Source organism: Notolepis coatsorum (genome assembly GCF_963971535.1).
Source record: "Notolepis coatsorum genome assembly, chromosome: 14".
Classification (NCBI taxonomy): Eukaryota; Metazoa; Chordata; class Actinopteri; order Aulopiformes; family Paralepididae; genus Notolepis; species Notolepis coatsorum.
In genome coordinates, this window is record NC_140178.1 from 75,758,120 (window position 1) to 75,830,208 (window position 72,089).

At 43.4% G+C, this 72,089-nt stretch overlaps 4 protein-coding genes across 4 annotated transcripts; all 4 read left to right on the top strand.

The window, feature by feature from the left end:
* Nucleotides 1-569: 569 nt before the first annotated feature.
* pvalb5 (parvalbumin 5) lies at nt 570-4,392 on the top strand (the record flags this gene model as incomplete). The annotated part of the gene is made up of 4 exons (XM_084329149.1): nt 570-630; nt 2,418-2,550; nt 3,989-4,098; nt 4,370-4,392. The coding sequence occupies 4 exons, from the start codon at nt 570-572 to the stop codon at nt 4,390-4,392; spliced, it is 327 nt and encodes a 108-aa protein (XP_084185275.1).
* A 5,761-nt stretch (nt 4,393-10,153) lies between these two features.
* LOC311240960 (parvalbumin beta-1-like) lies at nt 10,154-13,535 on the top strand. The gene is made up of 5 exons (XM_084329596.1): nt 10,154-10,186; nt 11,202-11,271; nt 11,600-11,732; nt 12,360-12,469; nt 13,243-13,535. Exons 2-5 carry the CDS (start codon nt 11,211-11,213, stop codon nt 13,266-13,268), a joined length of 330 nt encoding a protein of 109 aa, XP_084185722.1. The 5' UTR covers nt 10,154-10,186; nt 11,202-11,210; the 3' UTR covers nt 13,269-13,535.
* Nucleotides 13,536-15,130: 1,595 nt separating this feature from the next.
* LOC311240959 (parvalbumin beta-like) lies at nt 15,131-17,669 on the top strand. The gene is made up of 5 exons (XM_084329595.1): nt 15,131-15,216; nt 15,859-15,932; nt 16,054-16,186; nt 17,159-17,268; nt 17,389-17,669. Exons 2-5 carry the CDS (start codon nt 15,872-15,874, stop codon nt 17,412-17,414), a joined length of 330 nt encoding a protein of 109 aa, XP_084185721.1. The 5' UTR covers nt 15,131-15,216; nt 15,859-15,871; the 3' UTR covers nt 17,415-17,669.
* A 32,358-nt stretch (nt 17,670-50,027) lies between these two features.
* pvalb8 (parvalbumin 8) lies at nt 50,028-53,506 on the top strand. The gene is made up of 5 exons (XM_084329355.1): nt 50,028-50,286; nt 50,808-50,875; nt 51,354-51,486; nt 52,085-52,194; nt 53,216-53,506. Exons 2-5 carry the CDS (start codon nt 50,815-50,817, stop codon nt 53,239-53,241), a joined length of 330 nt encoding a protein of 109 aa, XP_084185481.1. The 5' UTR covers nt 50,028-50,286; nt 50,808-50,814; the 3' UTR covers nt 53,242-53,506.
* The last annotated feature ends 18,583 nt before the right edge of the window (nt 53,507-72,089 follow it).

The following is a 72,089-nucleotide window of genomic DNA, read 5'->3' on the forward strand; positions in this document are numbered from 1 at the left end:
GAGCATCTATGTGTTTGTGTGTGTGTGTGTGTGTGTGTGTCTGTGTGCATGCATGCATAAGTGCAGCTCAGTTATTTTGACAGAAAATACATATTATTTTAGATGCAAAAAGTAGGACAATGGTCTCAAGATCTTGCTACTGTAGAAAAAAAGAAAAAGAAAATTACTTCTTTGAGTTGCATCAACTTTTGCTTTTAGAAAAATCAGCCAGTCAATAGTCATATCATCATCATCATCATAAAAAAAGCAATTACTTGCATATGATTTATTATGTCATATTATTTCTAATATCAAAATACCTTGTGGATGTTCTGAAAGATGTAACCCAACCTGAAGATGGATGATCTCACGCCACCCACAAACCATGTCTATTTCAATCTGACAGAGACTGTTGTCATCCGTCGGTAGAACACACCTGTGCCAGTTTAATTTACCATCACTCTCTGTCACTGTCTTCCGTGTGTGTCTGTGTGTGTGCATGTGCATGCATGTGTGCATGCATGTGTGTGTGTGTGTGTGTGTGTGTGTGTGTGTGTGTGTGTACATCCCTCATGCTGGAGCAGAGAACCATGGCATTGTCAGGGATGCTGAGTGACGAGGACATCAGGGCTGCAGTCCAGGCTTGTCAAGGTGTCACACACACACGCACACACACATACGCACACACACACACACACGTGCAAGGGGTGTAGTCACGCACACTAGAATTTTTTTTATAGTTGAAGTAGTACACACACTGCGAGACAGACAAGAGGGAGGGAGAGAGAAAGAGAGAGAGCTACTAATAAATGTCCTCCTGTTCCCATGGGGGGTCCCATACATGCGAGGTGGGGGCAGGGTGGCTTCAGGTAACCAGGCAGCCAGGGTACCACCCAGATACCGTTGTGTTGATGCTGAGCAGTTCAGCACAGAGATAAGACAAAAAATGTAATCACAGCCAAGCTATGCAGCCTTTGCATCCCACCACCACCACCAGCTCTTAATTATTTATCTCTAGCCATTACGTCCGCTTGGTGGGGCAGATAAAGTACAAACCACAGAAATGCAAATGTCAACGCTGGTGTGCTCATTTTCTCTTTTTCCTCTTTTTTTTATTAAAGAACATCCTCCCTCTCTGCGTGGTTTGGGGGCGATGAAGCATTCACACGTTGTTTGTCTTCCCCCGATTATTCTTCATGCATGCATGCGAGAAGTGAATACGATAAGTATGTGTTCTCGTATACGAGCAGCAGGGGCCGAACGCTAACCAGTACTTCTCGCCCCAGTCGCCTGTGGCCTGTACTTCTCCTGGTACAGGCTTGTGCAGAACCGTCCTCTCTAGCCAGAATTTGAATGGGGTCTAATAGAATGGAGGGACGGTACACAAATAAAAACCTAAAAAGGGTTAATGCCCTGAAAATTCTTAAAAGTGCCCAGCGGGACAGCATTGAGAAATTTCGTTTCGCTTCTGTGATTTTGTGACGTGTCCAAGTGGCACGGGCTGGTTGGGGGGCGGCGTGCAGGGAGGGAGCATTAAACTGGAGAGTGACACTCGTTTACGACCAGTAGGAAGAAGGTTTTCTTTAATATTTTTGACAATAGTATATACTGTAGCTAGTATGTATAGCTGGTATACAGCCTTGCTGTACATCCAGCCACACAAAGAAACAAGACGAAAAGGATCATATTAATTCCTTAATATAAATAAGACTTTAACACCAAAGGCTAGTGGCTAGTACTTCTCAGTACAGGCTAGTGCCAAATTGTCAGAGCTACCCAATAATATAATAATATGGAATGGCAATAGTAGCTTAATAGAGATAGAGCAGCCAAACGACTTAGTTGGGCCAGAGCCCAAAAGTTACTTAGTGTTACTTTCCATACGTCGTTATGTACTGATTTTAAGAGTCCATACGCATGACATTTCCTATTGTGAGAGTGCTGATGGCTTATGATCATGGATCAAATCCCTTTCATCTTCTCATTCATATTGACCTGATTGGGGAGAGGGGTTAGATCAGTGTTCCTGCTCTATACGCTTGATAAATATTACCCCTTTGGCAATTTGGCTTGTATTAAGCTCACATTAGAATCGTATCCACAGGCTATAGTGAGTGTGCTAAGAGTGTTTCAATGGCATAATGACGCAACCACCTACAGTATACGGATAGAGGCTAGTTAGGGGATCCTGTAACAGCGGGGCGCTAGGGGGTGTGTATTGGTAAATGTCATCGTAACTATATGAAAGTCATCTGAGCGCATGAGTGAATGTGACATCTCTATTCATCCCCCTCGACCATTCTTCCCCTCTTGTCATTCTCTGTGATTGCCCTCTCACTTCCAGATCTCTACTCCTCTGTCTCTGTCTGCCTGTCTGTCTGTCTGTCTCTCTCTCTCTCTCTCTCTCTCTCTCTCTCTCTCTATCTGTGCCCACATAGCTCCGGGCACATTCAACTACAAGTCATTCTTTGCTCTAGTGGGACTGAATGGACTGGCTGAAGCGGATGGCCAGAAATTGTTCATAGTCCTCGACCAGGACAAGAGCGGATACATTGAGGAAGAGGAGCTCAAGTAAGAGGAGGAAGAATAAGTGTGTATTTGTGTGTGTTTGTTTTTCTTTGGGGGGGGGGGGGTGCTAGGGGCATCATGCAGTTCACTACACAGATGACACAGCCATGTCAAGGTTATGAATGGGACAGTATTTGGACAAGGGAGCTGATCTCAATGAAAAGGGAGGGGAGGAAGGGAGGGGGCTTACAGACAATAAGGAGATATATCACACTGATACTGAGCTGAAACAGAGTCTCAACATTGAGTAACCCCACCCCCCACAATATCTATCAAGACCCCTTGTCGGAGATCAAAGCAAAGCCATTTTCTTGCACGTTTTGCATAGAAGTATGTTAGATCCTAAGATCCCTCTACTGGAGAAAACTTGAATTCTTCAGAACCATCTAAAGATGGTGAGTTTGGAGTGTTGCACACATTCAAAGGCAGTAGAGGTTGAGAACTTATTATTATTTAGACTGACTTTGCAACTGCAAATACAAGGACTGTCCAAATAAAACTTCAGAACAGATGTAGCTAAGGGCGGCTAGGTGGTGCAGTGGGCAAGGCGCTCACCACCAATGCAGGAGACGCTGGGTTCGAGCCCAGCTCTCCGCATTGCTATCAGCTTGGCTGGTCGTTCATACTAATACCATTGGCAGTGTTAGGGGGTGGGAAGCTGATGGGTGGGGATCGGACGTTGTGGACAGCGACTCCTACAGGTCGGTTGGTGCGCCTGCGCAGCAGAATCAGGAAGCGACGGGGGCGGCGTGCCCTCCAAAGGCAGACCCCCGACGCTGAGAGATCGCGCTGTGCAGGTGAAAAGATGCGACTGCTGCTTCCTCGAGTACCGGAGGGGACACGTGATGTAAGGCTTAGTCCACATTGCAGCCAGCTTGTGGGAGGCATGGCCTAACAGCGTTCGAGACAGGGGAGGGTAGAATTGGACGATACGAAATTGGGATGGGAGAAAAATTGAAAATGGGAGAAAAAGTATATATAAAAAAAAACAGACGTAGGTAGGTGCAATTAAGTAGGGTAAAACATGTCCCATTTAAAAACATTTTGGTAAAAAAAAGAAAAGAATAATAATTTATACACAAGAGTAAGTAAACACATTAATAATATAATTAAAAGGTAGATAATTAAATCATGACAAACAATACAATTAGTGCAACAGTAGTGTAACAATTTGTAAAGGGGCATCTTCCCCCACTGGGATTACCCCCGGGTTACCCAATATAATATAATATTATATAATATAATATAATCGTTTTTGTCCAATGACCCCAAACCTAATTGGTTTGTCCATAACGATAAGTAATGGAGCAGACCAGGTATCTGCGAGTTCAGAACTCAAAACCGGTGCTTTCAGTGCATCCCTTGATAGATCCCATCACAAAATTACACCCATTTTGTAATAGGGTTGAACTTATGACAGCTCTATTTGTCCCTCCACCAGGCTGTTCCTGCAGAACTTCTCCCCGGGGGCCCGGGAACTGACGGCGGTGGAGACCAAGGCTCTGATGGCTGCGGGAGATAGAGACGGGGACGGCAAGATCGGGATGGAAGGTATGCTGACAAAGAGAATCTGGAAGAAAACAGCTGCAGGCAGAAGATTCTAAATCTATGGAGCTGTCCACATAGCCGGTGCTGAAATGGTCATCTAGGAATATAGAGTAGCTCAAGTCAGAGCATTCAAGATCAGAGTGAATACAGAAACAGCTGCTGTGTGTTTAGTTGTCTTGCTTCTTAGTGTTATATTGGGTGACGTTAGCATTCTGCCTGGCAGATGTTGCTGTATTTCAAATCATCTGTTTTCCTTTTCCTTTTTTCCCCACAGAATTCTGCGGTCTGCTGAAATGAACATGTGGTCAAGGCTGTCTCCCTGTATTGTTTCATTCTTTTCTCTGTAACTTTTTACTACGGACCCCCAGAACCTTCAGATTGTTGAATGGAAAACCATGAAACCTCAACTATTCTATACCCGCCTGCCTCTCTCCCCGTTTGGTGCGCATCGCCGCACAAGTCCCTAGGTGGAAGACCAGACAGCTCATGTTGGGTGTTAGTAGTTTGTGCTGCAATTGGAATTGGAATTGATTAATAAAATTATTTCAAACGTTTAGTCACCGTCTTGTCTGTCAAATTTATTCAGCCTCCGTGTGTGTATAGCGTGTGTGTTTGTGTGTATGTATGCGTGTGTGCGCACGTGTTTGTGTGCGTGTGTATGCGTGTGCGTGTGTTTGTGTGTGTGTGCGCACGAGTGTCACCACAGATATCAGTTTAGTGTCATGTTGTGTCTGTATACAAGATGCTGCTCCAAATGTGATGCTATGAGCGAGAGGGAGCCACGGGACACAGAGCTTCTCAGTGGGGCAGGACGCAGGAGCAGGATGGGGAGCTCTGATCTGCCTCCCGTTCAGCACGCAGCCTCTGCACCCCGCCAGCGACTGGCCTGGTGTGACGCAGAGGGCTACATCTCCGCCGAGAAGAACTGCACCCCCTGTTTTATCAGCTATCCAGAATATGTGCTGGTGAAATCATTTGATTCATAGATCTGACTCCAGAAATAAAGCGTGGATTTGTGAATTTCAATACTTTATGTGTATATCTTGTTTTCATTTGTTGCAGTTTTTGTTCTGATCTAGTCAGCATATACCTTTTGCCTTCTAAAAATACTGGATGGACAGTAGCCTATATTGATTGTAAAATGCAACAGTGATTATTATATATTAACTTGATTGATGGACAAGTGATTTTATTTGCAGATGATTCCGTTGGAAGAACGCAGTTTTACATTGTTATTTCTTGTTTATTTATTGTTCGAAATAAACTATTCATTCATTCATTCATTCATTCATTCATTCATATATGTATATTGTGGTGGAACCGGAGAGGTTAATCATGTGCGCGGTCAAATCTTCTTGGTTGATACAAAATTATGGCTAATCCAATACAATTTACGTTAGGAGTTCAGTAGAGGACCTGACTTTCTCTGGCCAGGCAAAATGATCAAGCCCCCCCCCCCCCCCTCCCCATTCAGTGGGTTTGTCTTTTAATCTATGGGAGGAAAGGGGGCGGGGGAGGGATGACCAGGTTATAATAATGCAGGACCTGTTGCAGAGGTCTTTATTCGGCATGCAACGACACTCAATGTTTTTAGTGGCACTCAGTGGGTTAGTTTAGCACACACACCGGAACACACACGCATGCATTGTCTCTTTAGGATCGCCGATGCGATACTACTCTGGCCTTAACCCATCCCGTCGTCCTTCCCCCCAAGGGCCGCCGGGAGCAGATGAGGGCTGCGGCGTGAGCCACGCCCGGGGACCATCCAAGTGCTCCTGCCCATCTTCGTCACGGACGTGACAGCGTTAGCGATCTGTTGTTGTGCATGTTTTTCCATTGGGTTTCTCTTATTGGGGGGGGGGGACCCTTGCGAGCACGGGGAGAACATGGAAACTCCACACAGAAAGGCCCGGGAGATCACCCACCTGGGTACCTGGCATCGCAGAAACCTGGTCCGCAAGCGTGAGGGGAAAGGAAAGGAGGATACAGGGGGGGGTGAACAAAAGGAACTTCCACAATTATATTCTATAGAGACACTTTAGGATCAAACACAATAGTGTTACCGGTTCATATTTTGGGATGTTTTGGCTCGACTGTGTGAATTTCATGTGATAGTCTTCCTGGCTGAAAACCACAGAACAGGGGGATGTGATTCTCAGTGGGGATGCAAAACTCAGGCAGAACAGGTGTTCGGTGTTGTGCCAAGTGGGTTAATCACAGTGGACTAATTAGACGGATCCCTTGGCGGTTGTCAATGGCGATGGACAGACATCATTGCCATTAGTAGCCGCATGAAGGCTATTAATCCAGAGCTCCATTCTCAGACCTAAATAATAAAACACATGTATCATTTGTGGTTGCTTTTAGAAATTCATTTTCATTTTCAATGGCATCCTTGCTTACCACATCAGGACAACTCCCACCTTCTGGTGGGCTTACCGTCTTCTCCAGAGTCAGACAAGAAGATAGATACCAATTTCCTCTCTGTGCGTTCAGTAAAAAGCGATCTAGCTGCAATAGTAGACATCTCTGACACCTACAACAACCGATGCATGGACAGAGCAATCCGCATCATGCGTGACCCCACCCACCCTGCCCATGGACTGTTTACCCCCCTCCCTTCAGGCAGGAGGCTGCGCAGCATCCGGGCAAGAACCAGCAGGCTGAAGAATAGCTTCTTCCCGGATGCTGTGAGACTACTGAACAGTTCATCGCAGCTCATCACTGCCATGCCTCTGCACACTGCACAGTAGCACTTTATGGCACCTATCTCTTTTAATCAGTGAATCATATTAGTCTTATTGAATTAAATATTTTTTTACTGAATTAGACTAGGTTTTTATTGAAATTGATTCGTTTTTCTATTGAATCAATTTGTTGTTATTATTGAATGATTCGTTTTTACTGGATTTCTATTGAATCAGTTTGTCTGTCATGAGGATCAGTATTTATTTTAGTATTTATTCTAGTTTATCAAATGGCTATAAACGAGACCTGAGTGCTGTATATCGTGCTTCCATGGCAATGGAAAAATTACAATAAACATAACTTTGACTTTGAGAAGTACCCAGATAAAATAGTACTTGAATGTACAAGTACCAAAAGTAAAAAATATACATTCTATAAGACTTGGGAGGTTACAGGTTAAAGTGGTATGTGGTCCAGTTATGCTGGGTCTGACTACATCCTCTTGAAGTTGTCAGGCATCACATTTTAAAGTAAGTAACTAGTAACTGATGGGTTCAGATAAATGGAGTAAAAGGTGCACTTTATTTGTAGTGGAGTAAACCCATAAAGGGATTTAATATAAAAAAAGAAAAGTTAACGACATTACAAATTGGGAGGGATGGAATTTGAACATGATGTTGCATTATAAATAAGGGAGAAAAGCCCACATCACATTGTTGTGTTGTTTTTGTTTCTTTGTTTGTTTGTGCCATGTGTGTCATTGTAAGATAAAAATGCATAGAAATGTAAGAAAAATATCGGTCACCACTAGTTTGGCCTTTCAATGATCTAAATTACACATTTGAAGATGTTAATCCCCAGATTCCACACAGCAAGTTTGGTAAAAAAGAAAAAAGAAAGAAAAAGAAAATCAGGCTAGGGGGAGTAGGGAAAAAGGTGTTTTTCAAATATTCAAGAACTTAATACAGTAGGTCCCTATGGCAAAGTTGTTGTACATGAGTAGATGCAGATTCATGACGGTATGACTAAGGGATCAGGAGATAAATACATTGAAAATGTTTGGCCTGATGGTGGCGCTAGAGGAAAGGTCACAGGGTCATCACCAAAACCAATAGGATTCATCCTCTAGGGGTCATAAATGTGCACCGCAAATTTGTGATGATTGGAAGTCTGAGAAGGCGGTCGGGGGAAATACGTAAAATCTCCAACACATCGTACACATAAATATAACGATTTGGAACCAAAAAGGCTGATAGGGTCATTCCTGTGCGTAAAACTGTGTGATGGGAGAAGGTATAACTGATTGTAGTCAACACAGCCTACTCATTTGCCACTATGCTATAGTTATATTCTATTCAGCTTCACCGTGGGACACAGCTAAATATAGTTACCTTCAGTCTATAGGCTTTGTGGACCTCAAAAGGTTATTGATTGGGGGGCTTGAATTTTACAGGAAGGTCAGGAAGGTCATGAAGGACAAACGGAGCACCGCGGTCAGCACATGGCCGTCACTATATAATTACATAGGTTACAGGTGACATGCTTTTCCCATTAGCTGAGAAATGTACACATGACACACATGATCTCTGGGCGAAGTTGTTAATTTGAGAACAACAGCTTGGGTTCTGGGAACATCGTGCAAAGCGGTGTCATGCAACCACACTGGGATATAGCTGGTGTTGTGGAGGCTACTCTGAAAGCATAGTTTTACAAGCTACCAATTGCTTCACACTTGGAAGAAGTTGAACTACAGCAAAGCTTCCCTCAAGAGAAATATTGTTTAGCTAATTAAGCTACTGAGACAAAGTAGTTCAGACTACTATGAAATGTAATACCAAATTATAACCAAAGTATAATACAATTCTCACTTTAATAGCTGCCTACTAGTCAGAGGTGAAACACCAAATAATAATATCCGAGCTCTTCATAGGGAAAAAAGGGAATGTTATATTTCTGTTGTATGTGCCTTGCACAATCTTAACAGTTTAAACAGTCAACAACAATGTTTTTTTTTTTTTTTGATTATTTACCAATTAGATTATAACAATGGTCACAATGAGCTGTCAGCTTAGTTGCCCTGTCAAAGCAGAATCCTACTTATATGAAACATCAGCAGTCTCCCAAAGTTCTTGTTCCTTCCTTTTATAGACATAAAATATTTGGTAGTTCCAGTAGTTAACTACACAAAAGGTTAATTAACGACTACAACCACTATGCAAATTAGAATTTACAGTAGTTGAATTACCAGCTAGCTACTGCAAAATGTAATTAAAGCTATTTTAATTACAAGTAGTGAAACTACTCCCCAACACTGAATATAGCCCCGTGTATTGCTCGCTCGTTAACTTGTTCACACACACACACACACACACACACACACGCACCCACACACGTATACACACACACACACGCAAGCACGCACGCACACACACACACACACACACACACACATACACAGCATAGTTAAGCACAGCAGAGATTGTGTCTGAGTGATTGGTGCAAACTGCTTACTAAGCAAAGGGATCCAGTAAAGGGCCTAGAGCCAGGCTAGGGGGTGTTCCAGAGAGCAGGGGTCACCTGAAACCAGGCTAGGGGGTGTTCCAGAGAGCAGGGGTCACCTGAAACCGGATTTGTTGAATCTGATGAACAGACAAACCCTATGGATGGGCATTATAGGCCATATGCCATATGAATATATGATGTCTGTTCCTGTCACTCTGTCTTTTTGTGTTATCTCATGCTGTTTTCCCCGTTTCCCCCATGGTCTCATGTTCCTTTTTTGTTTCTTTGTTTTTACTATAACTACTGTCAGCGACTTCGGGTCATTGAGAAGCGCTATATAAATAAAATGAATTATTATTATGAAACACGCATTAGCCTATGTTTTCAAAGTCCTAGGAGCTACTATCATTTCACTTTTGATTCTTAATTCACTTTCTTAAAGAGATGTTGTACAGGCCAGCTTGGTTCCTGCATATGGGCAGTGGCTTTGCCTATATGTGCTAAATATAACCATCTTCAAATTTCACATTGGGCGTAGGCCTATGAAATAACTGTAAAAACAAAAAGCCCATATCTTTTGATATATTGCCCCAAATCACTTGAGACTGGACACCAAATGAAGTCACGCTCAAGGTTAGGCCTACTCGGGTTTCAAGGCGCCTCTACAGTAGCTAGCTATACGCCTTCGCACACACATGGTAGCATCCTCATTTGTTCATCTAAAAATAACTTGAGACCACTAGACACATTTTTTTCGAAACTGATGCATCTTGGTATCCGATACTGAGACTCAAACCTCTGTAAATGGTGTTGCTCCAGGGTATATAAGAGAGGGAGAAAGGAGGTTCAGGCAGTCACTTGAGTCTCTCTTGGTTTTCACTCGCCTCAACGCAGCTCAAAGGTGAGTGGGATGTGCGGTCCAAGGCCGTTGACTTCTTCTTCGTCGGTCTTTGTCCGCCTGCACGGGGAAACGAAAGAAAACATCTGTGGACTATACTAGAGAAAATGGAATCCCAAATCTTTAACGTGGACCGAAGGACCTCTCTTTGCGAAAGGATTCACTTAAGGCTAAATTTGTTATTTTTGAGGAGCATCGTTTGTGGATAATACTCTTGCTATAATACCAACCCTTTGCAAACTGGACATTTTCAAAACATTTCCAAAACTTATCACACATTTGAAACCACTATTTCCCTCGGCACCGTTTATCAATGGTTCATATTGCCGTGATTTGGCTACTGATCAGGGGAGCATCACCCCTTTAATGTGATGTGGTGGACTGAATACAGGCTTGGGCTTGGATCAAATTGCAAGATGCGGCGAGTGAAGCCAGTAGAATAGGGATGGTGATGTGTGTGATGCTTTTCAGTGATAAGGCAATCAGCTTAATGGGGATTACAATTGGCAAGATCTTATGCAACTGGCTGAAACTATTGGTTTGAAATGTTTATTGTTCCTCCATACCATCCAATAGCCTACAGCCATAAGAACAAATGTATTTTTCCCCCCAAAGAAAAAGCAAGAGCAACGTGGGTTTCAGTGGCACGTCTTGAAATTGATGACCAACATGTCATCTGAAGCAAGTAATATGAGCCCTTAGGCTAGACCGCTGGTAACTGATACGTGGTTGCTAATTGTAAAGTTATGTGCCAAACGCATTCCAACAACTTCAGCAAACATCTGTTGTTTACATGGAAAATAGCATAGAATGAAAATTCTAAAAAATAATCCTCTGTAATTGAATATTTTGCCTACTATGCAAGACACTTCAAATTGCACATTGCAATATGGCAAATAAGAAAATAAATAGTGAGCCGGTCCTGAAGGAAGTCAGTAATGGAGCTGCCACAATAAGAGTCCTCGATGTATGATGTTAATACTGACATTAACCCCTTTTCTTTCTTCTCATTTCAAAGATAAGAAAAATGGCCTTCATTGGAGTTCTGAATGAAGCTGAGGTGAAGGTAGCCCTGGCCGGGTGCTCTGGTAAGAACTCTCCTGACTCTCCACAAATGTTTCACAACTGTTAAAAACCGCAACACATAGTGGCAGAATATATTTTGTCTTTTAATTTCAAAGCCATCAAAAAAACAAAAAGGTACATTCACTCAGTCTCCATTGTGCCCACAAAGTGGCTGCTACAAATTTAACGATGATCATAACATTGCACTTAACACTCCATTTGAAAATATGACCCACATTACTGGCAGACATAACTACCCTACTGTATGTATTTTACTCCCTGAGCCCAGTATCCCTTTCATCTCCTGTGATTTACAATCGGAGGCTCATGATTTCAAAACTTGTGTTGCAGGTCCCGACTCCTTCAACTACAAGACGTTCTTCAAGGCATGCGGCCTGTCCGCCAAGTCTACCGATGAGGTGAAGAAGGCCTTCAAGATCATTGACCAGGACAACAGTGGCTTCATTGAGGAAGAGGAGCTGAAGTAAGACACTTAGGCAAAGCACACTTCAGAGGAAACACACAACACCCATAGTGGACACTATAAAGAGTTATCATTATGGCTCAGAGGTTTAACCACGTCCAATGGCACTGTTTGAGCTCTCTGCAATATCACACAGAAGGGATAAGTCACATACTACACCATTGTTAAAAGGAGCTTTTTTCCAAATCACTTCGTAATGAGAGATTCATGCAAGAGATAATGGTGTACTACTTACAGTGTCTAAATATCTAATATCTAAATAGCCCATCACCGGCTATCTAGTAGCACTAATGATACCAGAGTTAGGGGTTTGAAACCCAATAGAGACCACCTATAATATGTGTGATCTCGGCACTATAAGACACTTTGGATAAAATACAACATTGTCCTTCACAATGCAATATACTTTAAACACTGACTTGAGACTAAAGTAAAGTCACTCCGAAACCTAGTTTTTGTGATGTCCTTCAAGTGTTCTCGCTTGAACGGCTGTGGTTTTCTGTGGACCATCATTCAGCACAGAACATTAGTTTAGAATTCCATATTCAACACAATGTTCTTGCTTACATTCTATGAGCACAATGGCTTTGAGTTAAAGTGTTCTCCTTTTTGTCCACCAATTTGCAGGCTGTTCCTCCAGAACTTCTCTGCGACCGCAAGAGCACTCACCGACAAAGAGACCGCTGCTTTCCTTGCTGCTGGTGACGTTGATGGTGATGGCATGATTGGAATTGATGGTAAGACTTTTTTTGTAAAAGTCACTTGATATATCTGAGTTTTAAACAGAGTACTTTATACAGGGCTTTTATGATTAAATTTGAATGCCATATCATTTGGCTTGAAGAGGATCTGCAAATCCTTCCGTTTGTTAAAGGGATAGTTGGGATTCTTTGGACATTAAGTGGTATGAAATACTTACCAGTAAGCAAACCAGGAAGCGTCTGACAGGCAGCAAATGTAATCCACACCATAACATCCGGGGAAAAGTTTGATCCATCCACAACTGAAGACCGCGGTCCTCAAGCAGTTTGATTAATGTTGCAACAAGATCCAGAGTGTAGTAACTGTTACACTGGGACTAGTTCCAACACATTGCATTGTTCTGAAGCATAGGAAACGCTTGAGGGACGCAGTTTCCTGTTATGGAGGGTTAAAACTTTTGTCTGCATGTTATGGTGTGGATGTAATGGCATTGCATCAACTACACTACTAGCAAGTATTTCATACCACTTAATATACAAAAATCCGAACCATTCCTTTAAGATATATTCACTTACTGTATAAAGAGGTCCAAATTCTTGGTTAGCATATTGGGTCAACTGACTTATCTCAAGCCTGCCCTCTTTTCCTTGGAGGTAACAGTTGTGATTGGATGATCAAGAAAAGAGGGCGAGGCTTGAGATGGCTCAATTAGCATTTAAATATACAGTACAGTACCCCAGTGACACAATCATTTGAATATGTTTTGTTTTATACTAATAGCTGTTTTATTCTATTCTACTTTTCACAGAGTTCGCTGAGCTTGTCAAGGCATAAATTCCCATTGACCAAGATCCACCTCTTTTCATGGAACCGTGAGCTCCTTCCAAGACCCACTAATCATCAACCAAACCTATTTTTTTATATCTTATTTATGAATTGCCTGCAGATTTTTTTCTCAACATTGAACACACGGTGTAATGTTAAAGTTCTTTGGATGTGTTATATGTTCTGAAAAAAGAAATGACTTGTGCAAATTGTACAATCCCATCTGCACTTTTGAGGGAGAGTGAAAAACCAGGAATAAATTCTCTTTTGGTGTAATATGGTCTCCTCTATTCTATATCTATCAGTAGGAGGGTGATGGTGTGAATGGGATGGGGTCAAGGCCAGGGTGAGGCTAGATGCCTCCACCTGCTTCTGTGAATGAATCCTTGAATGTGAACAATGGGAAGAGGGATGCTGACCGGGGTTAGGTGGTCTAGCTGCCCGGCACTTGTTTTCATAATAACCAAATGGGGAGGGGAGCCTTGCTGAATTTAGGGTCTGGAGTGGACCTGGCAAACGCACAGTGGGGGAGGCCCGGGGGGCTTTGCCTGGGCACCTCCTGGATCTAGGAAGGGGGATTTGCAATGGATAGTTTTCACACAATTAAAGGTCTGCTCAGAGGGCTTTCTCTGGACCCCACTGCAGTGTAGTCAATGAGACAATGTGCTGAGCAAACACTGCAACACAAACACTATGAATAGCCTTGGTTGCATCAGCAAGACATTTTCAAGCAAGCTAAATACAGTGCAAGGAGGATGCAAGTTTATGCCCAGTGGTTTGGAACCCTCTCAACAGTAAAATTAAAAAGGGATGTCGTAGTCTTCTGCAAGCCACATTTGGTGCATGTCACATTTCATTTGGAAATGTACCAATATATTAATTGGCTAGGTGTAAATTTAATAAGCTAGCCAGTCAAAACATGCACAAGTTACAATTTGTGTTCATAAGGAAATGCCAATACTAAAGGGTAGTCAATCAGTTGCACAAAATGCACTGCTACGCGAACAGGAAGTCTGTAAGGCAATGCGTCAACATTTCAGCCTATCGAATGCCAACATAAGCACGCTACAATTAATTAGTGGTCAAGAGCTGCTGTGACAGGCTGCCTTATACACTCCCTGTCTTTTTACCTTCTGTAGGAAAGTGCTGCCACCTGCAGGAGAACATTGGCTAGTCCTCTTTAGAATGAGCCTATGTGACTATTAGACGTAGAACAAATACACAATTCCCCTTAAGATTACAGTGGCGCATAATAGCTTTGAAATAATGTATAGCCCAAATAAACAATAAGATAAAACACTGGAGTATCTTAGAAAACGTAGCCTACTGGCAGACTTTTTACTTTAAAACATTAAAGCAGGCTACACCCTTTTAAGAAATTGATATGATTGAAGTATATTCAGTATTTGAAATATACATACAATGTGAATAAAAAGCTAAAGGAAAACTAGTCGGCTTATCAAATCAATGGAGAATGATCCTGTCTGCCATCCAAAACATGCGGGAAGTATAATGTTTGTAAACAGCCAATATGTTTAACATAAAAGAAAATAGCAGGAGTGACATTTATCATAACTACACGTCTACACACTACATGCATTACAGTATTACATCTCCAATATGACATGCTCACTACCCACGGGAGAATTTAAGAGCCAAATTCTGTTTTGAGAGCAACATATCTTCGTCGTTCTCAGCAGTATATTCTTAGCATTGAGCGATATTAAGGACTTTTTCAAGCGCACCTTTTAAGCGTCTTCATTTATGAAACTTAAAATAGATCTGTCTCTGACTACTGGACACATTTTCACCACCCCCACTGAGCGGTGTCAGTTACCTTATGCCTCAGATTTCGATGGAGTGAAAGTATAAAAGGTCACCAGGAGCGCCGGGAAGATCACTGCAGTCGCCAGAAGTCTTGTCTGTATCATCTGTAAAAACCAAAGAGACGCCAGAGGTGAGTTTCTATGGAAGAGGCAAAGCAACCCGGGATCCGTGCGCACAAGTCGCAGCATCAGACTTGAAAACTCGGTGCAATTGTAATGTATTGAAACTGAGCTTAACGAGACCTTCACAAGCCATGGTACCGTCCAAAGACATTCAAACAATGAGATGAGTTTCTCATTTTTGGGGGGATCGCGATCAACCGCGCGAAGGAATGGATTAAGTCTTAATTCATCTATCTAAAACTGCTGCAGAGAACACGTGCCAATCTCAGCTTCTCAAACGGGACACTGGAAATGCAACACTAAATATCCCATTCACAAGAGGATTTATTCATTTGCATTTTGGGCTTATATCCGAATCCCATTCCTTTGGAAACGTTAAGTGCAATTTCGTGGGCAAATGGTCGAATGATTTATGTTTGTTTGACTGCATAAACTGAATTAGATTTATAAAACAAAATGCATTGCTGTATTAAGCATAGAGGGAATTTAACATTCTCACAACTTGCAATAAAATGTGTACTACTGTAACAGTCTATAATATTATATAAATTAACCTATATGCAAGTATAACGTAATGTCAATTAGGCAGTCGGTCAGTTTTGCGTATTTGTATATTCAAATCAAATAATCTTTTCATGTTTGTGTTCTAGGCAACAGCTAAAAATGGCTTTCGCAGGTGTACTGAAGGACGCTGACGTTGCTGCAGCCCTGGACGGGTGCAAAGGTACCCCCCCCCCCCATTCCGAGTCCTTCATTTACCTAAAACAACGCATGAGGTCACTCCGGCTTGTGTGTCTGGAGTTCCGCGTTTTAACCAGATTGTTTTATAACACGTGTCTATACAGCCGCCGACTCTTTCTGCCACAAGAAGTTCTTCAAGGCATGCGGCCTGGCCGCCCATACCTCTGAGGACATCAAGAAGGCCTTTTACATCATTGACCAGGACAAGAGTGGCTTCATTGAGGAGGATGAGCTGAAGTAAGATGCACTTTGTGACGCATATCAAACATATACATACAAGATAAGATAAGATATTCCTTTATTGATCCCCTTGGGGAAATGCAGGCATCATGGGGAGGGGAGGTATACTGTACATGGTAAATAGTAGAAGACATAATACAGGTAATACAATTATAGTACAGTATACAAGTAAAAATAGTCAGTGTAAACAATATAACAATATAATTAGCTCTGAGTTTACTAGGGCTGTCCCCACTAAGGATTTGGATAGTCGACTATGATTGGCCAAAATTTGCCGTTAGTCGACTATTAGTAAAAAAAAAAAAAAAAAAAAAAAAGTATGTCTGCTTAATGTCTGAAGGAGTCGACTGAAGGCTTCTTGTCCTCTGCAAAAGCATGCAATTGGTCCACTGATGGATACATCTTGATATTTGTCTAGTCTGTGTTCATTCGATGGGTGAAATCCTCTTTCAGTGCCTCTGTGCCTGTTTTCGTAGGCAGTTAGCCTCTGGTATGCGTGCCATTAGCGTTAGCCACGCTTCTAAGCCACTTTTCTTTTGGAAAGAATGATAAAAAAAATAAATAAAATCTTTTTATATATATATTGTATTCGACTAAGAGGTTGGCAGTCGACTACGGCTCCTTTCGACCGATTAGTCGACTAATAGGGGTCAGCCCTAGAGTTTACGCATAATGAGCAAGTAGGCAGTGTGATCAAAGGTGCAGATGAGGGTCTGTATGCCCTATCAGTTATATTATGCATTACAATAAATGGTTACAATAGACACTATCTAATTATATACCATGAGTAAGTATACATACACAGGTGCAATATGCATAAGGTACGACGTTATACGTTGTAGTCCGTTTAGGTTTGAGTCAGACACACTTGAACAGACATGGGACTATTGCTTTCCCCCCCCCCAATCGTATCACTGTGTAACTGTCACGTTTACACACTAATCAATTTTGTTCATTCGACCCATATAGGCTTTTCCTGCAGAACTTCAGCGCAGGTGCCCGCGCACTCACCGCCGCTGAGACCGTCGCTTTCCTTAAAGCTGGTGATGATGACGGTGATGGCAAGATTGGAGTTGATGGTGCGGATTTAGTTTGTCACTATTCTATAGAAGGCCGATATCATGGCTTGTTTGAGTTGGTTAAAGTTCAACATAATTGCTAATTTCCCTTTCTTTTCTCCTTTTCCTCTCCTCGTGCAGAGTTCGCCCTCATGGTTAAGCAATAAAAGCAGCAACTGACCAACACCCGCTCTATTGGAACATTTGCCCAAGTCGACCTCCCCTTTTCATCTGAATATAAATAATTTTTATACATTTGCTTACGAGACGTTTCGTCCTATATGCAACACACTGTCCAAAAACGATGATTGTGAATGTAGCTCGGTTGTGTTCATGTCTTAAATATGAATTTTGCTTTCTGTAAAATCTATGATGCACTTTCCAGGAACAAACGATAAAAAAGAATAAATATTCTTTTGCTACGGCTATTGTATTATTTTGTCCTATAAGTAAAGACCTTATAGTTACACACACACATGAGGAAAACACAATTCTGACTGGACAAAAAGTGCATCGGTCATTATCAGAAAGTGTGATGTGTGTGGAGGCAATAGTATCCGCTGCAGAGCTGGATAGCAACGCTCTCAGGGCCGCGCTATGTGGGGGCCGCGCTGTGACTGTGAGGTCCGTATTAGACTTCAATTGATTGATTGAAAACTTTATTAACAGATTGCAGAATGGGTACAATACAACAGTACGGCTCAATACAAACAACTGCTAAGAGGATGCAGACCAGAAAAATACTTTTGTCTTGTTTACATAAGGGTCCCGCATTTTCAATCCATCATGACATTTATGACATAGGCTACACGACATACAGTATACAGTGCTGTTTCATCCAGATATTTATGACATACAAGATATACAAATATACTGTTTAAGAGAAAGGGATCATAAAAAAAAAACATTAGAGGGGGAAGAAACTGTATATTGGACATTTACCGGGGCCGGTTTCGAATTGCAGCCACCCGTAGGTGCTCACCCGGGCCCGTAGGTGATAGATGGCAGACACGCGGCCCCGAGCCACAATTCAGTTACTTTGAAGTTTTTCCATTTTCCATTTTCAATTCATCAAGACATTATACAAGACATACAAATATACAGTTTTGGTTGGTTGATTGATTGATTGATTGAAAACTTTATTAATGAACAGATTGCAGAATGGGTACAATACAGTACGGCTGTAAGTACTGGGTTTAGCTTTGTCAACAACACAGGGCAGTTCTACAAACAGGCCAGAGGATGTACATACTGTATGAGTAAAAATGAATGAATGCGTTTATTTATTTCGATCATAAATAAAAAACAAATGAGACAAATAAAATTGCATCTAGGTTGTGAAACCACTAGATGGTGGCAAACTCATTGACAGTGTGGGACAGCTAGTGTCAGCGTGATTTTTTCCGTAGCCTCTGTTTGCGAAGACGCTCTCTGATTGGCTAGGCCGCGTACAGCGAAGAAGAAAAGACCCTCTGACTGGTTTAGCTTTGATTGATTGATTGAAAACTTTATTAACAGATTGCAGAATGGGTACTGTACAGTATAGCTCAATACATACAATTGTTAAGGGGATGCAGACCAGAGAAAGACTTTTGTCTTGTTTACATCAGGGTCCCCCATTTTCAATTCATCATAACATATATGACATACAGATAGACAGTACTGCTACATCTATACATTTATGACATACCAGATTTGCAAATACAGTACTGTTTGTGATACGAAAAGAGTCCAGAAAAGAGAGTATATACATTTGACGTAGAAACTGTACATTGGAGGAGGTTGGGTAGGTGGGGGGGGGGGGGGGGGGGGGGGGGGGGGACTGTACATTGGAGGTGGGGGGGGGGGGGGTTAGGAGGGGTGGGGGCGGGAAAAGCAAAACTGTACATTGGAATATTGACAAGACCATACTTGGTCATTTACTGTACATTGGAGGGGGTTGTGTTAGGACATTTACAGGGGCCAGTTTCGAATTGCAGTCTCCCGTAGGTGTTTTTTGAGAGTGTTTTTGAAAGTGGGTAGTGATTCACATTCCTTTACAGCTTTGGGTAGGGCGTTCCACATTGATGTGGCATAATTGCGAACCGTGTTTAGTCCCTTGTTTGAGCCGAATCTGGGTTTAACATGATTTGTGGAGCTCCCTCTGGTGTTGTGATCGTGGTATTCACTGACCTTTGGGAAGTATTTTGACATGTACATGGGTACCTTGGTCGTGTAGTGTATCTTGTAGACCAGGCCCATTGCAAGTTGCTGTACTCTGTCGTCTACTCTAAGCCATCCTAGGTTGTCAAAGTGGGCAGGGGTGAGGTGGGTTCTAGGGGTAAGGTCAAGCAGTAGTCTGACCAGTTTGTTTTGAGATGTTTGTAATTTTGTTTTTAGCGCCTTTGAGGTGCTTTGGTACCATGAGGTGCAAGCATAGTCGTAGTACCCTTGAATGAGTGCTCCTGCCAGAGTCTTCAGGGTATTCTTGTTTACCAGTGAGGAGATCCGGTACAAGAATCGAGTTCGTTGGTTGACTTTTTTTATTACATTGGATGCCATTTTGTCACAGGAAAGATTTGCCTCTAGGATGGAACCCAGGTAGGTAATATCTTCTTTCCTTGTGACAATATTGTCACCCACTGTAACTGAGAAGCCGTCGGTCTTGCTGAGTTTGTTATTTGAACCGAAGAGAATGGACTCTGTTTTGCCCATGTGTAATGATAGTTTGTTATCAGCGAGCCATATGCAGATTTTGCCTAGTTCTGAGCTGAGGGTTTTTTCAACCTGTAACTTGTTCTTGTCAGAGACCAGCAGGGCTGAGTCGTCCGCAAACAGGAACAAGTTGCAGTCACAAGCTGACGACATGTCATTTGCATAAATTAGGAACAGTAGCGGACCTAGTATGCTTCCTTGTGGAACACCACAGCTCACTGTGAGGGGGGGGGGATAGGGTACCGTTTACCTCCACCATCTGCTCCGAAGGGTCTCTTCCGCCTTGTACCTATATTCTCTGCTTCGAAGTGGTTATGCTTAGGCATTCTTTCGAAGTGGTTATGCTTAGGCATTCTTTCGAAGTGGTTATGCTTAGGCATTCTTTCGAAGTGGTTATGCTTAGGCATTCTTTCGAAGTGGTTATGCTTAGGCCCTCTTTCCGTGGTTATGCTTAGAGTTAGGGTTAGGGTTAGCCAATCGGAGAGCGTCTTTTTCTTCTTCGCTGCAATCAAAGAGCGTCTTCGCTCACAGAGGCTATGGAAAAAAATCACGCCTAGTGTCACCTTTCGGATGCGAGTGTAACTAAACGTCACTATAGCCTATATTCAGTAAGGGGGATTTACAGCAAAATGGAGATCAAATTTATCCTAATTTTGAAATAAATTATATGCATTAATAAAAACCACCACCACCACAGAACCGCCGTATAGGAGTAAGCTAGTAAAGAAAATGTGCAAAAGTATACTGTTAAATTATGAATAAATAATAACAGTAACCGTATAGGCGCCGAGGTATCAGCATGGCGCATGACATCACCGGCTGTGGGTAAGAAGCACCGGCTGCTCTCTCCGGTGTCTCCAGTCAATCTTTCACACGGAGCCAGGTAGAGACGATTGAGTTTCGCTCTGTTTCTTTATGCTCCGGAGCCCAAATTCAGGTATCGGACGCTGCTTCTTAAAAAGAAAACACATTCACCTCCGATGTTGACACAGTGACAAACAACTCGACATACACGTTTCTTTTTATTCTCTAATGAAGACAAGTTCAGCTCATTATAAACAAAGAGATAACGTTGTGCGTAAAATGTCTGGAGAGATATTAGCGCTAAAACACATATAGTCCCATAATTTCCACAGAAACAACTAAGATATCAGTGACGACAGAGAAATTAAATAATGAATAATAATAATAATAATAATAATAATAATAATAATAATAATAATAATAATAATAATAATAATAATAATAATAATAATAATAATAATAATAATAATAATAATAATAATAATAATAATAATAATAATAATAATAATAATAATAATAGTAATAATATTAATAAACAAACATTTAATTCAATATTCAGTTTTCTGGAGGGTTTTATGCACGAGTACAAATATGTCGAGGTAAAATGATTAGACGAAAATTATATTGGTGCACATGGACAAATTACATGTGGGGAGACCACCCCCCTAAAATAAAAATTTCCTGATTTTGGGCCAATTTTGAGATTTTTGTATAATGTTGACCCTTTACATGTCTTCTTTCAAACCAGTGACAAGAAAACGTCAAAAACACATCTAGTTTCTTATTTTGCTTCATTTTGCATGATTGCATCCATTAAAATGTGCACATATTGAATAGGGAAGTGCCTCATTTGCATATATATAAACATACAATTCAGAAAACTTGCAATATATTTTGTCTTAGTTATATGTACATAACAAACTGGGAAAGTTTCATAGTGATATCTATTCAAATATTTGTTTTGCCTATTAGGGGGTACAGTAATCGGTTGTGTTGTTTGTTACTACACTGTTACTACTACTACATCATTATTATTATGTTATTATGTTATTCAGTTATCAGGCATGTGTTTAGGTTGTCTATTACTAATGGTTTGATTGGGTGTTGTGTTTGTAAATAGCGGTTTAAAATAAAATGTATGGCATTTTACAATACAGAACTTTGAAGGTTTTCCCAAAGGGTAGTGTGACGTACATGGGTACGTGGGTTGGTCATTACCATTATTACTGTATTTATGACACCATCTGAACATCAGGTTAGTATATGTAAATATGTGCTGTTTTGTATGTGTGATGTTGTGTCATCTCCTAATCTTCTGTTTCTGTTCCGCAGATGCCACTCATCTCCCTGATTGGATTGGTTGCACCTGATTGGTGCATCTTCAAACAGGCAGTGGAGATGAGTGGATAACAGAGTGGGAGATGACACACGTCCGGGCGCCTCATGGAGTCATTTGCCAGTGACCATAGAGTTGGAGGTTGCCCTTGATTTACCACTGTTTGTGTGGAATAATTATTATAACACTGCCCTTGATTTACCACTGTTTGTGTGGAATAATTATTATAATACTGCCCTTTGTTTCCACTGTTGTGTGGGACTGATTCATTGTGTGTTCTTGTTGTTCACACCACTTACCTGGTAGGCATTGTATTTGTGTTGGTGTAGCTACCAGGTGAGTATATATATATATATATATATATATTGTGGCCTCTTGCCTTTTTGCCACTTGAGTGGAATTAATTTATATATATATCTATGTATTGGGCCTTCTGCCTTTTTGCCACTGTTTGTGTGGAACTATATTGTGCTGTGCACATTGTGTACATTTGCTGGTGGATTCCCAGACTGCCAACCGCAGGGCTTGTGGTTGTGTCCTGTGACACTAGGTCACTAGGGCTTGTGTTGGCTCTTGTGCCTTACTCTATTATATTTACTTGTTTGTTCTTCCCTTACCCTTTTCCCTATTTGTTATATGTTTGTGGGATTATTTCCCCTCTTTCCTCATCCTAAATCAGTGGAGGTTTGAAGTCCTACCACAGTTAATAAATATAATTTACCTTTTGAAAGCGCGTTTGTGTTGTTTCCTATCTGCCGGGACCGTGCTTTAAAAGCATCTACTGAGGGGGTTGTTTTTGTTCATGTGCAGCCTGCTTCAGTTTCTATTCTATGTGGTCATCAGACCTTGGTACATGACATGGGGGCTCTATTCCGGTCTTTCATGTCCTTGTGACATGGGAGCTCGCTAGTTTGCACAATTGTATAGTTCCTTGTTGTTATGTGACATGTGGACTTGTCGATTGGAGCGTGTCAGGTAGGTTGCGTCTTTTCATTTGGTAAGTTTTCAAGTTTCAAGTTTCTTTAATAGTTGTCATACAGAAGTACAGAATACTTTCATACAAAATGCTTCTTACTGTTACGCTCCAGAGACTGTGCTAGACAAGATAGTATCAAATAACATAGTATAGCATGTAAATTAGAAGTAGAAAATGAGGTCACAGTGTTCAGTATAGACATATGTACAATGTTCGATGCAGAATAGACGTAACTGAGTTACCATATAATATACAATACTATGCAGTGTACTAATGTACAATACTATATAGTGCAAAGCAGAAATGGGATGAGGTACAATTTAGGTACAATTTACAGTAAGGTGTACGAGTTGTAGTGCAATCCTTCATCAATAAATATAAAGTGTGGGGAGTGGGTGCTACAGTGTGTTTGTTTAAAGTGAGTGTGTGCTATAAAGTGTGGGGAGTGGGTGCTACAGTGTGTTTGTTTAAAGTGAGTGTGTGCGTGTGGATGTGTGTGCTATGTGCGTTTGATGGTTGTTGTTGTGTAGTGTTCATTGTTCGTTGAGCAGCCTGATGGCCTGGGGATAGAAGCTTCTTCTGAGTCTTTCTGTGCTCGCCTTGAGACTCCGGTATCGCAGTTCAAAGAGGCAGTTGTTCGGGTGACTGGAGTCTTTAATGATTCTCTTAGCCTTGCCCCTGCACCGCTTGTTGTAAATGTTCTGGAGGGTGGGGAGCCCCCCTCCGATTGTGCGTTCGGCTGAACGTGTCACTCTTTGTAGTCTGCTTCGGTCTTGTGCAGTGCTATTCCCAAACCAGGAGGTGATGTTGCCAGTCAGGATGCTCTCTATTGTACATGAGTAGAAGTTCTTAAGGATCTTCTGACTGACTTGGAACTTCCTTAGGCGCCTGAGGAAGTAGAGGCGTTGTCGTGCCTTCTTCACAACACTGTCAATGTGTGTGGTCCATGTCAAGTCCTCGGATATGTAGGCTCCGAGGTACTTAAAGCTGTTGACTCTCTCAACCGGTGCCCCGTCGATGCTGAGGGGGCTGTAGTCCTTGACCCCCGACCTCCTGAAGTCCACAATCATCTCCTTTGTTTAGCTGACGTTCAGGGAGAGGCTGTTTTCCTGGCACCATCCCGCCAGGACCTTGACCTCTTCCAGGTAGGCCCTCTCGTCGTTGGCAGAGATCAGGCCCACCACCACTGTGTCGTCAGCAAATTTGATGATTGTGTTGCTACTCCGCTGAGCCACACAGTCGTGTGTGTACAGGGAGTAGAGGAGGGGACTCAGAACACAGCCCTGGGGGGCCCCTATGTTGAGGGTGATGGATGAGGAGGTGCAGTTGCCTGCTCTCACCACTTGTATTATTTGTTGTATTATTGTATTATTATATATCCATATTTCCGTGCTGCACACTTGACTGTTGTAAACCGTTGTTGTGAGTTATGCTCTTAACCATTCTATTTTTTTCCACATAGGTAAAGGGTGGATCACCTGCTTGGTTAGGGGGAGGGGGGCACGCGTCATCTATTCCGGTGGAGTGCGCAATGAAATCGGTAAGCGACTGAAGATATGTGTAGTCCTCATTCCGCTAGGGAAGTAGTTTAGTCGGGGTAGTTAGTGTTATTATTTTTATGAATGTTAGATGTGGACATTAAATCGAATTGGTCAGGTTGTCATACTGCATAATGTGGCTGTTGAGTGTTGCACAGGGACATTGTTGACTACTATAGGTGAGTGGCTATTTTGTAGGGCTTATTGAAGTCTGATTTGTTGTAGTATTGTGGGTAGTATTGTGTTTTGCTACAGGAGTGTACTTTCTTTCATAACTGTATTCTGTGGTAGAGAGTAGAGCTATGGAGGTTTGTGATCAGGATATTGGTGTGTCGGATCTTGATGGTGTTGACTCTGCACTAGGTTCAGAACATACTAGTGTTACTTCTGCTGGTGACTTGAGTGCACTGAGCGCTGAGCTGCGTTTAGCCTGTCTAGAGGAGAGGGGGGCTTTGCGCAGGGAGGATAGAGAAGAGAGGAAGGAGGAGAGAGACTGGGAAGAGAGAAAGGAGGCGAGAGACAGGCAGGACAGAAACAGAGAGAGAGACAGAGAGAGGGACAAAGAGGAGAAGGCGGCTGATAGGGCATTTCGTTTGGCGATGAGGAAACTAGAGTTGGAGTGTGGTGGTGACGCTAGGCGTAGCGCCACTTCCTCTCCAGTACTTTCTGACTCCCAGGCGCCCTTTGATATTAGCCAGCATATGTTCTTGGTTCCCATTTTTCATGAGTCTGAAGTGGAGTTGTTTTTTACTGTGTTTGAACGCATCGCGCAGGCTCTGTGTTGGCCAGTGGGAATGTGGGCAATTATGTTGTAATGCAGGCTCACAGGGAAGGCACGAGAAGCACATGCCGTGTTGTCAGTGGATGACAGCTTAAACTATGAACGTGTGAAAAGCACTGTCTTGCGTGAACTGGTACCAGAAGCATACAGGCAGCATTTTCGCAACCGCCGTAAATCTCCTTCCCAGTCCCATGTTGATTTCTCCCGGGAGGAGAGACTTAATTTTGCTCTGTGGTGTTCTGCGTGAGAAGTAGCAGACTTTGCATCATTGAATGAATTAATGCTTGTTGAGCAGTTCAAGGCCTATCTGCCAGACCGAACTGTGAACTATTTAAATGAGCAGAGGGTGTCAACACTCCGACAGGCTGCGATTTTGGCAGATGAGTTTGAATGGTCACACATACATGGTTTTGTACGTCCTGATGTATGTGTTGGAGGTGGCTCATTCACTCCTCGTGAGTCAGCATTCCAGCCACGCTCACCGCCGTCTACAAAACCGGTGGTGGTGTGTAATTATTGTAAGAAAACTGGCCATATGGTAAAAGGATGTCATACGCTGAGGAAGCGACAGGAGAAAAAAGGGTCAGCCCAGAAACCAAAAGGTGTGGGGTTGATTGGTACAGTGTCATGTTCTGACCAGAATAGCTCTCTGGAAAAAGAAAGTAATGGCTGTTTTAAACCCTTTCTGTTTGATGGTTGTGTGTCACTGTCGGGTGACGTCTGTGACCAACGGAAGGTGAGAATACTCCGTGATACAGGTGGTTCTCAGTCATTCATCCTGGCTGATGTCTTACCGCTGAATGTAAACTCTTACTGTCAGTCTAGTGCGATGGTGAGAGGTATTGAAATGGGGTGTATGCACGTGCCGTTGCATAAGGTGCATGTACAGTCAGATCTGATCACAGGTTGTTTTCCTGTCGCCGTTCGCTCATGTTTCCCTGTGGAGGGCGTTGAGTTTATCATGGGGAACGATATTGCTGGGGAGAGTGTGATCCCTGTGTTGGAGGTTGAAAACGCTCCATTGATTGACTTGTGTTGTGATGAATTGATTAATAATCACCACAATGTTTTTTCTACTTGTGTTGTCACCAAGGCACAGGAAAGGAAGCGAACTCAAGCTTTGATGTTGAGTGACTCTGTCGGTGGCGAGGCTCTCGCTGAGGACAGGGGGCCATCTATTGGAGAGATGGAAGAGGGTGCTGTAAGTAGCGTTCAGGGGAAGCTGGTAATTCCAAAATTTGCTGACGTATCACTACCACTGACTCGTCAAGCATTGATCACTGCTCAGCACAGTGATTCCTCCCTATCAAGTTGTTTTGCGGCAGTGGCCAGTGCTACTGCTAGTAGGAAACAGACTTTTGTGATAGAGGAGGGCGTGTTGCACACCTAGACCGGGTGTTGCAGACTTGAGGTGTGGAGAGGACTGGAATACAAAGCGTCGAATTGTGTTGCCAATGGTATGTGGACATCACATGTAAATGTTGGCACATGAACATGTGTGGTCTGGCCATTTAGGTGTTGCTATAACTTGTAATAGTGGGGACGCCAAATCAGGGGGTGCATCCAGCTCCCCTGCGCTCCATTCCGGACATGGGGGAACCTTTTGAACATGTCAGTAGACATGTACCATTTCCCTAGCATCTACACACACCAAACTTTCCACCTTTATTCATATATATATCCTGCTTCTTTGTGCCAAAGGGTTTGTTGATATGTCATACATAGCCTGATTTACAGACAATACAAAACTTTAAAGGCGTTTTTCTCAAAATGAGATTTTATGCTTCCGGTATGGTGAGCAGGGTGTAAGACGTGTTTTCCCTCTCTCCCTCATGTTTTTTTTAATTCCACGTTTTAAGACTCCAAACCTTCATGGTTCTTTTTTATATGCAAGTATCGATACAGCTAACTAAATATTTATCTTCGCAAAGATGACATCCAAGACTCCAAAACCAAAACGGGGCGATGTTCAGAAAGAAGAGGAAGCGGACGACGCTTTTAGCAAGGCCTGGCTAGCCACCCTGCTTGAAAACCACAAAGAGGCTATGACCACCGAGTTCAGAAAAGCCATTACCACTCTGGAAAATAAACTTGACCAAATGAAATCGGACGTGGCCGACAACGGACAGCGGGTCAAGTCCCTGGAGGAGAATGCGGAATCTGTAAGCGAAAGAATTGCGTCGCTGGAGGCTACATGTGCCGATCTGAGAGCTAGCCATGCTATGCTAAAGGCTAAAGCGGAGGACCTCGAGGCTCGAGGGCGACGTAACAACCTTCGGATCATTGGACTACCAGAACAGATTGAGGGCCCGAGACTAACATCCTTCTTCGCTACCCTTTTATCCCAGGTTTTTGGGGCAGAAACCCTCCCTACCCCTCCAGAATTGGACCGCGCACACAGGTCGCTAGCAGCTAAGCCGAAGCAGGGTGAAAAGCCTAGGCCTGTTAACATCAGGTTCCATAATTATCAAACCAAAGAATGGGTGATCCGGGAGGCCAGAAAGAGAAGGGCAGAGATGCAGTACGACGGTCAACAAATTGCTTTCTACGAGGATTATACCCGGCTGTGTTGGAACAGCGAGCACCGTACCGCGATGTAATGGCACTACTTTACAAACGGGGGCTGAGGCCTAGTCTTCATTACCCGGCCAAACTGATGATTACGGAGGAGAGCGGGGACAGATTACGCTTCATGTCTGTTGGCGATGCTGAAACGTACCTCAAGGCCAAGCTAGCCTAGCGTGGACGGCTACCTAACGAGTACCTAGGGGTAAGCTAACCTGACGCCTGCAACAATGAACAATGAATGTAGAATGCGAGACTGAAATTATAGACATCGGTTGGGCTAAACTGGTCAACCTCGTTAGACCTGACACTTACACTTCATGGGGAGATGCTATTGACATTAAGCGGACTGGCTTCTGAAACAGAACTTTATGCTTCCCAAATAGCCGACGCGGATTCTATTTACACTTATTTCTAATTCCTTTTTTTATTATTCTTTATTAGCTCTTCTTTTACATGTGTCTCTCTCTCATTCAATTTGTAGACGTTCCCTCTGTTTAGAGGCTGCATGATAAATAGACTGGACCGGTTTGACAGGATAATGAAGGTTCTATGTGTATGCTTCAGGAGTACTCAATGCGCGGATTGGAATGTACAGAGACTGGGCCTGAATTTACTAGACCATTTACCTAGGTCTAACGGACACCTCGGGGCCAGCTGAAACCAACACCAACAGCAATAGACATGATTACAACATATTAAATGTGCGGCTGAACTTGTAGACTTTGGTTGGATTACAGTGCCCAGTCAGAATAGGGTGGCCACCTATGACTCAGAAGGGTAATATTATTATTTCAATCGGAGTGACTCCTTCAAAGGGAACCCTATGCCACTCAGGTTGCTATAGCCATGACCTTGTGACTAATTGCATGCCGTTTTCTTCTGCTCCCTATTTCGTAATTTTTGTTATTGCCTTTTTTATTTTTTATATATACATATAATTTACATTTTTTCTTAACTTAATTTGCCCTTTCTTTTTGTATGGATTTATGTACATATGACTCTCTATGCAGGGTGAGCATACTCAGGGTGCACATGCTCCTCTTACTATCTGAGGGTCTCAATACAAACAAACCGGATAGTATCTATTGGGTAGTGGGGGTTTTGTATACATGTTTCAGGAAGTACTCAAGGTACTGACTGAACCAACTCAATTTGCACACGCTTCTTTTTACTGTCTGAAGGTACAGGTCTCTAACACTGCCAAATGTAGCTAACCACATTACCTTTCTATACATAATTTAGGTACATTTTGAGGTCCCTGATTCGTGTAACCCCTGTAACTGCATAGACCTCTTGATTATTATTATTTTACTCTTTAAATATATGTATATATTTTTTTATTTTTTTTTATCCACTTTTTCTCCCATTTTTCCATATTTTCTCCCATCCCAATTTCGTATCATCCAATTCAACCCTCCCCTGTCACGAACGCTGTTTCTTGCCTCCCACAAGCCGGCTGCAATGTGGACTAAGTCATACATAGCACAAGTCCCCTCCGGTACTTGAGGTAACAGCAGTCGCATCTTTTCACCTGCGCAGCTCGATCTCTCAGTGTCGAGGAGTAACGCGTGGGAGGCTCACGCTGCCCCCGACACTTCCTGATTCTACTGCGCAGGCGCACCAACCGACTTGTAGGAGTCGCTTGTTCACAACGTTCGATCCCCACCCTTCAGTTTTCCCTCCCCGTAATACGGCCAATGTGTATTACTGCGGACGACCAGCCAAACTGAAAAACAATGTGGAGAGCTGGATTCGAACACGCGAATCCTAGCGTCTCCACACTGGTGGCGAGTGCCTTGCCCACTACACCACCTAGCCGCCCTATGTATATATTTTTTTATATAGACAAAAGGAGAAAGGAAAAAAAATAAAAAAAGAAGAAAGTGGCGCCTCTTTTTCAACTCTGTCAAGGTTTTGCCATTTTTATATCCCTAGTTGGCATGGTAGCAGGGGCTAAAGACATTCTCTTCGAGCTGTTATAGGTTGGAAGCGGGCTTTGCCTAGGTCCACTGAATTATAGGTTGACCTACACACACTGGAGCGCCTCGGTATACTCGTTCACTCTTAACTTTTTATGGGTCACACTCCTTAGTGGGAGTCATTAGTAGCGCTTTTACGTCCATGCTCTAATGGATGAGCCCCGAGTCATGTTGCAAATATCTTTCATTGTTATTCTAATTAAAATTTTTGAATTTATTCAGCCTTTTTTCTTTTGGTTTTTGGTTTTTTCTTTTTTTTGGCTGTTCGAATGTTCTTTTAACACAATTTAAAAGTTTATCCATAACCATATTGTAGACTGTTCGAAATGAACGGGAGAGAGGGGAAAAGAGGAGTGAGGATGAAGTTTCCACCGGAAGGAGCGTATCCTGAGAGGTACAAAGGCTGTTACTGTTCCCTTAGGGACCAAGGGATGTACCCCCGGGTGAGTATGTTTGTGTATGGTTGTGTGGGTGCATGTGTGTGCGTCAACCCCCCCCCCCTTTCTTTAATTCCCTCTACCTTTCTCCTCTCTTCCAATGTTTCATCTTTTCAACTCAGGTATGTATATACTTAACAGAACATGGCAGTGACGGGCAGGAACATCAGTTTCGTCTCATGGAATGTCAAAGGGATGAATAACTCTATCAAAGCTAACAAGGTACTTAACCACCTACGGCATCTCAAGGGTGACCTTTGTTTTTTACAAGAGACACACATCTGCACCTCAGATATCCCCCGTATTAAGAGAGCATGGATGGGAAACATTTTTCATTCTAAATTCTCTGCAAAAGCCAGGGGAGCTGCAATTATTATACATAGGGATGTACCCTGAGCCTTCCACCATTTTAACTGACCCTGACGGACGATATGTTATAGTGTCGGGCAGGCTGCAGAACATTCCGGTGGTTTTGGCCTCAATATATGCACCAAATTGGGACAATGATAAATTTGTATCCAATTTATTTTCCTCGATACCTAACCTTAATGATCATCACATAATTATCGGAGGAGACTTTAATCAGGTCCAAAACATAGAACTTGACAGGTCTTCGGATAGACGTACTACCATCTCCAAAGCGGCGAACATCCTAAAATTTCACATGGAACAGCTTGGCCTTATAGACCCTTGAACAAAATGTCCTACCAATAAACTTTTCTCCTTCTTTTCCCATGTCCACCACACATATTCGAGGATAGACTTCTTTTTACTAGATGAAAAACTACTACATAATGTAGTCTCTACTAAGTACCATAGTATAGTCATTTCCGATCATGCCCCGACATCCGTTGAAATTTACTTCCCCCAGGGTAGAACACCCTCTAAATTTTGGAGATTCAACTCCCACTTATTATCTGAACCTGAATTTAAGGATTTTATTCATGCACAAATAAAAATCTTCTTTGAGATAAACGACACACCTGAAGTTAGCAGTGACATACTCTGGGAGGCCTTTAAGGCATATCTCCGCGGACAGGCCATCTCCTTTACCTCTCATTTTGGGAAGCAGGAACAATCCAAATTAACGGGTATATCAGATGAGATTAAACTATTAGACATCCAGTACTCGTCTAAACCCACCCCTGCTCTATATAAAAAACGACTCCAGCTTCAATCACAATATGATTTGCTTTCAACTAGTAAGATCCAGAGACTACTCCTGCACACCAAGCAACGTTTTTTTGAACAGGGGGACAAGGCAGGAAAATTACTTGCGTACCAAGCACGAGTGGCGAGTGCCTCTAGACTGATTCCCAGGATAAAATCCCAATTAGGTGTCACTACAACAGACCCTACGGAAATTTCTGAAATGTTCTCTGACTATTATTCCAAACTTACGCTGGAGTCTTCCCAGCAGGACTGGGATCGCCCAAACCCCCTCAAGTCTCTCAAGTACCCTCAAGCGAATAAAGCGGAAGCTGAAGAGTTAGGCACGCCTATAACCATCTCTGAATTGACTGAGGCAATCAAATCTTTACAAAGTGGTCAATCACCCGGGCCAGATGGCTATACTACAGAATTTTATAAAACTTACTCTGTGTTGGTTGCTCCTTTCCTTTCCTCCTTCTAAAGGGCCAAATGCCACCCACGCTATCAGAGGCGTCATTGTCCCTGCTGCTCAAAAAAGGTAAAGACCCTCTCCTTTGTAGCAGTTACAGACCAATCTCCCTCCTTAATGTGGATTGTAAAATATTGGCTAAGGTCCTTTCATGCCGTCTTCAGAAGGTGGTCCCATTCCTGATAGACCCGGATCAGACAGGTTTCATCATGGACAGGCAATCCTTCTTTAACACCAGAAGGCTGTTAAATATCCTTTTCACAACCACGACTGGCGCACCAGAAATGGTACTCTCCCTAGATGCTGAGAAAGCGTTTGACAGAGTGGAATGGAGATACCTGTTCCATACACTTGAGAAATTCGGTTTGGGCCCGGGTTTTATTTCATGGATAAAACTCCTATACTCGTCCCCGGTGGCCTCGGTTAATGTGAATGGTACCAAGTCGGGCCAGTTTGCGCTTTATCGTGGCACCCGTCAAGGATGCCCGCTTTCTCCCTTGCTCTACGCGCTCGCCGCAGAACCTTTAGCCATATGGCTTCGCAGTGAGGACAGATTTGAGGGGATTGAGAGGTTCGGCCTGGTTCATAAACTCTCATTGTATGCCGATGATCTCCTACTCTATGTCTCCAATCCGTCATCGTCCATCCCTGTTATCCTGGATATTCTAGAACAGCATAGGCAGCTCTCTGGGTACAAACTTAATCTCCAGAGAAGTGAATATTTACCTGTTAATGCATCTGCGGAACGGCTTCCTCAATCGCTTTTCCCCTTTAAAAGGGCCACGGAAGGATTCACATATCTAGGGATTTTTATGGCCAAATCACCGACGGAGCTCTTCGCAAAAAATTTCCGTCCTCTGCTGGATCGCTTTAAGTTAGATCTGACGAGATGGTCCTCTCTCCCCCTCTCACTTATGGGAAGGGTTAACCTGATAAAGATGGTGGTCTTACCCCGATTTTTATACGCATTTCAGCATATACCAATATTTATTAATAAAGCCTTTTTCACTTCGATTGATCAACTTATAGGTTCATTCCTGTGGGGTAACAAAAGAGCACGTATTAAGAGGACGATCATGCAACTTCCCAAATCAGAAGGGGGTTTGGCTTTGCCTAATCTTCGCTATTACTACTGGGCATGTAATATAAACAAACTCCTTTACTGGAGGACCAGGAGGGAGGAAGAAGACCAACCCCAATGGGCTCGGATGGAAGTCTCCTCTTCAAAGTACTCACTCTGGTCTGTGGCAACATCCCAACTACCCATTTCAATCCCTATTAAACAGGTGGCTCGGAACCAAATCGTAACGGATACTTTGAAAATCTGGAATCAGTTTAGGAAACTATTTGGCCTACACGCTCCGTCGGGGCTAGCTCCAATCTCTCGCAATCACCTATTCCTACCGTCCTGTTCTGATCCTGTATTCAGAAGCTGGGCGAACAAAGGTTTGCTAGCCATTAATGACCTCTACTCCGGAGGTGTGTTCTCCTCGTTTGCAGAATTATCAAAAAAATGTGGTCTTCCAAACTCCCACCTTTTCCGTATTTTTCAGATCAGACATTTTGTTCAGAACCAATTCCCACAATTCCCTGGCCGTCCTCCAGACTCTAGGACTGACCCTCTCCTATCGCTCGGCACCGGGCGGAAAGGGCTCGTCTCAATTATATATGATAAAATATTTTGGATGAACCCAATTTGCTTAGACTCCCTAAAAGCCAAATGGGACGAAGATCTGGGAATTATCATTACAGATGAACAATGGGATCATATATTAGACCTTGTACACACCTCCTCTATATGTGCAAGACACAGTTTGCTGCAGTGTAGGATCCTGCATAGGGTTCATTACACCAATGCGAGGTTAGCAAAGATATACCCGGATAGAACGGATGCGTGTAATAGATGTAAACAATCTCCAGCCGATTATATGCACATGTTTTGGACGTGCCCCAAACTCACAGAGTTTTGGACTGCAATATTTGACACACTGAGTAGGGTCCTGGGTGTGACGTTGTTGTTGAGAAGTAGAGTTCTTTGACTTCTCACAGATATAAAGTAATCAGAAAATTAAGACACCAGGCAGCTGCGTTCAGACCAGAATCTCCGCGGGAGGAAACTGTTTATTTCAAATTAGTTAACAATGAAATTCACAAAGTCCTAACATCATAATCTCAGAGGCAATACTTATACTCTCATTCTTGGCATGTCTACAACTATAGGAGGGTCATTTTCCTATTGGTAGGATCTGCAGTCTACTATTTCATTGGTGGAGATTTAGGGGGTGTGAGTTACATGAGATGTGTTTTTCATTGTGACATCGCAGAAAGCCGAGGGGATTTGAGGTCAAGTTTAAGTGCTCTTTCAAATCAGTCAACTGAGTATAAGAGAGACTGGAGTCTCTGACACGGTCAACTGTGAAAACACAAGGGGCCGGTTCATTCGAGCTTGCTGAAGAGTGCTTGAAGAGTGCTTGCTAATGGACAAATGACGTTCTCAGAATATACAAGTGTCAGACATTTCTTGTCTGTTAATAACTCAGGTATTTATCCAGCTGCAATATATAAGTTTACATATATTGCATTTGGAACCTGGCCAACACTTTCTTTAAACCCATATGTGTTTTTGTAATGACCGGTATTCATACGTGGATGTAATCTATTTTATAGGATGTTGGTATATTTATATTGCCATTCTGCCACCACAACGTTAGACCCTGATCCACTCACTGCCTTTTTCGGTATCCCGAATACCCCTTCGATCGCATCTAGGGCTGCAAAACGAGTGGTGGCGTTCACTACCCTCCTCGCTAGGAGACTTATTCTCTTTAAGTGGATACACCCTTCCCCACCCACTCACAACAGATGGATACATGAGATACTACATTGCATTAGGCTTGAACGAATCAGATTCTCCCTAAAGGGCTCCCTTGAAACATTCCATGTGACCTGGCAACCGTTTCTGCAACACATCGATACCCTGACTATCAATGAAGAGACTTAGAAAGGATAGAGCTTTACACCTCTAACTGCACTTCCATATCTTTTATTATTATTTTATTCCTATTTTCTAATGTCCCCCCCCCCTTCTCTGTCCTGGTATGTATGGGTGTGAATGAGACCCCGGGGGGTGGGTGGGTAACTGGGGGAGGGAGAGGGGAACGAGGGACACAGCTGCAGAAGATCAAACTATTCAAGAATTACCACAACACTATAAGTAGGGGTGGGGGAAAGAGTGACATAATATCATTGATGATTTTCTTCCACAGCCACATCCATGCTAGAGAGTTTTTCTTTGTGTTTTTAGTTTTTTCTTTATCTCTTTTTATCTAAATATTTGTGCACAATGCAGATGGGTCTGAATGATATTGTTGTTGTTTTTTGGTTTTCTTTCCCAGCAACTTCTATGCTATGTGTTTGTATATTTTGCAGATGTGCTTGTCAACAACCTCGGTGTGGGGGGGATGGGGTGCGAATGAGGGAGGGGAAGGGGAAATGAGAGGGAAAAAAAGAAAAAAGATGGAAAATGTACAATATCTACAACTGTAAATGTTCAATATATTTTTCCTGTAATAAATAAAAAAAAAAAAAAAAATATAGATTTTATGAGTTTGTATTACACATAAAACAAAAAATCTCAATTTCTCTAGTACCTCCACACACCAAACTGGCCACGTTTCCTCCTATCCATATACCACAACTTTCTGTTAGAGGATTTTTTTAATATATCACTCATCCAGATTTTTAGAACATTTTATACAAAAAATTTATGCACATTTTTTTTTTTTATGACTAGGGGGTCATAAAAGGTCATAAATCCCTGTTCGGGGTGGTATATAAAAAAATCCTCTAACAAAAAGTTAGTTTTTTAACGTAGTAACATGAAAAACCATGAGAAAAATATCTATATATCATCCATTTTTGCACAATTTTGCTCGGGGTAACATGCAAAAAGGGGCAATTTTGAATAGACCACGCCCCCTTTTGGGTAATAAAATTATGCAACCAAAAAAATATATACATTATTTTTGTTTTTTTGACTATTCTAAACAATTAAGATGTTTGCAAATGATTTCATCCTTTATTATTATTTGTCCCTATCTAGGGGGGTGGTCTCCCCTTATAATGTTCACCCCAGTCGACCTTTACCCATATTTCACGAGGCGTTGGCATGGGCATGACGCTATACATTATACTGTTTAGGGCACTTGTGTGTGGCACGCGGGATCCACAGCACTGCTGCGGCATGCAGGTACAGTACCAAGGCTCGCTCGCGTCCCACGCACTTCAAAGTAACTGAATTGTTAGCTGGCTCGAGGCCGTGTGTCTGCCATCTATCACCTACGGGTGAGCACCTACGGGAGGCTGTAATTCGAAACTGGCCCCGGTAAATGTCCAACCCCCCCCCCAACCCCCTCCAATGTACAGTTTCTTCCCCCTCGAATGTATTTTTTTTATGATCCCTTTCTCTTAAACAGTATATTTGTATATCTTGTAGGGCTGTCTTAAATGCTTCGAAGCTTCGAACGTTCGATCCGATGGCACAAGCTTCGAACATTAAAAAAAAATCGAAGTTTAAAAAAAAAATAAAAAATTAATCAATTAATTTTTTTTTCAAAAAAAGATTTTTTCAAAAAAAAAAAATTTTTACTTCGATTTGTGTGTGTGTAGGTGTGTGTGTGTGTGTGTGTGTGTGTGTGTGTGTGTGTGTGTGTGTGTGTGTGTGTGTGTGTGTGTGTGTGTGTGTGTGTGTGTGTGTGAACTACCCATCCCAGTTAGGACAGCCGAATCCCGTCCAATCTTTCGCCGTCGACTAAAGACTCACTTCTTCAACCATTATCTGAAATGATAAAAAAAAAAAAAAAAAAAAACGTGACTAACCTTACTGTCATGCACTTGTCCTAATAAACTAACCTACACTGTAACACGCAACACTTTGATGAACATTGTTACTCAGCTGATAGAGTTGTACCCTTCTTGCTGTCTTGTCGTACAGAACTTGTAAGTCGCTTTGGATAAAAGCGTCAGCTAAATGACTAAATGTAAGTGTGTGTGTGTGTGTGTGTGTGTAGGTGTGTGTGTAGGTGTGTGTGTGTGTGTGTGTGCGCGCACCTTGTAGAATTCCACACATAAGAAAGAAAGATACTGGGATGAATAAACAAAATAGGAAATAAAATGTAGAAATGCATGCAATACATAAATAAATATGAATCTCCATATATGAAATATAACATTTAGATAAGGTGCTACTGAGATGTTTTGGTGAGTTCTTTGTTTTTTTGTGGAAGTTGCCCTTCTTAAAAATGCATGAACATTCACTGATAATTGGTCTGTAGTGGAGTCTACAAGGTCTACATTGCCGGACCATGTAGAATCCGGACCTTGTAGACTGACATAATTCTGTGCATAGTTTAGTCTACACAGGCCATATTTCAAATAATCAAAATCTTACTTCATTCATCTTAAACATTCTTGATTTGGGGGATTGGTAGTTCCCATGAAATCTGAAGTTGTTCAAACGACAACAGCGATCCACCTTGAATTAAATCACACAGCCGAGTGAAACCTTGTTGGATGCGTCAGTCACGAAAGGGGCTACTTAATTAATTAATCCAACCCACTTTATTTATAGAGCTCATTTAAAAACAACAGCGTTTACGAAAGTGCTGTACAAGTCCCACAACATAAGATAAAAAAAAAAAAAAAAAAATTAAAAAAAAAAAAAAAAAAAAAAAAAAAAATCGAAGCTTCGAATTAAAATCGAAGCTCGGCCCCGAAGCTTCGATTGCCAAAAAAAGCTTCGAAGGTCAGCCCTAATATCTTGTATGTCATAAATATCTGGATGAAACAGTACTGTGAGGATTGGTTCATTCCCCGCCACACGCTCCGCTCCTTTAAGGTACTGTGTTGATTGATGCATTCCCCGCCACACGCTCCGCTCCTTTAAGGTGCTGTGTTGATTGGTGCATTCCCCGCCACACGCTTTTGGAGCAAGTATCAATTCCAGCGCGCACCTGTCATAGTTTTTGATTAGCGCCCCAGAGGCTTTTTATACTGGGACTTCCCTTCAATCGATGTCGGGTCGTTTTGGAATACAACTGCTTTTGCCTGCTTTTTCCCCGTTGCTGTGCCTCGTCTACTTTCCCTCCAGGACCTTCTGTGGAGATCCGCTGATGAGAACCTTGTTCCCCGTTTGGAGCTGCGCCTCGTTTACCGCTTTACGCGTTTGCGCTTGGGTGAGTTGGAACCAAACCCCTCTGGATTATTCTGTCTGTGTGTGTGACGAACACCGAAGATTATCATTTTTGCTTGCACTGGACTCAGTTGAAGTGTGTGTTTAGAAGAGACACTGAAGATATCATTTCTGTTTGCACTAAACTCAGCTAACTTGTGTGTTGTGGAAGACACTGAAGATTGTCACTGTTCATTGGTTCTGGACACAGCTAAGGGAGGAGGGAAGAACACTGCCTCTGTGTTTCATTGGACTGTTATTGATATCTCTCTCTCTCTCCGTTTTCCACCTCGAGTTAAAGCTGGGAGTATCTGCAGAGCCGCTACAACGTCAAATACCGATTCCCCACCGCTATCACCAGGAGGATCTGCAGAGCCGCAGAGAACTCTGCCGATGGCAGTCTCCCTTGTTGTTTCATAATTGTTACTTTACCCCTTTGTGACTCTGTAAATAAATACGCCCTAGTATTTGGCTAACTCTGAACTTCCTGTCTGTGCCGTGCGTTTGAGGTCGGTTCAAACCCTAACATTACGACCCGACCATGACGACCTCAGCCGACACAGACAGGGTCAGAACAGCGTTGGCGGTCCAGATTGAATTAACCAACGACCACAGCCTACAGCTAGGTGCGGCTGCGGCTGCTGTACAGGAGCTCCGAGACCAGGTCCTGCCTATTCAGGAGTCCCTTGGCTCTCTGGCTAGCCTGCAGACAACCCAGGGTAATCGGCAGACTAATATTCTCCACCAATTACAAGCGCTGAGTGAAGCCGTTAACACCTTGCTTGTAACCCCACCTACTACAGGAGCCTCGGCCGGAGCATCACCCGCAGCCGTGGCAGGCCCCGCGCCTCCCGATCCCGCACCTCGGGAGCCCCGTCTCTCCGAACCACGGTTGTTCAATGGTAACTTCGAGGATTGTGCCACATTCATCATGCAATGTGAGTTGGTTTTTCGTCATCAACCCAGCCGATTCACTTCAAGGGGAGCCCGAGTGGCTTACATGACTAACCTGCTCTCAGGCCGGGCAGCACAGTGGGTTACTGCCTCCTGGGCAATGGGGGCTGATTTCTGTTTTTCCTACCCAGACTTCGTGGCAGAGCTCCGCAGGGTTTTCCACCACCCAGCCCGTGGCCAGGACCCTGGAGCTCGGTTGGGCACCTTCCGGCAGGGCAGTGGCGGGGTCACCGACTACGTGCTGGAGTTCAGACTGGCGGCAACGGAGAGCGGTTGGAACGATCAAGCGCTTCGTCTCACCTTCATGAGGGGGCTCAACGACGCTGTCAGGGACCAGCTCGCGACCCGTGAGGAACCTGAGTCCCTCGAGGACCTATTCAGCCTCGCCATTCGCATCGACGGACGCCTCCAGGAGAGAAGACGTGAGAGAACCCTACCGGGACCTCCAGAGGTTCCCCAGACCCCCCGTACTCGTGACGGTACTGCGGTCCGCCCTGCTCCCAACACGACTGGTGGTTCCTTCCCCTCCTGTTCGGTGCCCGGGGAGGAACCCATGCAGCTGGGACGTTCACATCTTAGCCAAGCTGAACGGGAGGCAAGGTTCAGGTCCGGCCTTTGCCTCTACTGCGGTCGGGATGGACACCGTATCTCCAACTGCCCCACCCGGCCAAAAGACCAGGCTCGCCGGGACCCCGGGAGATCCTGGTGAGCCGTTTTTCTCGTTCCCAGAGCCGTGCACCACCTAGCCGTCTGATGAGCGTCACCCTGGCCTGGGCGGACCAACGGGCCACGGTGGAGGCACTCATTGACTCGGGTGCTGACGAGAGTTTCCTAGACTTCGATTTTGCTACCCGGGCCAACATTCCACTAGAGGACCTCGTGAGGCCATTGGCGGTGTTCGCATTGGACCAACAGCGCCTGGCTGACATCACTCAACGCACCTGTCCTGTCCTGCTCACCATTGCTGGTAACCACGTTGAGAGACTCCAGTTTTTTATCACCAGATCCCCTCTTGTCCCAGTAGTCCTGGGCCGGTCCTGGCTCACGCTGCACGAGCCCCACATCGCCTGGTCCTCCGGTACCATCAGGGGGCGGAGCTCCTCCTGTCATGCCCAGTGTCTTCAGGCGGCGTCCTGTCCCTCGCCCCGGAGATCCGTTTGTGAGCCGCCTCCGGACCTCTCAACCATACCTCCCGAGTACCACGACCTCGAGGAGGTTTTCAGTAAGTCCAGGGCTCAGGCCCTTCCGCCTCACCGGCCTTACGACTGTGCCATCGACCTCCGCTCAGGGGCTCCCCTTCCCGGCAGCCGCCTCTACAGTCTGACCGTCCCTGAGAAGGCAGCGATGGATCAATATATCTCTGAGTCCTTGGAAGCAGGACTCATTCGGCCTTCCTCCTCCCCTGTGGCGGCCGGTTTCTTCTTTGTTGGGAAGAAGGACGGAGACCTTCGACCCTGCATCGACTATCGCCAGCTCAATGAGATCACCATTAAGAACAAGTACCCTCTTCCTCTCATGAACTCCACCTTCGAGCCTCTCACCCAGGCTACCGTCTTTACCAAGCTGGACCTCCGGAGTGCCTACCATCTGGTCCGTATCCGAGAGGGCGATGAGTGGAAGACCGCCTTCAAGACTCCCAGGGGCCACTACGAGTACCTGGTAATGCCGTTCGGCCTCACCAACGCTCCGGCGGTATTCCAGGCGCTCATGAACGACGTCCTTCGTGACATGCTGGAGGAGTTTGTGGTGGTATACCTAGACGACATCCTCATTTTCTCCAAGACCCTCGAGGAACACATCCAGCATGTCCGCCGTGTGCTGGAGCGCCTCCTCCACAATCGGCTCTTCGTCAAGGCAGAGAAGTGCCGATTCCACTCTGACTCCGTTGAGTACCTGGGCTTCATCGTGGAGAGAGGCTTGACCCGAGCTGACCCTCGCAAGATCCGGGCCGTGGAGGAGTGGCCGGAACCCACCTCTCGGAAGGAGTTACAGAGCTTCCTCGGGTTCGCCAACTTCTACCGAAGATTCATCCGGAACTACAGTCAGGTGGCGGAACCACTTACCAGGCTGACCTCTCCCGCCCTGCCGCTCGACTGGTCCCCAGCGGCGTGTGCTGCGTTCCGCTCCCTCAAGAAGAGGTTCACTTCCGCCCCGGTCTTGCTCCATCCAGACACCAAGAGACAGTTCATCGTAGAGGTGGACGCCTCGGATACCGGACTAGGAGCTATCTTATCCCAGCGGTCGGCAACGGACCAGAAGGTACATCCTTGCGCCTTCTACTCGCGTCGTTTCCTCCCTGCCGAGAAGAACTACGACATCGGCAATCGGGAGCTGCTGGCGGTTGTGGCTGCCTTGGAGGAGTGGCGTCATTGGCTAGAGGGGGCCGAGGAGCCATTTACCATTTGGACGGACCACAAGAACCTGACGTACATCCGTGCTTCCAAGCGCCTCAATGGCCGGCAGGCAAGATGGGCCAGCTTCCTCAGTCGGTTCGACTTCTCGCTGACGTTTCGCCCTGGTTCCCGCAACACGAAGGCCGACTCCCTGTCCCGGTTACACTCCAAGGGGGCTCCAACCACTGAGGACCCGACTCCCATCCTCCCAGAGGCCAGGGTGGTAGGAGTAGTCACCTTGGGCATCGAGGGGGTGGTAAGGAGTGCCCTACGCTTCCATCGCGCTCCAGGCAATGTACCGGTTCATCGTCTCTTCGTGCCCGACTCAGTCCGGTCCCGGGTCCTCCAGTGGGGCCATACCAGCCGGTTCGCCTGCCACCCAGGCGTTCATCGCACGTTCTCCTTCCTGGCTCGTCGATTCTGGTGGCCCACCATGAGGAACGACGTCAAGGAGTTCGTACTGGCCTGCGCAGTCTGCGCCCGCAGCAAGGCCTCCCACCAGGCACCCTCCGGGTTATTGCAGCCGCTTCCCATTCCGAGCCGCCCTTGGTCCCATGTGGCGTTGGACTTCGTCACGGGTCTTCCTTCTTCCCAGGGGAACACGTGCCTACTGACCGTGGTGGATCGGTTCAGCAAGGGGGTTCACCTCGTGGCCCTTCCCAAGCTTCCCTCGGCGGCCGAGATGGCGGACCTCCTGACACGCCACGTGTTTCGCCTCCATGGGTTTCCCCAGGACGTCGTCTCGGACCGGGGGCCCCAGTTCACTTCCCAGGTATGGCGGGCTTTTTGCAAGGGATTGGGGGCAACGGTCAGTCTTTCCTCTGGTTATCATCCCCAGACTAACGGACAAACGGAGAGGATGAACCAGAGCGTGGAGTCTGCTCTTCGGTGTGTGGCTGCCGAGAAACCCACTTCTTGTAGCCGTTTCCTTCCCTGGGTCGAGTACTCCATCAACTCCATGGTCAGTTCCGCCACCGGCCTCTCACCTTTTGAGGTATCCCTGGGCTACCAACCCCCTCTTTTCCCTGCACAGGAGTCGGAAGTGGCAGTTCCCTCCGTACAGGAGCATCTCGACCGGTGCCGTCGGGTCTGGGAGATCGCCAGGACTGCGCTGCTCCGGTCATCGGAGCGCGCCAGTCGTGGGGCCGACCGGCGCCGGGTCCCTGTGCCGACGTACCACCCTGGGCAGAGGGTGTGGCTGTCCGCAAAGGACCTTCCGCTTCGGTCCTCGGCCAAGAAGCTCAACCCCCGGTTCGTCGGTCCTTTTGAGGTTCTGAAGGTGCTCAGTCCGGTGGCGGTGAGTCTTAAGCTTCCTGCGTCCATGCGCATTCACCCCGTTTTCCATGTATCCCGGGTTAAGCCTGTCTCTCTCAGTCCCCTGATGCCTCCTGCTCCGGACCCGCCTCCTCCCGAGATGGTGGACGGACACCCCCAGTGGCAGGTCCGCCGGTTGATGGGCGTTCAACGGCGGGGTCGGGGGTTCCAGTACCTGGTGGACTGGGAGGGATACGGCCCGGAGGAACGGAGCTGGGTCTCCCGCCAGCTCATCATGGACCCCGGCCTGATCACCGACTTCCATCGTGCTCACCCGAACAAGCCGGGTTGGGCTGGTCGCCGGGTGGCTCCCGTGGAGGGGGGGGTACTGTGAGGATTGGTTCATTCCCCGCCACACGCTCCGCTCCTTTAAGGTACTGTGTTGATTGATGCATTCCCCGCCACACGCTCCGCTCCTTTAAGGTGCTGTGTTGATTGGTGCATTCCCCGCCACACGCTTTTGGAGAAAGTATCAATTCCAGCGCGCACCTGTCATAGTTTTTGATTAGCGCCCCAGAGGCTTTTTATACTGGGACTTCCCTTCAATCGATGTCGGGTCATTTTGGAATACAACTGCTTTTGCCTGCTTTTTCCCCGTTGCTGTGCCTCGTCTACTTTCCCTCCAGGACCTTCTGTGGAGATCCGCTGATGATAACCTTGTTCCCCGTTTGGAGCTGCGCCTCGTTTACCCGCTTTACACGTTTGCGCTTGGGTGAGTTGGAACCAAACCCCTCTGGATTATTCTGTCTGTGTGTGTGACGAACACCGAAGATTATCATTTTTGCTTGCACTGGACTCAGCTGAAGTGTGTGTTTAGAAGAGACACTGAAGATATAATTTCTGTTTGCACTAAACTCAGCTAACTTGTGTGTTGTGGAAGACACTGAAGATTGTCATTGTTCATTGGTTCTGGACACAGCTAAGGGAGGAGGGAAGAACACTGCCTCTGTGTTTCGTTGGACTGTTATTGATATCTCTCTCTCTCTCCGTTTTCCACCTCGAGTTAAAGCTGGGAGTATCTGCAGAGCCGCTACAACGTCAAATACCGATTCCCCACCGCTATCACCAGGAGGATCTGCAGAGCCGCAGAGAACTCTGCCGATGGCAGTCTCCCTTGTTGTTTCATAATTGTTACTTTACCCCTTTGTGACTCTGTAAATAAATACGCCCTAGTATTTGGCTAACTCTGAACTTCCTGTCTGTGCCGTGCGTTTGAGGTCGGTTCAAACCCTAACAAGTACTGTATGTCGTGTAGCCTATGTCATAAATGTCATGATGGATTGAAAATGGGGGACCCTGATGTAAACAAGACGAACGTCTTTTTCTGGTCTGCATCCCCTTAACAATTATTTGTATTGAGTCGTACTGTATTGTACCCATTCTGCAATCTGTTAATAAAGTTTTCAATCAATCAATCAATCAATATCCCTCTGGCTATAATGCTATATGGATATATTCAAAGGAGTATCCCTCACAACAATGTCAGATTGCGGATCGAATGGCTCCTATTACTGTATACCACAGGCAGTTATAATGGGAGCAGTCAAAGACCCTATATATTTTCACATTATATGAAATTATAGTGTAAAAACAATTAGAAATATATGTGTTTGAGATTTTAAATATAAAAAAGTCCATTCAAATCAATGATTCATAAGTACATCTCTCGCTCTCGCTCTCTCTCTCACACACACACACACACACACACACACACACACACACACACACACACACACACACACACACACACACACACACACACACACACACACACTGCTGCATATTATGTAAACCTTCAACTGTCCCCACTGTACAGTGGTGAGGAATAACCTTCCTTCAAACCTGCAGTGCAGTGGACTCTCCCAGGAATGTGTCTAATAATGACCCTTGCATTTGTTTGTGTGTTAGACACAAGGGAGGGGGGGGGTGAGGGGGGCAGGGGCCGGGGGGTGTCCTCTGAGCAGGTAACCCGGTACGGGCACTGTTTAAAACAAGATACGATGTATGTCGTATATTATATTACGGGGCGTGATCGGGCGATTTCTCCCTCATTCGCACTTGAGTGCTAAGTCAAATATGAACACGCACTTCTCAGGAAAAAAGATAAATGCATATTATGCAACCATTGTACCCGCAGTCTAAAGCCCTGAATTAAGGTCCTGAATAGTCTAGAGCCCTGCTCAACATGCAATTAATAAGTTTGACTAAATAGAAGGGAGAATCACTCATATTAGTTGATTCAACCCAATGCAAATCAATGTGAATGATATATGACTAGCTCTAGCTGGACCCATGCAAAAAACACAACCATGAAACCCATTCTCTCTCTGTATAAGCAGGCTCTCAAGGTGCTGGACCGAAAACCATATACTTACCACCACTGTCACATCCTCAGCAAGTACAGAATCCTCAGCTGGGAAAACCTGACAAAATACACTGATGCCCGCCTACTGTTCAAGATCTTAAATGGCAAGGCCCCTCCACCTCTCAGTACTTTTGTCAAACAAAAAAACATCTCATAATAGGTCCACAAGTTCTTCCCAGAGAGGGGACTGTACTGTGCCGTTTAGGTCCAGCCCCTTCAGTCAGTCCTGTTTTGCCATCAGAGCCACTCAGTTTTTCGAACATCCTACCAACAGAAATACGATACTGTGCTATACCTACCACACCTTTACAAAGGTGTAAAAGTTTATTAACCAATCAAACATGTGATCACTTTTAATCAGTTCATTGTGTATTTTGATATTGCTTTTACTATTATGTTGGATTGTGTTGTAAATACTGTGTTTTACTTTTAATGCTTCTGTTCTAGGTGTATGGTCGGTCTTATAACATCTTGCCAAAAGGAAACTGACACATTTACAGAAATGTTGATTAATGTGTACTGTCCTTTTTTAAATAAACTCAAACTGAAACTGAAACTGAGACAAATTCAGAATATTTTTTCCAACCTCCTCCCCTCTTCTTCCCAAGGCACAAATATAATTCCGACTTTTCTCACATCACAGCTCACATGTAACATCGTGTTATTAGGCGATTACATTTTTTAATCTAATTCATTATTAATTAATTATTTTACTCAAGCCTAGTAACAGACACAGTATTTCTGACACTGGGAATACATTCCCTGAGATCCATAGATGTCCCTAGAATCAGATACCAAGAACATGCAAATGGACCATATAAAAAATTTGTAAATGTGTATTCTACGTTCTTATGGAATGCATGAGATTTAAAAATATGTAAAAAAAATGTATTATATATTTTTTTTTTATTACTTTTTTGTTAATTTTCATAACGTGATAATTTGCTGTATAATTAGTTAAACTAATTAACGCGATAAACTGACAGCCCTAGTTATTACATAAATGAAAAGACAAAACAAACATCACGTTATAAATGAAGACACATCAAGCCTCATGTTACTACAGAAACAAAGACACATCAAACATCATGTAACTACAGAAACAAAGAAACATCAAACATCATGTTAATAAATATTCTCTGACTTCCGGTTTGGCGAGGAGCAGGTAAGCAGCTGCAGAACAGAGCTCCCGGTCCAAAATTCAAGAAAGGTAATAAAAAGTTATAAAACACGATAAAAAGTAACAACTCGAACAACTCATTAGCGAGCGTGCAACCAGTGTTGATATGAGGAACGCAACACTGGATGCAATACAGAATATTCAGAGGAGCATGGAGGCCAATTCAAAGGAAATAAAAGCGTTAGACAACAGCGAGGCTGGAGACGAAGCTACAAGCTAACATGGAAGCTAACACGATGAATATACAGCTAGCATTCGGATCAGGCTAGAAGCAATACAGAACGCTAATGATGCTAACATGCAAACCAACACGCAGACTGGACTCGATGCAATACAGAATATTCAGAGGAGCATAGAGGCTAATTCAAAAGAAATAAAACAAATGACCCCCAAAAGAGGGACAAAGAGACGCTGGATACAACCGGACCAACCAGGACTCGGGCACCGAGGTCAACCGGATCATCCGAGATGCAAACACGGAGATCGCCCAGGCCGGCCAAGATGCGAGCATTGAGGCCACAAACACCAACCGGGAGCCGAGCACCGAGATCAACCAGACCAGCCAGGATTCAAATAACGAGATCTCACACACCAAACAGGACTCGAGCACTGAGGTCACACACACTGACCAAGATTCAATACCACATATACATATTATTTGATAGTGAATGTATGTTATGACTCGAGACACACTGCAGATAACACACAGACAAGGGAATACAGACAAGGTAAACACATTAGTTGGAAAATTGGGTCTTGATTCGGGACATACAATATAAATAACACGTACTAGACTAAACTGTAGACACTAACACACATGAAGCACAACCAAGACGATGGGGAACATGGGGCAACACATTCGGAGATGACATGACCGGGAGCTCTGGAACTGTACTATCATATGAAAGATAAAAATTCTAATAAAATGTTGGACAATAATCTCTGCATCTCTGTGGTTTGGCCCGGGAGAGTGGGGCCTCGTGGGTTGTGGGTTGTGGGTGCGTGGGGTGGGGTGCTTGGTGGCATGGGAGGTAGCGGGCTTGGCTCGGTGGGGGGGAGTCACTCCTTCCCCTCAAATGAGCCTAGCCCAATTTAATTCAAGGGACCCGTGTCGCTGAGTGCTCGGCCCCGTGTGGGACGGACCTGGGATGTGGGGGAGCCCGGTTTCTAGGGGTGGATGGCGGGAGGGGGGGGGGGGGGGAGGGGGGGGGGGCCCTCTTATGGGGGTATGGGCGGCTGAACGACGCCATATTCAAGGGACCCATATTTGTATATTGTTATGTTATGGGTGTCATTGTAAGTATTGTCTAAGTGTTGTAGGTCTATAATGTTAAATACAAATTTAAGTTTAAAAAAAAAAATCTCATTAATGTGTTATTATTACACCTTTCAGCCAGAGTTTCAGTTGAACAGACTGAAACTGTAGCTGTTCTCATTATTGGTCTGATATATCATAATGATAATAATGTCATTGGCACATATTGTTTGTACATATTGGTATTACAACTCTGTACATACATCTGATTAGCACTACACCCAGTAGAACTAATTTATATATTTTATACCCAGTTTAATCACCTGTACGTTGTATATTACTATTGCACTTTACTGTTACATTTGCACTCCGGTTGGATGCCAGACTTCTTTTCATTGTACTGTACTTGTGCTGTATAATGACAATACATTTGAATCTAATCTAATCTTATCTAATATTACATAAATCGTATAATGTACTAATAACAATATGAACATGTCTGTTGAAACTGTAGAACCAATCACATCCTTCCTTACATACAGTATTGTACATAATTGGCAATATATTTGGAGGTGTTTTCTTTCCTTAAGATTTTCCTACAGTAAAATTATAGACTATGCTTCACTGTGCCAACAAACACACACACAGCTAACAAGAAAACGTCGCTGCCTGGAGCCAATCTCTTGTGTTCAGCATCACAACACATTCACAACGTAATCTAGTGCATGTTTTAGCTCAACTAAAGCCCCATACTTATATGTTAGCTAACAAGAATACACTTATATGAACTAAACATAACATTTCGCTACCTTCGGCATCACAACACATTTACATTCACAACATAATCTAGCGCACGTCTTGGCAAAACTAAAGTAGCTTGACATGTAATCACACCCCAAACACAACTACTTGATTGTTAAAAGTATATATGCTATTACAACCAGCAATGCACAAACATATGGCTTCACTAGTTGCCAATTTACTTAATCTAGCATGATTTACCTTTTGCTAAATGGGCAATCCTCAAAAAACATGCAAAAATTTTACAGTAACTGGCAGACTGGGCTGGCTAGGGCCACAGCCCTTAAAAACTACAGACAGACAGACAGACAGACAGACAGACAGACAGACAGACAGACAGACAGACAGACAGACAGACAGACAGACAGACAGACAGACAGACAGACAGACAGACAGACATAGGCAGATAGATAGATAGATAGATAGATAGATAGATAGATAGATAGATAGATAGATAGATAGATAGATAGATAGATAGATAGATAGATAGATAGATAGATAGATAGATAGATAGATAGATAGATAGATAGATAGACAGACAGACAGACAGACAGACAGACAGACAGACAGACAGACAGACAGACAGACAGACAGACAGACAGACAGACAGACAGACAGACAGACAGACAGACAGACAGACAGACAGACAGACAGACAGACAGACAGACAGACAGACAGACAGACAGACAGACAGACAGCAGTTCAAATTAACCACTGTAAGGAGACCAAGTTATCATGAAGCCTGCTCAGGACATGATGCAATCTTCCTTCCTCCAACCAAAACCTCTACTTAGACACAGATGCTGCTAGACTGGCGGCGACGCCGTACATCATGCCGAATCATCACGGTGGGACGGGACGGAGTCAGAAGGAGAGGGTGACCTTGTGTCCCTTAATCAGCACAGCTGAGAAAAAACGCAAGCCGGGCGGTGTTATGTCCCCACCCTGGTGGCCGCCCCACCCCATGGCCCTGTCCCTGTTGTGGCGAGAAGGAAAGACGGTTGAAGCGTCTCCACCGCCCATTGACATTCTGTGATGGACAATGCCTATTGGGGTGAATGGCAGGATAGGGACCATGGCTACACGGCCCTTTGTGTCATGTCATGGGCAGAGCTGGTTGACTTGATCAACTCCTGCTAAATGTTATACATGTTCCATAAAAAACATCATCTTTTTGTATAACTCACCAAAACACAACGTGGAGGGTATACAGGGGGGAATTTGAGGTGACTTTCTCTCGTACCTTACCTGGACGGGAGGGATAAAGGGCGTGTGTGACTCAGATGTGTTCCTTTTGGGATTGCTCTCTGTAAACGGATATCTGTATGGGAGAGAGAGGCAGAGAGAGAGAGAGAGAGAGAGAGAGAGAGAGAGAGAGAGAGAGAGAGAGAGAGAGAGAGAGAGAGAGAGAGATTGCAGTTACATTACTGTCCCTCTGCATTTACTGTAAGAGCCTATATAATTGTAGAGGGGGAGGGAAAGAGGGGAGGGAAGGAGGGATGGATCGAGAGGAGGGAGTGGCAGGTAGAAGGAATAATGCACTTATTACTTAATTTGCCATTTACAAGGGCGTTACAGACGTCCACGGTCCAGTCTCCCTGCCCCTGGGCGTTATAAATAGTAAAGGTTAATTAGTTAGGTAAGAAATTCGATCAGGGGCGGGCAGTTAGAATTTGATCCATAGACAGGTAACTCAAGCAATCCCTATTGTCACCGCAATCAGACCTATATAAATCCGCCTTGACGGACACCAGTCACCACATAGCCTTACTTCTCTTTTGGATCACCGGCGACCGGGCGAGAACCTCAACGCGGTAAGTTATCCGAGGGGAGTCAGGGGAGTCTTTGTGGGAGACTTTGTCACTTTTGATTGGTGGACAGTTCTGTCACCGGCTTGCATTCATTTTAGAAAACATTTTGCAGTGATAGTGTCTCTGTATGTGTGTATAAGTATAATATACGTATATCTATATATATTATTAGCCCATTGGATAACATATTTCGCTGAATTTGACAGAGCTGAATAGACTTCATGGATTAATTACCTGCACGGCAGGTGAAGTATAATTGCGTTTTAAGTGCGTAAATTGCGAGTTGACTCATTTGCGTAAAGAGGGACTCTAACCACTGTCTAGCAATCGCATCAATATGGTATTTTGGAGATATTTCGGAAAATTGGGCAAACGTTTACATTTTTGACAACAATAAACATACATTTAAGACTATTGCATATTTGCATTGGGTCGGATAATCACCTGCACACCTTTGCTCTCCACCAGTGTCAAGTTAGAAGCTATACTGTGTTGATAATTGACCACGGTTTTTCCTCCAACAGGATTAAAATGTCTCTCTCATCTATCCTTTCCGCTGATGCCATCGAAAATGCTGTCAAGGACTGCCAAGGTATCGTCTTCCACTAATATCATTATTGCTTTCTTCATGTATTGGTAGAGATTAGAGTATGCCAGAAAGACCTCAGCAAACAATCTCTGTATGCCACCGTGATGTAATATTATATACGACACAGTGACGATGGGCCTACAGATATCTATGCCTACATTCACTTGATGTACTCACTCTGGGGCTGTGGACACTGATTTGGGAACAGCTATACGCAAATAACACTAGCAAGACGGTCAAGACCATAATTTCGGTCAGCACATGGCAAATTCAACGCCCATTACGTTTATGCAAACGAAGAAAATATGTTTTGGTGAACTGGGGGCGGGCAGGTGTTGTATAGGCCTGAGGCTGTCCCCACCAGCAGCTATAACAGCTTCTCATCAGCTTTGTGTTGGAGGGGGAAACACCGCAGACTCATTTTAATTGATCCTCGATCAGTGTTGACACATCCTTGATCCTATGCTGTCTTTACTTTCAGCACCGGACTCATTTAGTCCCAAAAAGTTCTTCCAGCTGTGTGGTCTGACCAAAAAGAGCCCCCAGGAGGTGAAGAACGTTTTCGGCATCCTGGACAATGACGGCAGCGGCTTTATTGAGGAGGAAGAACTCAAGTGAGTGGGCAGTGAAAATACAAAACTAAGGCAGTTGTTGAGCCCTGACTTGTGTACTAGTCGGTATGAGGACTTTGGCGAGCAGAAGTTGTTAATTGTTCTAACTGGCGCGACGAATTGGACCGAATAACTTCCCGGAAGACAACCGAGTTTATGCGCATGGACATTTAAAACGGAGCTGCCTATCACTGATATTGATCTATTATCGACCTGCTCACCCGACACAACTAGAATGAACAGAATAGTTTATAGACTACTAATAAGGCTACACCAACATCACTGTATAACTCTTTAGATTTTCTGGGGTCAGTATGCTCACGGGAGGTCATAGTAGGCCTACCAAGTTGTGATATAATCAGCCATCTAAGAGGCTATAATCATCCTGCACCATGTGGTTTGAAATTTTGCTACCACCTGTTTTTGTGTGTAATTCATGTGTGAATCATCAGCATCAACTATACTACCGACCACCGACCTACTGCCTGCAGCTTGGATTATGGCAAAACCAGGACATGATGTAACCTAGTCATATCAGATGCATGGGTGATTAATACATGCTTTGTGTCCATGTGTGTGTGTGTGTGTGTGTCTGTCTCAGGTTCTTCCTCCAGAGGTTCTCTCCCGGAGCTCGTGTTCTGACAGACAAAGAGACCAAGGGCTTCCTCAGTACCGCCGATAACGACTGCGATGGAAGGATTGGAGTAGAAGGTGAGAGGAGAGGGGGGGGGGGGGGGGGTGATTGTGTAATTATGTAACAGCACCACTTGGCACTGAATAGGACCGAAATATAGAAAAAGTTAAATAAAAGAGCCCAAAAATAGATAGTGAAGAGATAGTGTGTACACATAATATACAGAGCAGGTCACTGATATTCCCATAGTGTGCCAAAAAAAGTAAAGTACATGTAGCCTACTCAATGAACCTAGAGGCAACAGTTGTGATTGGAGGATCAAGAAAAGACGATGGATTTTGAGATAGGGTCAGGGCAGATGTACAAATATACATGTAAATATTTTACTCGCAGAGCTGTATGCTATGGGGTCGGGGCAGGGTACGGAGGGACAATTTGACCGTATCCACTGAGAGATCACAATACAAGATTGCCTGTGATGTAGCACTCCTGGATCAGTAAGGTGTTCAGTGCCTTGTTCAAGACCATGGAGGACATTGCTGTTATCGAGGACGGAAGAGGGAGAGTAGTAACATTACTATACTGTACACAATGCAGTGTGCGTCTATATCCAGTCAGTCTTCTCAGTGATCTTCTGGAAGGATGTCCACCTACATATGCAATTTAACGGATAGATACACAACATTTATTTATTTATGTTAATTTAATTGTGTTGATGTTTCCATTTCTGCAAAATAAGTATGTACATTTAGTTTGGTTTGGTAAACATTGCATTTAGTCTATCAGTGTACTGTATGTGTGTAGGGGCAGGTAAGAATTTTCTTCTTCCTGTTCCTTTCGGCCATGGAATTTAGTGGAGCATATTAAGTGAACTATATGTACTGTTGGACTGTAACAATTCCACGTACGAATAAATAAAAATGAAAAGAAAAAAAAGAAATTCACACTCTATTTCAGGTTACAACAGTGAGTTTGAAACTCATGACATCAGATCTCTGATTTACTAGTCATTTGATATCTTTGTGTATTACTGAGAGACATTTAAAAAAAATTATTTTTACTAATCACATCTTTTACTGTTGCCTTTTCTCTCCTCAGAGTTCCAGACCATGATCTCAGCCTAAACAACTGGGCCCCCATCTCTCATGCCCCCCCCCCCCCCACCTTCCGGCACTACAGGACTTACCCGTTTAGTTTTTCCATCTCGCCATTTGGGTAGATAAGACACTTATTATTTTGCACGCCTCGCTCCGGTCCAGAGACATTCACATTATCACTATGTTTTTAGTTGGCTTTTTTTCATACTTAGACGGTTCATGTTGCCGTATTGCCCAAATAAAATGTACCATTTACCAAATTACTGAGAAAATAAACAAATAAAAAAAGAAACAGTTCTGCTTGTTGTTCCTTTGATTTTTACTCGGGTAAAACTCTTGAATGTTTATGTTTTTTATTTGTCTGCCTTTCGTCAGACTCCTCAGTGTGGCATCAACACCATAACCATATTATACAATATGTTAGTTAAACAGCCTTCAGAGAGGGAGTTGCATTACAAAAGATGATTCTTGACATACTGAAGTGCCTCACTGAAATGTCTCATGTATGATAGATTTAAGTTTAATTAATCAAGGAGATGCCTGGAGAAAGTGCATGTTGTCACACATACTGTACATACAATCCACTTAACTTGCTCTTATTCAGCAATATGATTCTTCTCCTGTACTGAGGTTTCTCCCAGTCTCCATTTAAGATGATCTAATCCAGTAATAGACTACTGGTAGATAGATTGATTGACAGATGACATCATGTCAGGTACCCATACACACAGGGATCCATCTCTGCATGTGTGTGTGTGCCAGTGACATACAGCAGGGGGAAAGCGGGGGAGGTGACCTTAAGACACCTGAGTGATGACTGCGACTGGATGGAGTGACACCTGACCTAAGCTCTGTAAATAAACCCAGCTGAACCCTGATGCTGCTCTGGCTAGGCCAACAACAACACACACACACGCACACACACACACACACACACACATCAGGATACATACAGTTGATTACATAATAACATACTCAGTCAATGGAGATCCGGTTAATACAATTTATTAACTCAGAAAAGTATCAAATACAAAGTTAGAGAATATGGCTTGGATGGCTCTCACCCCAGTGACCAGCTTTCACACCAGGAGAGAAGAGACCGACTCACAGGAAGGGGCCTTATTTATACACAGGAGAGGGGAGGGGGGACACAATAAAGTGGGGGTTTGGGGAGAGGGGAGGAGACAAGTTCTAGGAGGAGACGAGTCCTAGGAGAAGACAAATCCTGTTATCGTCCACAATCCATGCTAGTGTGTGTGTGTGAGAGAGAGAGAGAGAGAGAGAGAGAGAGAAAGGGATGTAGGCTACTTAGGGGAAATGCATACATAGCAGAATCCTTGCAGAAAATAGGAGCTACATTTATTCCTCTGCTGAGTTTCCCTAGAGATCTATTAGGATAGAACCATAAGCAACAGAATACGCTTCATCATGCAAGTTGCCACCTCCAGTCTTGAGCACAGGCTTGAGCATGTCAAAACTCTGCACACCACCTTTAAGCAATTTAAATACCATGGGGTTATGCTCAATCTCTGCATTTAGAGGCTTGTTGGTATTAGAACTATAACAACCACCTCCCACAGTCACCAGCAGACACTGGAGGCACCAAAATACAGATTGCCACGACTGTTCATCTAGACGTGGTAGTATAATTTCAAACGTGTGTATATTATAGGGGCAACCGTGCCATTAGATAGCAGCTACTGGGAAATACAGAGCATAACATGGCATTACAGTAAGGTCATGGTCACAACTGTAGGATGAGTGGTAATACCTCAGGTCAGGATGCCATGATAATCATAGAGGTGGGAATTTCAACCACCAACCACACCCATACCTACTGTACATTCAATTCAATCTTTATTTATACTCGATAAATACACTGTGTGGTTAAACAAATTTACAGTGCCGTCGAGATGTCATATAACCCCTTATCAAGGAAGTTGACCAAGAGTTGACTAAAATGCTAAAATGTACAGCACCCTAACTTAACCTGGGGAGGGAGAGTTACACACATTAAGACACTCACACATGGGAGCTGCCCAGCACAACCACAGGTGTAGCATTCTGAGTAGCTTCACAGGAATAGCTGGGGTTAAGTGCATTGCTCAAGGGCATCTTGACAATAGCTGTTGGGAGAGCTGAGGGAGAGGAGAGTAATAATCATTCACGTCACCCATCCAGAATGTCTGAGGATTTGAACTGGTCACCTTCAGTCATAAGCCAGCTTCTCTAACCTACAAGCTACCATCACCCTTGCAATATGTGTTACATTGCAAATGTTGTCAAAACCTTAAAAAATATAATGTATGTCTCATGCTTCATGGTAAAACTGTTTCTAAATAAGTGTACATAAAAAAAAACTTACACCATTATAAATGATTTTTTTTTCTAAATACAGAAGCCATCTGATGCAATACATTTGGACATAATTAAATATCATGTCTATGTTTTCACCTTGTAAAGGTCTGTGTGTCTGTCTGGTTGGGACAGCGCTCTGGGCGCTGAGGACACAAGACCAGGACAGGCAACCAAAGAGGCTTAAGGAAAGAAGAAGGTCATTAGGGTGAGGGTGAATGAGAGGCCGATGTCCTCATCGAAAACGGACACCATGGAAAAAGTCCTAGACGATACTTACATGTGCGATTCTACCATCGTAATCAACTGCTTAAATATCAAGAATGTCAATATTTAAATGATCGCAAATGAAATGTTTTCTCTTTTTTAGGTCTAATCTAGCCACATAGCATACTGTATATATCATACTACTGTATATATGCTGCCGCCTGCCTGAGGAAAAGCACACAGTATTCACACAGTGGCCATTTTGCTCTTATGTCATGCTCAGGATGGGTTCCTTGGGTGGGAACAGAGTGAATATGGTCAATTGTCATGCACTATTTGAGCAAATAAAACATAGTTTTTTCCCCCATTCAAGTGGCTTCTTAGCTTTACATTTCTTTAGTTAAATGTGTCAACATGTTCCTGAGACTCTAAACATTGAGTTCAATATGTCAACATGTTCCCGAGACTCTAGATCAGGGGTTCTCAAACTTTTTCATACCGTGACCCCATTTTATTTAGGAATTTTTTTGGGGACCCCACACTTACAGTAATGTATCGTGTAATTTCAACGTGGAATTAAGGAATATCAAAATAAAAGCACACGCTGTTGAACTTGATCATGCATATTTATTAGAAAATGTAATTACAGCACTGTTATCAATACACATTTATAAAACGAGGCATATTTAGCCAAAATATGTTGCCAGAACATTAAAAAAAGAAAACATTTTTTTTTTACTTTCCAATGCGCCGACCCCACTGTCACCTACCCGCGACCCCAATTTGGGTTGTGACCCGTAGTTTGAGACCCACTGCTCTAGATAGATAGATAGATAGATAGATAGATAGATAGATAGATAGATAGATAGATAGATAGATAGATAGATAGATAGATAGATAGATAGATAGATAGATAGATAGATAGATAGATAGATAGATAGATAGATAGATAGATAGATAGATAGATAGATAGATAGATAGATAGATAGATAGATAGATAGATAGATAGATAGATAGATAGATAGATAGATAGATAGATAGATAGATAGATAGATAGATAGATAGATAGATAGATAAATAGATAGATAAATAGACAGACACCACTCATACAGCAAGAGACAGAGAACCTCATGAGGTTGCAACCCATGTGACGCTTCAGTCTCTGACCCTCAGCTGATCCCCTGCTCTGGATTCAGGTGGGATGGAGAGATGAGCCCACGAGAGGAGGGTTGTGCGTGTGTGTGTGTGTGTGTGTGTGTGGGGGGGGGGGGGTGACCCTATGGGGTCAGGAGGGGCGAGCAGTAAACAGAAAAGGAAATGTGAGGTCGCTGACTGCTGCTCTGCTACTGAGACAACAGTACAAGATAATATGACAAGCAGATAATCTGGGCTCAAGGGCAGAGAGAGGGAGAGAGAGAGAATGAGAGTGTGACAGAGAGTGTGAGAGGGAGGGAGGGAGAGAGAGAGGGAGGGAGAGAGAGAGAGAGACTGTGACAGTGCGATAATGTCCGGCGTACAGTACGTTGACGCAGAGACTGCAAATGTGGGAAAAATGACAGTCAGCAAGAGGTGTTGGCTGAGGGCAAAGTAAATACTGCTCTGTAGATGATGATGCTTCATCTGTTGACCTGAAACAACAGCAGTCTTGTTTTCCAGTAAATGTCAAAAGGGTCAAATTTATAGTTGCTAGGACATATCAGTAACAGAATCTATAGAAGATCAGACCTGATGTAACATTAGATGTAGTAATGTGCCTCTGTATTAAATACTGCGTTAAATATTGTATTAGAGACTAACTAAGCACATTTTGTTGTCCTCGTGGTTGGTATTTGCACCATGCTGTATGCTCTGCCCGCCCAAATTGGTGATGTCAGAGTACCTCTTTGGAGGTTCTATTCATATTCTGTTTAGGAAAGAAAAAAAGAGGTTCTCTGACATTTTGATTGGGGTGGGGCAGAGCGTGCAGCATGATGGAAATATCAACCAAGGGCAGCAAAATAGCCATGTGTTTAGTTACTGCACACTGCATCTAATAATACATCCTCTTTTTCTGTTAAAGCACAATGGTGAGAAGTAACAGCTATCATTTACACCATGGTAGTAGTAGGTCTGTGAGGATTGGTTCTTTTCCTCGCCGGTCCTCTGTCCCCGTGCCCGGCCTCCGCTGTCAGGTCCCAGTCCCCGTCTCCGGCCTCCCTCGCCGGTCCTCTGTCCCCGTCTCCGGTCCCCCTCTCCGGGCCTCTGTCTTTGTCCCCTTCTCCAGTGCCCCTGATCGCCGGCTTCCTTCGGTCCCGTCCGGGCAGGCCGGGGCCGAGTGGGTCGCCGGGTGGCTCCCGTGGAGGGGGGGGTACTGTGAGGATTGGTTCTTTCCCCACCACAGGCTTCTTAAAGTACTGTGATGATTGGTCCGTTCCCCGCCACACGCTCCGTTCCTTTAAGGTACTGTGAGGATTCTGTGATGATTGGTCCGTTGCCGAACGCACACTTCTAAGTCAAGTATCAATTGCCATCACGCACCTGATGTGTGTTCTAATCAGCGCCTCAGAGGCTTCATATACCCTGACCTTCTGTCATTCGAGGCCGGGTCGTTTTGTGTACTACTGTTCTGAATTACACCTGCATATACCTGCTTTCCCCGTCGCTGTTGCTGTTTTTTGCTCTCCAGGATCTTTCGTGGAGAATCCCTGTGGAGAACCTGGTTTCCCCGTTCGGAGCTGCGCCTCGTTATCTACCCGCTTTACGCGTTGCGCTCTGGTGAGTTTTTGGAAGCAGTTCTTTTGGATCATCAGTTTTTTGTGTGTTTGTGAAACACCGAAGAGATCCCGTTTTTGTTTGTACTGTTCTCACCTATTTTTGTGTTGGATTTACACCTTGGATTACCGTTAGGGGTGGGAATCACCAGTTTCATCATGATACGATACGATATCGATTCTTTGGACAACGATACGATATTTGCCGATATCACAAAGTCTCTCACGATACAATACGATACGATTAGATTCCGGTGCCTGCGATCGATATGAGATGATATCATATGCCCATTTAACACAATCAGTAACATTTAGATCAACAAAAAAAAGGTAATGAAAATATCATTTGACATTTGTATTTTTGAGCTCTTCCAGACATTTAAAGGAAAATCAATCTATTGTTTTTAATACAAATAGACCTCCTGTTCACTGTAAAGTGCCACGTTTTTATATATTGAGCTTTAAACTTTAAGCTACATTTTTTGGAACTCAAAACTCACAACCTCCCTCTCCCAAACCGTTCCTACAACAATTTGTTGATGTTGCATGATCATGTATAGGCCTACATTTATTATGTATTACCTTATATTGTTTATGTTTAAATAACATTTAAACATCAAACTCCTCTGACCTCATCTGGTCTTTCCAAAGACGCGCGCACACACACACACACACAGTAAGGGAGAATGCTATGCTGTAACATCTACACACACGGAGCTACTGCTGTTGTTCTTGGGCGGATATGAGACTCGCCACAGGATTTTCAAAATAAGAGTATCGATATGAATCGATCTTATTACATCGCATCGATCCGATTCGATTGTTGATAATTACATCGATGTATCGATCTGGATCGATGTATCGTCCCACCCCTAATTACCGTATTGTTTTTTTCTCTGGACTCTGCTAACCTGTGTGTGGTACACCGAAGATCAAGTCACTTGGATATATACTGGATCAGTCACCTCTCTGCTTCTGTTGTGCGCTGGGCTAACTCTGATTTCTCTCTCTCTCCGTTTCCACCGGGAGTGAAAGCTGGGAGGATCTGCAGAGCCGCTTCAGACGTCACAAGCCAATTCCTCACCACCACCTACTGGGAGTATCTGCAGAGCCGCAACAATCTTCACATGCCAGATTCCCTGTTTGTTCGGTTGCTCAACTTCATTCCATCTTGTAACTCTGAAAATAAATACGCCCTTGCTTTGGCTAACTCTGAACAACTCTCTCTGTGCCGTTGCGTTTGAGGTCGGTTACAAACCCTAACAAGGTCTAGTAGTAGCCATCGTAGTAGTGGTAGTTGTTGTTGTTGTTTTTGTTGTTATTGTTGTTGTAATAGTAGTAAAGGAATAAGTATTAGTATAAGTTAGGTCAATTCATGTAATTTAACATATTTAATATGGGACAATTCAATATTGTGCTTATCTGAAAACATATAGTTTACAATAGCAACATTTAAATTCAGAGGCCTTACAGAGGAAGTATGCCGTGAAAAATTAGGAATTATATTCTTCTTTGTCCTTCTCTGTTTTCTCTGGTCACATTGGATCATGAAAGGATACATTTCCTCAAAGTGGAGGAAGTTCTGAGGACAACAAATAGCATATTTCTTTAAGGATAATTATTCAGAGCAGGCAATGAAAATGAACAAATATTGAATAATGTAATTGTACATCAAGCAATATAACTGTACAAACGTACAGTATTGTGTATTTTGATGTGGATTATAGTGACTTGAATCAAAATAAGCTAAATTCTATATTATTTTCTGCATTTCAAAGTCTTCCCTCTTTTCACAGTCCAATATTGCCAAACATCAGGGTATGCAGATCTATGTAGATGCCATTTGGAATTGCTAGTGTATTTCATTTTTGATCCCTGCAGTAAGTAAGTAAGTAAGTATTTATAAAGCACCTTTCATACATGTCATGTAGCTCAAAGTGCTGTACACAATTATAGGCATATATAACGATAAAAGCAATAAAGTCATAGTGATCAGTTAAGATCAATGTTAAAAAAAAAAAATAATAATAATAATAATAATAATAATAGTAACGTAAAAATGAAAATAACGTAAAAACAGTCATTTGCTTACCAGTTTGGGAGAACAGGTCCGCACAAACATTTCCGCTCATTGGCAACCGGAAATGCACTAAACCAATGCACTTGTATGGTAGGTAGCAATGTTTAGGTCTTATAATGCTAGTGTAGTTACGTTTTTATCAGTGGTCATAGTTGGGTCCATAGTGCTTTACCAAGTCCCATGGATCCATCAGTGGCCGTGTATTTGTGTGCGTATGTACCCGTTCGCTCATGTGGTCAGTGGCCAGAGTTGGGTCCACAGGACTTATCCAAGTCCCATGGACCCATCAGTGGCCGCGTCTTGTGGTAGAAAGAAAGAAAAAGAAAAACGCATAAAGAAAACAGTCTAAAGTTTGAAAGTTTGGGAGGTCCGCAGAAACACGCCTTCAGCTCAGAAGCTGAGGCGTGTCAAAAACTTTTGAAAAACTGGAGGCGTGTCTCCTATTGTACCCATTCCTTCATCTAAAAAGTTTGAAAGTTTGGGAGGTCCGCAAAAACACGCCTTCAGCTCAGAAGCTGAGGTGTGTCAAAAACGTTTGAAAAACTGGAGGCGTGTCTCCTATTGTACCCATTCCTTCATCTAAAAAGTTTGAAAGTTTGGGAGGTCCGCAAAAACACTCCTTCAGCTCAGAAGCTGAGGCGTGTCAAAAACTTTTTAAAAACTGGAGGCGTGTCTCCTATGTACCCGTTCCTTCATCTAAAAAGTTGGGTCCACAAGGCTTATCCTAGCCTCATGGATCCATCAGGTTTTTCCAAGCCATAACTATTTGTAAGCTAGACTGTATAGGTACGTTTTTAATTTTCCTTTAAAAATGTGTATAGAGCTGGCGTTTCTGATGTGTGTTGGTAGTGTGTTCCATAGTTTTGGGGCATAGTTGGCAAATGCCATACTTCCTATCCTTTTTTGGTTTCTGGGCGTGTCTAGTAAACCTGTAGTGGATGACCGTAGCGTTCTTGAGGGCAGATAACTAACTAGGGAATTTGCTATGTATTTTGGGCCTTGCTCATTAAGAGCTTTATATGTTAGGAAAAGGACCTTAAAATCAATTCTATGAGTTATTGGAAGCCAGTGCAGAGTGGCCAGGACTGGAGTGATATGTTCTCTTCTCCTTGTATGAGTTAGTAATCGAGCTGCAGAGTTTTGGATAAGCTGAAGCTTCCCAATGGTTGCTTTGGGAAGACCAGTGAACAGTGCATTACAATAGTCAAGCCGACTTGATACAAAAGCATGAATAAGTTTCTCTGCATCCTTTTTATTTACGAAAGGTCTTACTTTCGCTATGTTTCTTAGGTGGAAGAATGACGTTTTCATGGCCTTATTTATATGAGACTTAAAGGTCAGGTCTGAGTCCAAGATGACACCTAGGCTTGTAACCTCAGTCTTTACATAGGATGACAGACTCCCCAGGTTTTTACAAAGCACTTCCCTTTTCGCTTTTGGGCCGATCAATAGGATTTCGGTCTTGCTTTCGTTTAATTTTAGGAAGTTATTGTTCATCCACTTGTTTATTGCTAACAGACAATTTGTAATGGACTGTATGGCTGTAGTGTTATTTGGTTCTGCGGAGATATATAGTTGTGTATCATCAGCATAACTATGGAAGCATACATTGTGGTCTCGAATGATGTCCCCGAGGGGCAGCATATATAGTGAGAAGAGTAATGGACCAAGGCAGCTTCCTTGTGCGACTCCAAAATTGCTGTTATGTTCCTCGGATACATTGTCTCCAAGCTTAACATAGAACCTTCTTCCCTTAATGTATGTTATGAGCCAATTTAGTACATGATCGGAAAAGCCAACCAGTCTTTCTAGACGACTGATCAAGATATTATGGTCAATCGTATCGAACGCTGCACTAAGGTCCAATAGGACAAGAATTGAGACTTTGCCAGCATCGGAGTTTAGCCTGAGGTCGCTAACTATTTTGGTAAGGGCAGTTTCAGTGCTGTGATTTGTTCTGAAACCTGATTGTAGTTCATCCATGATGTTATTATCTTTGAGAAAGGAGTTTATTTGTACTGAGACTATCTTTTCTAATATCTTGCTGATAAATGGAAGGTTCGATATTGGCCTATAGCTTTTTAGTTCGTTTACATCTAAGTTTGTTTTCTTTAGTAGTGGTTTTACTACAGCTGTTTTAAATGCATCTGGAAAAGTGCCTGTTTGAAGAGACATATTTATGATTTCAAGGACATGATTTGAGACACTATCAAACACCCGCTTGAGAAATGCTGTTGGTATAGGATCGAGGCAGGAGGTGGCGGAATTACACTCAGAGACAATCTTACAGAGGTCAGGTAATGTAATACATGTGAATTCCCCCATAGTTAGCAGTGACAATGAATAGCCTCAATAATAATTATTATCTCCACCATCGGCAGGCTGGAAGAAATCATATAATTTGGTCAGGTGTGTGTGTGCATGTGTGTGTGTGTGTGTGCGTGTGTGTGTGCATGTGTGTGTGCGCATGTATCCATGTATCTGTCTGCAGCAAATCTCACAAACTACAAATTGGTCTAATATTTGCTAGCTGACGTCAACAGGTAGGCTAAGTTACATCTGGAATTCATTATTAACGTAGCTAGCTCTCACTCACTCGCTTTCACAGTATCGGCTAACATTATTTAGGCTCTCTCTCTCTCTCTTATTTTAAGTGCTTCTGACACTATACATGTATCTGTTTTACAAAGCTATGAAAATAAATAAATAGAAAGGCCTAGCCCTAGTGAGTGCTAAACTGAGTATATTCTTTCTAGTTAATATAATATACTGTTTGGCAAAGCTATCAATATTCTACTGCTGAGATCATTATTGATTAATACCAGGGGTGTAAAGTACTTGAGTAATTGTACTTTGTTACAATACTTAAGTACTGTTTTGGGGGATTTGTACTTTACTCGAGTATTATTAGGTTTGTATACTTTGTACTTTTACTCCATTACATTTCAGAGAAAAAAAACATACTTTTTACTCCTTACATTTAAAATGCAGACCTACAAAGTACAAATCTCACAGGTCCAACCATTTTATTTACTATATTTTAATTGTTTATCTGGCCGAACTAACGTTAACGTTATTAATCCTGCGACCGCAGGTAAACAGCCAATCAAATCCCCATCAATGGAACATGAACCCGCCCATACCCATGCTGATTGGTCGTTGTGCAACACTAGAAAGCGGGGATCTTTGATTAAACACATGCTATCAGAAGAATAGACAATCAGATCCGCAATATGCTGTGGTTAATATTGTGATATTATTCAGGGTACTCCAGTATTCTGTCTTTAATATTGTGATATTATTCAAGGTACTCCAGTATTCTGTCTTTAATATTGTGATATTATTCAGGGTACTCCAGTATTCTGCCTTTAATATTGTGATATTATTCAAGATAATCCAGTATGCTGTGGTTAATATTGTGATATTATTCAGGATACACCATTCTGTTTTTAATATTGTGATATTATTCATGCTGTAATGTGAATGCCGTCCATGTTATTACCTTCAATGGAGAAGTGCATTAAATAATTTTAACCTGTTCCACCCGATGGGGTCGGTACCGACCCGAAAATGGCATATATAAAATAAATCTATATTTTTCAGTGTTGCATATTTTTTGCGATTTTTTAATCAAACTTTTTCAAGTATTAACATCACTAACATGTCACAAAAGCATGTAGAATGTATATTATCGACTTCCGGTATGAGAGCAGACGGGTAACACACGTGCGGTAGAGCTCCTGGTCAAATGAGCGAAAAAACTGATAAAAAAGGACCCGAAAAGTGATTAAAAATGAAAATGCACACGAGAAGTAAGGAAGAGACAACGATTGTGAAGGAAAGAGAAATGGAGAACACACGAGAAGAGGAGAATTTGAAGAAACAGAGTCCCCGAAGCGAAGCCGAGAAGAGACAGGCGGAAGAAGGGGGAGGTCCCGCTGAGGCAGACACGGGAATGCCAGGATGGGCCGTGGTCATGCAGGCCGGGATATTGGAGAACATAACAGCGGCGATAAAACTGAACACGGACACGATAAGGAATGATATTGGGAAGCTACGGGAGGAATTGAGGAAGGAACAGGAGGACTTCAGAGGTGAAATGAATACAGAACTCAAAAGGGTGGATGAGAAGATGGCGGAACAGGACAGAAACGTGACCGAGTTACAGACTAGAACGGCGCAAGCGGAGGAATGGAACACAGAGATACACGAGGTATTAACATGTGCGATTCAGAAACAAGAACAGATGGAGACAAAGATATCGGACATGGAGGGGAGGTCACGGAGAAATAACATCAGAATATGGGGATTGAAAGAAGGAGTCGAAGGGGAATCGGTGACCCAATATGTAGAAAAGCTTATCAAAGAGCAATTGAAGGAGACGGGACTGGAAAAAATTGAGATTCAGAGGGCCCACAGGGCGTTGGCTCCGAGACCGAAACCGGACAGACCTCCGAGAGCGGTGATTATTAACTTTCTGAGATTTGAGATTAAGGAATTGATACTCAGAACCGCGTGGACCAAGAAGATAGAAATCGAAGGGAAAAGACTATCGTTTGATCACGATTACTCGACAGCGGTAGCAATAACACGCAGGTCCTACGCGGGACTGAAGAGAATTCTGAAAGAAAACGGAATGAGATTCCAATCACCCATGACCTCGCTAAGGATTCACTGGGAGGAAGGGACAGTGACGTACGCGACGGCACGGGAGGCGGCGCAGGAGATGAGACGACGGGGGATGCAGATGGCGGAGGACGGGGAAGGAAGGAGACAGGAGGACCAGACGCGGAGCCTGCAGCAGAGATTGGAGGGGGCACGCAGATGGACCAGAGTAGGAGACCGAAACCAGGGAGAGGAGGGAGAAGAGAGGAGAAGGCCGAGGTGAAACGTGACAGACCGAGGGCGGAGACGGACGAGGAGGCCAGAGACGGAGAAGGAGGGGAGAGGAGGCGGGAGGAGGCGAACGGATGAGTACATGCACAAGAGATTGAAAAAACTATCCAAATAGAGACAAAATATAGAAACTGAAATAACATATGCATAAACACACATTCCCAGGTAGAGGCAGGATATAGAAATGAACATAACGTATACATGGACACATAATACACATGCTGATGGAGGAAATAAATGGAAATATAACTAGGTATGATAGACGAGACACAGAACATACTGAAACAAATACATAGACACACGCTGCGAGTAACACAGTTGGAAGGGATTAAGGGGATAAATGGACATCACATAGAAAATAGAGGGGAGGAAAAGAAAGTAAAAAGGGGTACACAGGAGACACCACACACAGGTTTGGGAGGAAGGAGGGACAATGGAACATATGAGACACATTGAGAGGGACCTAGGAAATGAGGGTCATTGGTCAGAATGAAGGACAGAGCGCTTTTGACCAGGAGCTCGACAGCAAAAAAAACAGTAAGAAAGCTGGACAAATATGACGAGCGGTTTGGGGTAAAGGCTTCAAACCCCCAAGCCGTCAGGAGGAGGCCTCTTGCTAGGAGAGCAATTACTCCTCACCCACCAGCAGGGGACAGGGGGGGACACAGGGACCCCCCGAACGCCTTGGGAGCACTTTATGTAAAGTTTATGTTTTTTATTTATGTTAATCATTATATGTATTCGGTGAAGAGAGCGGAGGCTCCAACCGGAGGGGGGAATGAATGTGACATGGGGGGGGACTGACAGACGAAAGAAGAAGAAAGATGACAATGGTTAAAGGTATAAAAATGATGTCGTTAAACGTTAATGGAATGAATAATGCGATAAAGAGGGGCAAAGTGATGTTGAAATGTAAAAAAAGTGAGATGGAAGTGATTTTTCTGCAGGAGACACATTTGGTAGCACAGGATCATGAGAAACTGAAGAGATTTGGATATGAAAATGCATACTATAGTTCCTTTAAACGGAACCCGAGGAGAGGAGTAATCACGTTAATCAAAAACACAGTCAAATTTGAATTGATCAAGGAAGTAAGAGACAAGGAGGGAAGGTTTGTTCTGGTGAAGGGGAAAATGGAGGGCCAAATGGTTATGTTAGTGAATGTTTATGCACCCCCAGAGAGTGAGAGGGATTTATATGAGACCATATTTGATATGATAGTGATGGAACTAGAAGGGATATTGATATGCGCGGGAGATTTTAATGTAGTACTGAATCACGACCTAGACACCACGAGTACTAGAAAAGGACGAGCACCCATCAGTAGATATATGAATATTCAGATGATGGAAATGGGAATTACAGATGTTTGGAGGGGGATGCACGCCATGGACAGGGAATACACACATTACTCACACCCACACGTGACATATGCGAGAATAGACAATTTTTTGATGATGACGGGGGACAGTTACAGGGTACGGGAGAGCAGAATAGGAGTAGCGGACATATCGGATCACAGTGCCATATATCTGACAGTAGATCTAGAAGGGAGACGGAGGAACACGATCTGGAGACTAAATGTAGGAATACTAAATAACAAGGGGGTGGTGAGTCAGATCAAGGAGGAGATAGCCAGGTATAAGGAGGAAAATGACAACGGGACGGTAGACCCGAACATTCTATGGGACACACTGAAGGTGGTGATAAGGGGGAAATTGATGGAGAAGACAGCAATGCTGAAGAAAGCCAGAACGGAGACATATCACAATCTGATAGGGAAGCTGAAGGATCTAGAGGGGAGACACCAGATATCAAAATAACAGGGAACGCTCAGAGAAATCAAAGAAGTAAAGGCCAGGATAAATAGGGAATTATTGACGGAAATAGAAAAGAAAGCGAGGTTCATGAAACAAACGTACTATGAAGGGGGACCAAAAGCGACCAGACTGTTGGCTAGGAGAATTAGGACGCAACAGAAGTTGAACACGATACACACAATAAGGGATACACAGACTAATGAAATATTGAGAGACCCAGCGGAAATAGAGAGGACATTTAGAGAATACTATGAGAAACTATACACACAGCCAAAAGCAGCGGGAGAAGAGGAAATAGAAGCATATCTGGAGAAGCTAGAGCTACCATCGATAGGGAAAGAACAGAATGAAGAATTAAATAAAATAATTACGGAACGAGAACTGGAAGAGGCAATTAGTAGAGCTAAAAACAACAAGTCTCCGGGGAGCGACGGATTCCCATCGGAATTCTACAAGACATTTAGAACTGAATTAGCACCCATGTTAGGGGCGGCGTTCAGACACACGATGGAAGAGGGAAAAATGCCCCCCTCGTGGAAGGAAGCCATAATCACCACGATACCTAAGGAAGGAAAGGATAGAGAATTATGTAGTAGTTTCAGACCTGTGTCCATACTCAACGTGGATTACAAGATGTATACATCGATAATATCAAAGAGATTTGAGACGTTTATGCCAGACATTATAGATGAAGATCAAACTGGATTTATTAAAGGGAGACAGACACAGGACAACGTGAGAAAGACATTACACATAGTAGAGGAGATACAAAAACAAGGAGGTAGCGCGGTACTGATTAGCCTAGATGCAGAAAAAGCATTCGACAGTGTGAGCTGGACATTTTTATATAAAACATTGATGAGGTTCGGACTGAACGGGAGGGCGATGAAGATGATCAAGGCGCTATATCAAGAACCGACAGCGAGGGTTAAGGTGAATGGCAGCTTGACAGATAGAATCAGATTAGAGAGGGCTACCAGACAGGGATGTTGTCTCTCACCGACGCTCTTCGCCGTTTTCATAGAACCACTGGCACAACTGATCAGACAGACCGAGGACATTAAGGGAGTAAGGATAAAGGGAACGGAATATAAACTAGGCCTATTTGCGGACGACGTGATAGTATACATGAGGCAACCAGACAAGAGCTTCCCGGCACTGATGGATCTACTGAAGGAATATGGCCACTACTCAGGTTACAAACTAAACGTGACAAAGACACAGACCTTAGCATGGAACTATACCCCAACGACGGAAATTAGGGAACAGTACGGGATAAGATGGGACATGGACAAGATTAAATACTTAGGGGTGAACATCACGAGAGGGGTGGAGAAACTATATGAGGCGAACTATACACAGATAAATCAGAACATCAAGAGAGACTTAGAGAGATGGACAGTAATGCCCTTGGACTTCAATTCAAGAATAGAGGTCATTAAAATGAACATACTATCAAGGTTACTGTACCTATTCCAGTCACTACCAATACAAATACCACAGAATCAATTCAGGGAGTGGGACAGACTGATATCGAGGTTCATATGGGCGGGGAGAAGACCACGGGTCAGATATAAAACACTACAACTACCAAAGGGAGAGGGAGGGATGGCAGTACCCAGCCTACAAGATTATTACTATGCAGCACAACTGAGAGCAGTGACGTGCTGGTGTAACGACAAGTATGAGGCAAGATGGAAAGACATTGAAAAAGAAGGGGAGGGATACAAGGTACAAGCTCTGGTGGGAGATAGGGAACTATTTAAAGAAAAAGAGGGACTATTAGATCCAATCACCAAATACACCTTGACCATATGGAACAGAGTAATAAAAACACACAAATTGGAGAAGCAGTCAGGGGTCCTGAGATGGGTAGCACATGACAAGAGATTCAAACCAGGGAGGTTAGACCATGGATTCAGAAGGTGGGAGAGGGGGGGGGGGGGCAACAGCGATATGCAAAATGATAGAGAAGGGGGAAATGCAGACACTACAAAAATTAAAGGAGAAATTTGGACTAGAAAACAGGGACCACTTCAGATATCTACAGGTTAGAGACTACTACAACAAAGAAATAAGGGGGGCCAAAGACGAAGAACAGAATGGAATAATAAAGATGATAGTATGGGCATACGAAGGGGGGCAAGGAAGAGTAATATCAGCAATATACCGGGCTATAATGAACAGCAAGGGACACACGACCGATTACATAAGGGAGAAATGGGAGAGAGAGCTAGAGAAATAGAAATAACAGGGAAGGAATGGGGGAACATATGCGAGGTACAACATTCAACAACAGGATCGAGGATATGGAAAGAGTTTGGATGGAAAAACATAATCAGATTCTTTATAACCCCAGAACTGAAGGGAAAATATGCACCAACACAAAGAGCTTGCTGGAGGATGTGTGGGAAGGAGGGGGCAAATCACACACACATATTCTGGGGATGTCAGAAGCTGAAGGGGTATTGGGAGGAGATAGGGGAGGCAATGATCAGAATACTAGGATACGGATTACCACAAACAGGACTGGTGCTTTACTTAGGAGACCTGACACACGAGGGAATACAAGGGGGGGACAAATATTTAATAAAGATAATGTTGATAGCGGCCAGAAAAGCAATAACGAGACTGTGGTACAAGGAAGACCCACCGACAATAGCACAATGGGTAGGAATAGTGGAAGAGATACAGGATATGGAGAGGATAACACACATGCTGAGGTTACAGGAAGAGAAATTTGGGGAAAGATGGGGAAAGTGGGAGGACTATAAGGGGAACGAAAACGACATCACAGAGGAAGAAACAAATGCAACACAAGAGGGAGAAGGGTAAGGGGGGACAGAGGTTCAAGGAGGGTCTCTGAACCCATGTCACACATTTTTGCTTTAGTTAGTATTCTCTATCTCTATCATTTGGGTAGGACGATTGCTTTATGTTTTTTCAATTTATTATTTATGTCTGTGGAACTTTTGCTTAAGTCGGTATTTATTATTTCTGTTTTTTGGGTATTCAATTTTTTCTTTTTTTTTCTTTATAATTTGTCTGTTTAACGGTGTTGTACATTATGTCTATATAACATGTACCTGGAAGACCGACTGAGAGGATAATAATATTCAAATATGATGTTGTTTGTATGCTTGTAATACAAAAATGCAAATAAAAATTGAGTTTAAAAAAAAAAGAATGTATATTATCATCAATACATTAGTTTAGCAATAGGTTAAAAGTGCCATTAGATAGTTTTAACTTCTCGATTTGCTGAAGTCTATTACAAGACGGCGACCATTTTGGAAAATTTGAATCATGGGAGTTTGTAGTTTTTTGTAGCCATTTTGTCGAGGGGATGCATAGCTGTGGATCAGCGTTGGAATTATTCCGAACTACACTTCCTGTCAGATACTGTGGGGGTTCAAAGTTCAGCATTCTGAATGAATTATTTGAATAACCGTTATTATTCGGGATAATAAGCCACAAAAGGTAACGTTTTTGACAAATATTGAAATGCAGTTAGTTTCTCCTCCCTATTGTTAGCATGTAGCAACAATTAGATCGGAAATTAGTTTCAAAATGGTTGCACTGTTGTGAAAATAAAAAGGTACAGTAAATTACAGTAGATATCATTATATGTTCTTATGCACGCCTGGTGATACTAAATCCAAATTGAACTCGGGCATTTGAAAGATAATATATGTATATATATATAAATGTGCGAATTGGCTATAATAAGGTAATTTATAAGCATCATATTCTTTTTTTTATTTTTTATTTTTTTTATTCTTTTTTAAACAAACATATAAACAAACATAACAACACACGATAAGATATACAAGCATTAATTGTCAGGGCACATCCAATGAGATCACATTTTAGTTAGTTGTCTTATATAAGATATACCCCTAATACCTGTTATCTAAAAAAACCTACACACATATGCTCAGCTCGAACCCCCCCCTCCCGGACCCCACCTTGAGAAGTACCTCCACTATCCCTCGCACCTAACCAGACACTACCATTATAAGCTAGCTTTTATTCTCTCCACCACTTCTAACCACATTGACATTTTGGATTCATTGAGACCCAGAATTCTTGCTGTAGATATTTCATGGTAAATTACATCGAGATATGTAAGAAACCAAACTTTACGGCAAATTTTTTCCGGTTGAAACCAGCGTGATGTGATCAGCTTTTTGGCTACTGTGATACCAGATAAAACCAATCTCTTTAGCTGTGGATTCACTGCAAACTCAAAAACATCATTCAATAATAATACCGAGGGGTGTACAGGTATATTCCAAGATACGAGTTTTGATATTTGTTGGGTCACATCTTTCCAGAATGCCTTAACTGGTGAGCAGTCCCAATACATGTGCATAAATGTCCCTTCGTCCCCATTTGCACATTGGGTGCATTTGGAATCTTGTTTAAGCCCCATTCGGCACAGTCTTATAGGAGTCAAGTATGTCCTGTGAATATAGTTAAGATTGATTTGTTGATGATCCGGGTTCCTTGATGTAAGTCGGACATTTGCCCAGGCTCCTTGCCAATCAAAGTAATTTTCCAGGTCTGGTATATCCCTCCTCCAGACAGAGTCAAGTTGGAGGGTTTCATACGAGGACGTTAGTAATTGATGATAAAATTCTGAAACAAAACCTCTCGATGTCTCTCTTGCGTAGAAGAATTTGTGGTATCTGTGGTGTTCAATTGGTCTGTCTAATGGAACACCGTGAGACTTCAAACATAGCTCTAACTGTTTGTGAAAAAGCC

What these genes read in the sequence shown, in the direction of transcription:
- LOC311240960 (XM_084329596.1), top strand. Translation starts at nt 11,211, where the DNA reads ATGGCCTTCATTGGAGTTCTGAATGAAGCTGAGGTGAAGGTAGCCCTG. An exon ending in AGCCCTGGCCGGGTGCTCTG is followed by an intron (nt 11,272 to 11,599) that starts GTAAGAACTCTC and finishes CTTGTGTTGCAG; the next exon opens with GTCCCGACTCCTTCAACTAC. An exon ending in ATTGAGGAAGAGGAGCTGAA is followed by an intron (nt 11,733 to 12,359) that starts GTAAGACACTTA and finishes ACCAATTTGCAG; the next exon opens with GCTGTTCCTCCAGAACTTCT.
- LOC311240959 (XM_084329595.1), top strand. Translation starts at nt 15,872, where the DNA reads ATGGCTTTCGCAGGTGTACTGAAGGACGCTGACGTTGCTGCAGCCCTG. An exon ending in ATTGAGGAGGATGAGCTGAA is followed by an intron (nt 16,187 to 17,158) that starts GTAAGATGCACT and finishes CGACCCATATAG; the next exon opens with GCTTTTCCTGCAGAACTTCA. An exon ending in TGGCAAGATTGGAGTTGATG is followed by an intron (nt 17,269 to 17,388) that starts GTGCGGATTTAG and finishes CTCCTCGTGCAG; the next exon opens with AGTTCGCCCTCATGGTTAAG.
- pvalb8 (XM_084329355.1), top strand. Translation starts at nt 50,815, where the DNA reads ATGTCTCTCTCATCTATCCTTTCCGCTGATGCCATCGAAAATGCTGTC. An exon ending in ATTGAGGAGGAAGAACTCAA is followed by an intron (nt 51,487 to 52,084) that starts GTGAGTGGGCAG and finishes TGTCTGTCTCAG; the next exon opens with GTTCTTCCTCCAGAGGTTCT. An exon ending in TGGAAGGATTGGAGTAGAAG is followed by an intron (nt 52,195 to 53,215) that starts GTGAGAGGAGAG and finishes TTCTCTCCTCAG; the next exon opens with AGTTCCAGACCATGATCTCA.